The sequence below is a fragment of the Lissotriton helveticus genome, chromosome 6 (genome assembly GCF_964261635.1).
Source record: "Lissotriton helveticus chromosome 6, aLisHel1.1, whole genome shotgun sequence".
In the NCBI taxonomy this organism is placed as follows: Eukaryota; Metazoa; Chordata; class Amphibia; order Caudata; family Salamandridae; genus Lissotriton; species Lissotriton helveticus.
In genome coordinates, this window is record NC_136067.1 from 495,368,337 (window position 1) to 495,440,425 (window position 72,089).

Genomic DNA, 72,089 nt, shown 5'->3' on the forward strand with positions numbered 1-72,089 from the left:
ATTATGGATCATTTCCATCAACATGTCATTTCGGTCTCTGTAATGAATGTTACGTTCCTTCAGCTAGTATCTGCATGCGTTTAAGACCAATTTGTTGTCGGTGTTGGTATACAACGCGATCACGTCCATAGTGATCATTAGGAAGTTGGGTTGCCAGGTCAAATCCTTCAGGACACATAGGAAGTCCGTGGTATCTTTTATGTAGGATTTCAGTTGTTTTACATAGGGGTTTAGGTAATAGTCAATGAACTTAGCTAGAGGTTCAAACAAGGATCCATTGGCTGACAGGATCGGTCTCCCTGGTGGTTTAGTGGGGTTTTTGTGTATTTTCGGTAAAAAATACAGTGTTGCCGTTCATGGGAAGTCGACTGTTAGATGTTTCTTTTCATCAAAGTCTATTAGATATTTTGTTTCCCATAGATGTAGTTTTTGATCTAGTTCTCTTTTTATTTTGTCAAGCGGGCTTGTTCTCAATTCTTCATAGTAATGGAGGTTATTCAATTGTTCCATAGCCTCCGCCGTGTATAGGTCCCTGTCCCACAACACCACGTTCCCTCCTTTGTCCGCTATTTTTATCTCAAAACTTTGATCATTCCTTAGAGATGTTAGAGCTTCTCTTTCTTTTGGTGATAAGTTGTCCTTACATTTCATTTTTGGGATTTTATGTAGGTCATGGGTAACTGCTTCCTGAAACATATCAATTTTGTTTCCCGGTGTGAGTTGTGGGTAAAATCTTGATTTGGCTTTCAGGTTGCTAGTTCCGGCTCCCAGTTGGGGTATTGCTGTATTTAGACTGATTTCTTTTCCCTCTTCCGCATTTATATTGATTAGAGTCAAATATGCGTTCGCCTCCTTGGCTAGTAATGTAGATGTTAATTCTGGTCGAGTTTTCTTGATTTTGGGTTTATTTTCTCTTTCCATGAAGAACTTTGCTAGTTTTATTTTTCGAAGGTATAAATACATATCTATCCTGGTTTGGGCCATATCCATTCGCTGAGTTGGACAATAGTTGATTCCTTTTTTCAGAGGATAGATTTCTGCTTATGTAATTTTCCTTTGTGAGAGGTTTATTATTTGTAGTTCCTCGTTTATTTTCCCTTCTTCTGTTTCATTAGTCTTGGGTCCGTGCCTACTTTTTAGTTTGTAGCGGTTTCTCCTCCGACTTCTCCTTTTTGGGGTTTTGTGAATCTGGATTACCATCGTTTCCCCCTTCCTCTTCCTCTGCCTTGTGTATTTCTCTGCGCCCCCTGATTTTGTTCCCATTGGCGTTGTTTGAGAACGAGGCGCATGTCCCCTAAAAAAGCCCTTTGGGCTATATCTAAATTGTAATCCTCATCGCTTTGTTCAATTGATGTTAGGGAAGACATGCTAGATGATGAGATGGTTATACTTCCAGTTTGTTGTTTGAAGGGGTCATATTTGCGGGCGAATGTAAAAATTCGTCCTGGTGTATAGTCATTGGCATCTCTCGCAAATTTGGTCTGTTTTCTTAATCTCAGCACTTCTTCATGTTTTTCTATTTGTTTATTTAGATCTTCCTTAAATTTGGTCATTTCTGGGTTAAGTTTCAAAGTTTCAATTTCCTTTTCTAATGTTCTTAACTGTTCTTTTACTTTTTCCAGAGCGATCTCTATATGTTTAACCAATATCTTGATTAGTCCCAATGAGGAGTTTAGAGTGTGTTCCCCCCATTCTTGTAGTAGGTCATTTGTGGCATCCTGTTGGCTGGGCATTAAAAGTATGCGTAGTCCCCTAGGGACTCTTTCCACTTCCAGGTATTTCTGTAGAGAATTTAGTTCCCATGACTTATTTATTTCTTTTTTATTTAGTTTTTCCCATGATCGGAGTTTATCCTTTGTGTCATTTTTCCCTTGTTCTTTACTTGTTTCTGCAGATTTTTCCATATTTCCCTTTTCAAACATTGTATTTATATGTTCTTTCCTTTTGGCATCCCGTTTATCCATCTTGTGCTATGTTTTGACAATACCCCCCTTTGGATTTTTGGGGAATTCGATTGTCCTGTTTTTTGTGTGTGTTTGAGGCAACACTTTTTCACGTCTTTCTGTGAAAAGGGCAGTTTCGTGGTGCGTTTTTATCCTTTTCTAGCTTGCTATATCCACATTGGGATATTCCATATTGCAAGTTTCGAGTTGAAACGCTGTACTGCCATATTTTTCTGGAAACACGTCTGCCACATTAACCGGGTCTCACTCTCATGTGATATAAACATTTTTAAATCAACAGTTTTAGAACGAGTTGGCACAGCCGACGTACTCGGCGGCCACACACTCTTACCTCGGTGTCGGCTTTCCGCGGTAGGTGTGGGTCCGCTCCCTTCCGTCCGCTGTTGTCCCACGAGTCCGTTCAAAAGTGATGCAAAGAATCCACCGGTGAGCACCTCGGGAAGTAAATAAATCCAACCATATGGCTCCCTTTCCTCTCCCGATAGGGCGCTGCTGGCGTGGCCGCGTTACTCCTGCGGTTGAGCCCAACCGCTATAACTCACAACAACGATTCCTCAGGTAGAGAAAGCTTGGAGTCGCAAACAAGTAGTCGCAGTCCACACAGGATAATGTTCTTATTAATTTATTCTTCAATCCATTGGGGTATCAAAACAAAGCAATAAACCAATGCGTTTCGACAGCCTCCGCTGTCTTGATCACGGTTAGTTTGTAAAGTGCATGTTCACAACTTATAAAGATCAATAAAGTTTCATACCAAGGTCACTCCCCCAAGGGGTGTATCTTAACCCACAAGTAGTTTCTGTTTACCACGGCCACTGACTTACAAGGATTATGGACATTGTAGTCACTCCTGAGTTTTGTCTTCTGTTTTGAAACAAAGCTTTAATTATACAAGGTGGTATATGTTTCCTAAGCGGTTTTCCGAACATCTAAGTCCTTCATTTCTATTAAATAAAGGATGTCTGTTTGTCCCATGTTGGGTGTTCGATGTTTTCGTATTTATACGATGTACATGTGTTACCGGATTGAAGAATAAATGGATTGAAGAATAAATTAATAAGAACACTATCCTGTGTGGATTGCGACTACTTGTTTGCGACTCCAAGCTTTCCCTACCTGAGGAATCGTTGTTGTGATATATATATATATATATATATATATATATATATATATATATATTCACTGAAAAAACCATAGGTTATAGACCATATATAGTTAGGAATTAGCATTTACAAAACCTTGAAAATTCACTGAAAGAACCATAGGTTATAGACCATATATAGTTAGGAATTAGCATTTAAAAAACCTTATTTTACTCACACAAAACCATTGAAATTCCATATATAGTTAGTTGTACTAACTATATATCGCGCACCCGCAATCCACTGCTGATGATGTCACATATTACATCATTCATGACATGGTCAGTGACATCACTGATGACATCACTGATGACATCTCAAATGACATCACTGATGACATCACTGATGACATCATCCAGTGACTGTGTGTTTCTGTAAAGTTTAAATATGTTTTACATATTGAAGAATGAGTAGATGTAGAAGTGTCTGGATGAAGGATTTAGTAGGTGCGTGACTGACTGTATGAGTGAGTGATTAAATGTGTCTCACTGAATGCATGGGTTAGTGACTAAACTGTCTTAATTTGTGCATCATTATGTCTGTTGTTCTGTAAACTGCTGCATGTGTTCATCAGTAGCTATATGGGTTATTGATTGGTTGCCCAAGCATTTGTATGGGAGACTGAGTGTGTGTGTGGGTGGCTGGGAGGTGTATGACTCTGTGCATATATGTGTGAGCAGTTGATTCACTAGATGTATGGGTTCAAAAGTGCATGTGGAAACAGCTGTATGGGCGGTTGACTGTGTGCATGAGTGTATTGGTGAGTGAATGGATATCTCAGTGCTACATGTCAAAGTAAGTACATATGTAAAATACAGTACATGTGAGAGTTGACATATATAAATAACTGTGTATAGGAGCCAGTGAATGTGTGAGTGGCTGTATGCATCATTGTGAACTTGTATCCAGGATTGTATAAGAGAGTAAATATGTTTTAGTATATGTTTGAATAAGTAAGGTGTGTATAACTGTATAGTTGAGAAAATGGAGGTGTGATTGATTCTTTGCATGACTGACTAGGTGTCTGAGTAACTCCATGGATGAGTGACAGTCTGTGAGTGTATGTTTACACTGAGTGTATCTAAGGTTATATTAGAGTCTGAAGAGGTTCATTGTATTATCACATGAATGATGTCATCAGTGATGTGATCAGTAATGTCAAATGAGATGTCATCAGTGATGTCATCAGTGATGTCATTTGAGATGTCACCAGTGATGTCATCAGTGATGTCATTTGAGATGTCATCAGTGATGTCATCAGTGATGTCATTTGAGATGTCATCAGTGATGTCATCAGTGATGTCACTGACCATGTCATGAATGATGTAATATGTGACATGATCAGCAGTGGATTGCGGGTGCGCGATATATAGTTAGTACAACTAACTATATATGGAATTTCAATGGTTTTGTGTGAGTAAAATAAGGTTTTTTAAATGCTAATTCCTAACTATATATGGTCTATAACCTATGGTTTTTTCAGTGAATTTTCAAGGTTTTGTAAATGCTAATTCCTAACTATATATGGTCTATAACCTATGGTTTTTTCAGTGAATTTCATTGGTTTTTTAAAAGCTAATATCTATAGCTGTAAAATGTATTCTTCTTTAAATCCAAAAATATATTTTATATGTTTATTAATAATTTTTTTTTTAAATATTTTTTTTGTTTCGCTCCCGGTTCGAGAACCGGGAAGCTTTCCGTTAGCTCAATTTGATGCCGCGACCCGGTCCGCGAACCGGTAAACGTTCCGTTAGCGCAACTGCCGCGTTAGAAATCAACATCGTGACGCGTCGCGGAAGCGCGACGTATCACGTTGTCGCGTAATGCGTCTTATGACGCGCTGCGTTAGCGCACCCAGAAGTGCTCCGGTACGCGAACCGAGGCGCGAAGCGCAGCGACCCGGAAGCGATCCGGGGCGCGTTCCGCAGCGCGTAACATAAGCGTGAGAGGTCATGTGACTTGTTAATAAAACTTTTCATTGGTTCATTTAACTTTTGGTTTCATATTCATGTAAGGCTAGGTCAGGTGACCTAAAAATAACACTTTTCATTGGTTTAGAACTATTGTTTTTCCCAAATGATGAAAACCCCTCCTTCTTTCCTCACTCTGACTTTCATCATTGTGAGAGGAAGACCTTTATTCATAGTAGAGCAATGGCTTCAGTAGTTGCTTCAGCTGGTGCACCCCCACCACCACCTCCACCTCCTCATGGGAAGAGAGGACCACCTCCCCAGGTCATCACCAACACAGAGGAGGAAGAGGAAGAAATAGAAGAAGAGGAGAGAGAAGGACCACAGTTCTTGGAAGAGGTGCCCCGGGTTTCCCATAGGAAAGCCAGTTTCATTTGGCAGTTTTTTTCAATCCCTCCAGGGCAGAAGAAAGTAAATGCGAGGTATGTCACCTGCCTCATTTGCAGAGAGAAATTATCAAGAGGGACTGATAAAAAGTATAGCTATGGGAACTATACCATGCATAGGCACATGAACAGGTGGCATCCACTCAATTACAGCCGGGCGGAAATACGTGACATGGAACAAAACCCAACAGCAACTCCTGTGGCCAGGTCAACATCGTTAATATCATTGACAGCAGCAGAGGCACGGGAAACCGTGCCAAACATCCAGGAGAATTTTGGGCATATGAAATATACTTGTCTGCACTGCGGTGCATTGATATCATGTGGTAACATGAGTATTAATTCCATCAACCTAGCTTATAACAATCATAATTGCCCTAACCGCCCCAGACAGTAATTTTTTTTTTGCTCCTGTTGAGCCCTTTTCAATGCCTGTTTTTTGTTGTTTCCCCCCCCAAAAAAAACAAAAAAAATATAAAATTGTTCAAAAAATACAAAAAAAAAAAAATACAAAAAAAAAAAAAATATATATAAACCAACAAAAACATTAAAAAAAAAGTTCTTTTCAGAACTACCTCCCCTTTCAAAAAAAATTGCTAGAATGTTTAGCACTCTGGCAAGCTCTATTTCTTTTAGTTCGCTTCCCAGTTCGCTTCCCGGTTCGCGGACCGGGAGCGAACCCAAAAAATTAAAAAAAAAAAAAAAAAAAGAGTAAGTATAAGGAAAGTAAACAGAGAGTGATGTTAAAAGAAAGACAGCTATAGGGAGTAAACCAGAGATACTGTTTAATAGATCTATTTACCGAAGAAAAGACGGAAGAGGGTATAATTGTGGAAAACAAAATAGATAAGGAAGTGAAAGAAAAAAAAGAGAGTAGAACAATAACAAAGAAGAGTTTCTTAGAGAATGTGAGTGAATGTTCAAAATAAGATTAAAACATGGGGAATAACAGAGGGAAAAAATAGAAAACAGAAAACAAAAAATAACAGAAAAAGATTAATTAAAACAGCAAAGAAATGTAAATAACATAGAGCCATATCATCAACATAGGCAATAAAAGTTTTGCAGCTTTTATCGGCAGAAATATGTCACCAAAGCCGCTTTTGCGGCAGAAAACTGCCGCTAAAACCACTTTTGCACCAGTTTTCTGCCAATAAAAACAGCAATAATTTTATTGGCTGTGTTCATAATATGCCCCTTAGTGTGCTTCAACTACACAGAGAAAGCATTATGAACAAGTAGTGAAAAAGTGATCAGTCAAAGACACTAAGAGTAATAGAGACGGAGTGAGTGAACAAGAGTGAGGAACTATGAGAAGAGAGGGACTGAGAAAAAGAGTGGAAGGAGTTGAGTAAGTAGGTAATAGAGAAAGGAATGAGGAAAGTAGCAAAGGCAGGAAACTGAGGGTTAAAGAAATGAAGCTGTGGAACTAATAGTAGGTGAATGTGATAGAAATGTAACGAAAAGAATACAAAACATTTACCTTATAATTGTCGTTAAATTACTCACTTTTTGTTTTTATACTTTCAATCTGTGAAAGAGAGAACAAACATTTGAAAAATATTAAAACATGTATTTAAAAATTACAAAAGACAAGGGAAAAGATTGAAGGACAAACAGTTTTTCAACAACTTTGACACTGACAGAAGCTTCTGCTTCTCCAGGACCCCTACACAGTCCTAAAGATATACATTTAAAACTAACAGTATCTTGATGCAGATGAAGTGAGGCCTATCTTAAAACATGGTGCATCTTTTGCACTGCTGTTGTCTCAGAAAAGTGTCGCAAGACACTAACATTTTAAATGATTGCTTCAGGATGCCAATAAGATGTGTCCTATCCAGAGGTTTGTTTGAGGTGAGACCTACTCAGGGTTCCAAATGAAATTTCGAGTTGTTTGAAGAGAACAGAGGACATAATACATGTGAAGGCCTACCAATGAAGTAAGTCATGACCACTTCACTCTTGAACAAAGGCCAGACCTCTTCTGTGTCCGTGGACAGACCTAAAGTTCATCTGCACAATGTCATTCGTAAACTTAGGAAACACAGGTGATGTAATTGAAAAATGTGGAGTTTCTTTTCCTCATTTCACAATCACATCACCTGTGTTGCCTTTGCTTAGGTATCTCATAGTGCAGATGTAGTCCAGCATATGAAAAGTACCCAGAAGTGCAGCACTGCATGCAACAACTTTGACACTTACAAAAGCTTCACCTGCTGCATGCCCCCTACACAGTGCTAATTATATACATTTTAAACTGATGGTATCTTGCTGGAGATGAACTGAAACCTATCTTGCAACATGGTGCATCTTTTACACAAAAGTGACCCACAATGGAGCAAAAGAGGCGCACGGCCACCATAAATCTGACCCTAACATTTTAAATGATTGTTTCAAGATGCCAATAAGGTGTAACCTATCCACAGATTTGTTTCAGGTAAGTCCTACTCAGGGTTGCAGATGGAATTTAGGTTTGTTGAAGAATACAGAGAAGATAATACATGTGGAGGCCTACCAACGAAGTGAGTAATGTCCACTGCACTCTTGAACAAATGTCAGACCTCCTCTGTCTCCAGGAACAGGCCTAAACCTCATCTACACAATGTGGTGTGTAATGTTAGGAAACACAGGTAATATAATTGAAAAACATGCACTTTTTTTGCTCATTCCACAATCATATGACCTGTGTTTCCTTTGATTAGGTATCTCATTGTGGAAATGTAGTCTATCATATGAAAGACTACGTAGAATATGAGCACTGTATGCAAGAACTTTGACACTTACAGAAGCCTCTCCTTCTCCATGCCTCCTACACAGTTCTAAATGTACATCATAAATGGAAACAGTACAGAATTAATTATACATGTTAAATGGTTTATTTTTGCTGTTCTCAGAATGTATCAAATTTCACTAAAAACAGTGACTTGAAGGTATTCATCATATAACAGCGGGGAAAAAAAACACAATCAAAATGATTGTGTTTAAAAAACCCATACAACATAACAAATCAGAATTCAGAACTCCTTAAAGTTAACTTACTTTCCATGACGTCAAAGGATGTCCTATGAACAGCTTACACTCTGTTGTGCTGTTATTACTTTCAGCCCGCCACTTTCTGAAAGAAAACCTCCATCGTTTTGAAAAACATGTTACATACAATAAATGACTTCTTGCTCTCTACCACAAGTTTCCACAAGGCCAAATCTTGTCAGAGCCATTTATAACTCTTGGATTTCTTGTAAGCCAATCCCGTCATTTGGCATTTCCGCAACTTTCAGAATTAAAATGTTGAAGATCATTTTCACAATCCTGGACTAGTAATATCTTCCCCTTCTTCCTCAGTCATGTTCTACATTTCCTATGACACTGATACTGCTTACTATGAAGCAGACTTACACTACCTCTATGACTACTACAATTACTTAATTCTCTACATCACTTTTAATCACAAAGCAATGTAAAACAGTAGACAGCATTGCAGACTTACATTCCCTCTACTCTATGTTTTGATTGGCTGCTTCAATTAGCTTATAAAAAGAAATAGTTTTTCTGAACTCATTCAAAGTGCACTTATTTCTCCATGACGTCCAGTCTTATGGTTACAAGTTATGTCTCTGAACTACACTTATCCTCAAGGCCAAATCGTGTAGGAGCCATTAGAACTTCTTGAAATTCCTCAGAGCACATCCCGAGATTCTTTCCCTAAAATTTTGGTTTTAAAAACACCAGGTAAGAGTTTTTAAGGTCATACGGCAAATTTTTTTTGAAAATTAAAACAGAATCATTGCAGAATGACCAGCCATTTCTAGACTTTAAATAAGCTGTGTAATGTCCTGATGTTGTTGAAGGACCGTCATGATATATAATTGCTGCAGTTACAAAAGTCCTTCCTGATATTGACAACTGCGAAGCCACAAAATTTTTAATTAAAGTTGTCAATTTTGTTCCATCAGGCCTACATCGTTGGAACATTAAAATGACATACTGGCCATATGTTCGTATAAATAATGTGGACATCATTTCAGATTTACATTGGCTACACTCCATGTTGTGATCAGCTGCTTTTACTAGCTTATTAAAGGAGACTGATTTACTGTCTGGCAAAGTTAAATATATAAATCTTTCTGAGTCTACACTAGTAGTACTTGATACCCTACAGTTCTCGCAGTCATGCTGCCATTGATAAGAAAGCCCAAACAGCTGATCTACATCTACACCTTCAGCATGCAATACATCAAGCATATACATTAAAAACTCCTGACAATCTTGCTGAATATTTTGAGAGAATTGTGTTTGGCCTGAACATCTGTCTAACAGATTTCGAATTTCAGACACACTTTCTATGTTTGTTCTATCAGTGCTACATTTTTCTAAGACAGAATTTAACAAACTGCAAAATCTTTGATCAGAATTGACCACAATCTCTTCTTTTACATTTTCTAGAGAAAACAAAACATTAACCACTACATTAGCATAGCAGTTGACACCAGAACTGTTTTCAAATTGAAAACCAACAACATCTTCAACAGAATCCTTTTTGTTTCTGCTTATAATTTCAGGTTCATCGACTTTTCGTCTTTTTGCTACAACCTCCCCAGTATTGGTCACATGTCTTCGTTTCCGGCCTACCACACGTTTCTCAAACAAAGGATATTGAGGCAAATGTGGCGCATACTCTCTTCTTAACCTATTGTATTCCTTAACACAATCTAGATCCACACAAATGCTTGTGACATCACACTCAATCAAGTACAATCCCGATAAAGTTCTAACTCGTGACAATGCCACATATGCCATACCCTCCTTGAACACAGAACTGCCAATATTCACCAATGCACTGTCTACACTTAAACCTTGCGATTTATGGATTGTCACCGCATTTGCCAAGCAAACAGGAAACTGCTTACGGCGAACATATAAGTCTTTTACAAGCAAAAATCTAGCAGAACAACGACCAATTAGCTGTACTTCCTCAATGCCATCAAATTTAATTTTTAAAAATTCAATTCCATCTCTATTTCTGTATTTTACAAAATCAACAACATTACCCATTGATCCATTTACCAGACCTCTTTCAACATGTAAATTCCTTCTTAAAATTATACGGCAGTTCAAGCACACATTCAGAGTCTTTTCAAAACCTGCAGTTTTAGATATACTCTTCTCTAATGAATCCAATTTTGTTTTCAGATTCTCAGACAAAATAATTGTTGATCCCATATGCTCTACTCTGTCAATAGCTTCCAGTTTCACAATCTCTTGCTTTTCTAAATGCAACATTTTGTTGTTGAATTTGGCACATTCTGCAAGAGTTGGCATCAAACATATTCCAGATTTCTGCTCAGTAATTTTCTGAAAAATATTCTCAGGCACAACATCTTGTTCTGGATATAAATTTGACAGTAATCGTGCATGTAAAGCTTCTTTCCCATGCTCGGTCACTTTTCCAATTCTAACATCTTGTAGAATAGTCTTGTAAACTTCATCCTTCGCCTGACGCATATTTTCATGCAGTTCAGCATAATTGAAGTTAAACCATATATTGACGTTGCCAATGCTGCCTAGGCACTTCCTGGTATCTTCATGCGTGAGCATTTTGAACACAGGTTGCCCTTTCACTGGTGTCAGCTGCAGAAGATCTCCGAAAACAATGATGTGTTTGCCACCAAATAACACATCATACTCTGTTTTGAGAACTTCTTGCATTCTCAAATGCACAAAGGCAAGCATGACATTGGAAACCATGCTTACTTCGTCAATGATAAGAAGTTTCATTTTCCTCAAGATTCTTGAAACTTCAAAACAAGCATCTCCAGATAGCTTGTGATATTGTAATTTGTTGTCATGCTCCACTGGCAGCATCAGTAAACGATGTAAAGTAATCCCTTTAATGTTATGTGCTGCCAGTCCAGTTGGAGCGGTGTTAACACAAGACAGCGATGACTCTGTCCTTTCCTGCAAATAACATGAAATTGCTTTAATAAGGAAACTTTTTCCAGTTCCCGCTTCTCCACTCACGTACAGTCGGACAGGCTTCAACGACGTACATGAGCACTCTTTCTTGTCATGACTTAATCCATGATCAATTTGCATGGTAACTTCGTCATATATTTTCCTCTGCTCAACGTTGAGTTGTCTTTCCAACTCTTCTAAGTTAACCGCATCCTCCTGAGCATGTGCCATGGCTCTTTCCACTTCATTCATAGCAGTGGCAGCTTCATTTTCGATAACAGGTCCTCCTAGTGGATCCTGACTCAATGAAGCAGAACTCTGACTGTCCTGAGAACTGTCTCTGGCAATCTCGGCTGCAATCATTGCTTCCTGCTCAATTTCTGCATTCAACATTTCTACATATTTGGGAAAAGCAGGACATTCTATGGTCTCCTTGGCGGCATTGAAAGAGTCTTCGTAACAGAGAAAATCTCCAAGCAGTTCCTCTTCTGCACGCCAAGGCTTGAAAAGTTGCAAAAGTGCTAAATAGAAAAACTCCTTTTTTTCAGGAGATTCGCCACTCAATTTTCGATGGTTTACCAAGTGGCATTTTCTTTGCTTGACCAGACATCCCTCACTTCCTATTACAGCATACACTCCTTTCTCAGTATCTTCTTTGATGTTCCTCTTGAATATGTAATTTTGAAGAACCTCATACAGACAAACATTCTCGAGGTGAATGCTTCGATTTGGATAATATGTATCCAACATGTTGGTCTTCAAAATGTCGGTACTGTTTGGCTCCTTTTCCGCCAAATACTCAATTTCCCGCACAGGTTTGAGAACTCGATTACGCGTTGCAGCAAGACCAAGACTCGCCCAAACGATACTCCTGGACTTGGCATAGAGACTTGCTGAAGACAACCGGTCAGAACATTCGTACGCTCCAATTTCTCGATGCGACAACATCTTCAGACTGAAACTGTACAACTTCTTGCTGAGGCTCTTTTCATGGGAAATGTCCTCCCACTTATCCTTCAATTCTGTCTTCTCTTTTTTGGTGATGTAAGACGTCACATACCGAGCCACAGCCATACAGTTATCAGCCACAAACTGTATATCCATGTTAGCATTCCACATGGACAAAATCACCGGGTTGTAGTCGTTGATGTACTTGGACTCTTCGTTCCTCTTGAAATTGTATGTGTTTTTAGGTGATTTCTTCATCACATTATGTCGCAGCGAAGACATCAAACTGTTTACTCTTCCTTTAGAAATCACCGGTCGTGGAAAGCCGAAACGACATTTGGTGTAGAACTTGTCCTTGTTTCGGAATTTACGACGACAGTACTTTCCACATCGATGGCTTTGGAAACGCAGAACTTTTTCTCTTAGGCTTTTCTTCTCCTTTGCGTTTGAAACAGCACACGTAGAATACTGTTGTATAAAACTCATCACTGAGTCTTCTGGATCAGTTCCAAATTTAGGTGCATCCTTGATCCACAGCAACATATGTATATGAGGAGCACCTCTTGCTTGGTACTCCTTTCTCCAGAAGAAATCCAACACCTCTCCAAGAGGTGGATTCTTCTTATTCATGATGAAAGACATCATAGCTTCAAATCTATGATTGAAGTACCTACATACATTGACTGGATCCAAAGAGCACAGTTCTCCGGGTGTCTTGAATTCGATGTTTTCTACGTTAGCATTTGCCTCTCGTAGAAATTCAAGTAAGTCTTCCCAGCCATACTCGGCACAGCTCAGAGTGAGGAACCATGTGGGAGTTCCTAAGTTCCTCAGCATACATTTTAAATCACCATGACGACGGTACCAGTACTCATTAGTACCACGCTGACATGCCATGAGATTAATCAGGTGAGAATCCAAAATACTGTCTTGGACATTGACTTTATCCATAAAGTCACTTGCCGAGATGTTTTGCATGTGTATACCACTTTTCAAGATGTGGTTCACTGCATATGACAGTCCAGACAGATCGCTTTCAAACAGGAGATGAAACAAATAAGGAATGCATTGTCGAAACCTAGCATCTCCTGCATACAATCGCAAAGTCCGGTATTCAGAAGCAGGAATTTGATGAGGTCGCTCATCATATCTTCCTCCCTGACCTGTTGGAAAAAGCTGTGGGAAACACCGAGCTTCCAAACTTTCCTCCCAAACACTAATGGGACTCCCTTTGGCTTGTTTCATTTGAAACAACTCAATAGCATTCCCCATGACTTCCTTGGAATGCAAAGGATGAACACTATAATGTTCATATATTTCTTCACTAGTAGAGGGTTCTACTTTCTCAATTTGACCAGCACACAAATCGCTATCCTCTTCCTCACTTACTTCCTCTTCTGCAACATATACATTCTTATAGTATTTATTATTTTTTTTCAAATACAATGTTGCCTTTTTAACTTTCCTAACATCCACTAAATCTTGCCATATTTTCTTATTCTTTGTCGGAACCCCATTAACTAAGATAACCAGAGGTTCCTCTTCCACTTTTTCTACTCCAATTGTGTTAATGTTTTTCTTCAAATCTAGAGGCAAATAAACAACTCTTCCCTTTAATCCTCTCTGTAAATCTGATGGAGGCAATTTCCCTGTCTTTGGCTCCATTCTTACAATAGCCTGAAAGGGATGGATACTTTGAATCAAAATAGATTCATAAGTATTTAAATCCTTCAATTCAGAAGGAATCTCAACCAATTCCAGATTATTATGAACTGCTCTAGCAGGCATCTGGTTTTGATTTAATTTGCAACAACAATAAGTACACACACGTTGATCCAATCCCAAATCAAAACAATTTTCTGCCATCAAGTATGTTGCGAAATCCTTCCATTCACTATTATTTTCCCTTTCACTTTTTGCATATAAATCCACTAACTTAGTCTGATTCTTATAATAAGTGCGTCGACAACACACACAAGTGAAATTTGGCCTCTCACTTGATTTGACCTGAAACGTCGCAATTTCCCTCTGGAAATTATCTGTACTGGAAACCTGTACACTATCTTCCACATTACCCGCTTCTTCTTGGTCAATTTCAACATTCTCCTCTTTACTTCCAAAGTAACAAAACTCAATTTCTTCACATATATTCTTCACATCTATTTCAGAACCATGCAAAAGAGCAGCGCATAATTGTTTAAGCATAATTGCTGGACTCTTAGCATAATACAACATTCTAACTAATTTCCTCACTTTATTATGATGCACTGCTAGCATCCTGAAATGATGAAAAACACTCTGGCATACTCTCCTGGAAAGACAAGCCAGTGAATGACCATGAGAACCTGTCACTACTCTCACTCTGCAAGGATCTAATTCTTGCAACAACCTCATTTTCTGCTTCAAACTTTTCTTATTAAATGACCGTACAAAATCACAAAGCAAATTGATGGAATCCTGTCGCACACTGCAAATACTACTACACTTCCAGGTGTACACAGGACCCTTAGCACGTCTTCCTAAAACCTCATTACCTAACACCTCTTCTGCCTCTGTTGTCACAAGTTTTTCTTTTTCAACTGGACAACCATCTTTCACTTCATAAGCACGACCACTGGTGTCAACTGCATGCACCAAATCATTATCCTGGAAATAACTCTCCTCATTAAAAAATGCCTCACAGCTTGAACTATGCATCCATTCTCCAGAAAAAACTTCACAAAAATTACTACGATTAACTATTCTCTTCCATCTACTATTTCTTTTGAAATCATAAATTGCCTTGTTTAGCTTCCTAATTCTATTGATTATCAAAATAAATAACTTACGTTTAATTTCAAATGCCTGATCAATAACTTTCTCAACTATTTTTTTTCTCTTATAAAAAACCACTTTCTGTTGACCTTTCTTAATATTTTTTAACAAATTGCCAATTATCCTGTTGCGGAACATTCGTTTACGAATGTCCCTAAACTGTTGTTTCCTTCTACTATCATGCACAGAGTTATCTCTTGCTCTAGCAGTAACATTTTTCATTGGCCTTTCCTTTCCGTTTGAATTGCTTCTCTTTTTCTGGACTGAAACATTTTCTGTAGTAATATTTTTTTTACTACAGATATTTCTTATGAATGTTTTTGTACTCTTACCCGGTGCTTTCTTGGTGACTTGACAAATCTTTTTGTTAGAGGACTGCTGCTTTTTTTCATTAACCTGCTGTCTTTGACGTTTTGCAGCCTTTCTCACTCTTTCTTTGGTTGGCATGCTGAAATCTTGAAATGATCTGCAGTTGAATCTGTGGTAAAATATAATAAAAAATGTTATTAACCACTATTACCCAACAGTAAATCAATAACAGTAATCAAAAACTTAAAACACTACTTGACATTTTTACATAGAAGATTTTTTAGTGCTTGGCAAATTTAGAATACAGAAATAGCAGAAAAGAAATGGAATTTATATTCATGTTACCTGTGCTATTTTATATGTGAATCTGATCTAATTTTATGAGCATATTTTAATATTTTATTGAAGACACTACACATAACCTGTTTTTGAAGGTGTCTTTATTTTTAAATTAAACGGTTTACATTTTTACTTTTTATTTATTATAAATTTTTAAAATAAATGTTTATAGTTCCATAGGCTCAAGCACGTCAGCTTCCCATCCTATGTCATATAATTCGGACAAATCTGCATCCTCATCACGTTCTTCTTCATCCTCAGGATTTAAATCATCCAAGGGATCAACATCCACTGATGTTTCAATTACGAGTTCAATGATGAGGTCAAAATCAACTGATTGCTGATTGTCGCTCATGTTGATGTTGTCTTTATCTTTAAAGAAAGATAACAACAATGAGATGTTGCAGAGTAAGAGACAAATCTCAGAGATTATAATAGTAAAATTGTTTAACAAGAGTAACATTTTGCAGCTATTATATAGCCATGTCCAACGATGCTGAGCAGGTGAAGCCTATGTCTAATTTTTCAGTGAACAGGACTCATCTCTTCTTAACCTTGGATAAGCCTCACCGACTCTGTGTCCCCTGCACATACTTAAATGTAAAGGGGCAGATTTATGTTAAATGGCACATCCCCAGGCATGCACCAGTTAACGTGCACCGCTGCTCTGCCACTCATGGTGTGCCGCATTTACAATCAGATAGGAGGAAGCTACGTCAAAACCCTGCGCCTGCTTGAAGCAGGCATAGGTCTTGACGCAACATTGTGGAGATGGGGCACCCCTGAGCCTTGCTGGAGCTGCATCACACTTGCGATACAACTCCAGCAATGCGCCACCTTTACGGCACAGATGCGTCACGCATCTGTGCCATTTTTGCCCCATGCTGCGCCGCATTGTAAATGCAGCACACCATGGGTGGCGGAACAGCAGCGCAGGATGACTGGCACATCCCTGGTGATGCGCCAGTCATCATAAATCTATCCCTAAGCTTCTTATTTTGTTAGAGATGAACCGCCATATGTATCATCAAACTATTTTGCATTTCCTAAATAGCGAATTTTAAGGGATAAATAGCAATTCATTACCATTCCTAATTTGCGATGAGCAAATTGCTAATTGCAAATTACCCATTCATTTCCATGGGCCAGGAGGCCCATAGGAATGAAGGTGCAATTTGCGATTAGCAATTAGCTCATCGCAAATTAGGAATTTTTCCAAAGGTGCAGGGGTGTCTCAAGAACACCCTGCTGCACCCCTGAAAAAGAAATTTGGGGGCATATGGCGCACATATATGCCCTAAGGGCATGTATGGGCGTCATATGGCACCTTTTGTTTTTTGGAAAAAAAGCTTTTTGAAAAGAATTCGCAAATTACCACCAACTAGAAGTTGGTGGTAGTTTGCAAATCCTTAATGGCATTTTTTGCATATTTTTTGTTTGATACATTGCATTTAAGGAATCGCAAAATTTGCAAATCCTTCAGTACAATCGCAAAATAAGGAATAGCAAATTTTGCTATTCCTTATTTTGCATCAAACTTGTTTGATACATACCATTTGTCTAATTAGCATTCGCAAAGGCCGAAATTCGCAGAATTTTGACCTTTGCGAATGCTAATTAGCTTGATACATATGGCCCCAAGTGAGGCCTGTCTTGCAACATGGTGCATCTTTTGCATCACTGCTGCATCGGTTTCATGTGGCACGTTTTTTTTACACCATGACACATCTGCCTAAATGCATCAATTTGTAATTTTGTCGCCTCATAGCAAATCTTTTGCACCGCCGCTGCATCAAAAAAGTGACGCACAGTGGCGCAAAAGAGGCATACACCTATCATAAATCTGTCCCTAGCATTTTAAATGATTAATTCAGGATGACGATAAGGTGTGCCCTATCCAGAGGTTTGTTTAAGGTGAGGCCTACTCAGGATTGCAGATGAAAGTTACGCTTGATGAAGAATACAGAGGAGATAATACATGTAAAGCTCTACCAATGAAGTAAGTGATGTCCACTTCATTGCGCCAGTCATCATAAATGTATCCCTAAGCTTCTTATCTTGTTAGAGATGAACCGCCATATGTATCATCAAACTATTTTGCATTTCCAAAATAGCGAATTTTAAGGAATAAATAGCGATTCTTTACCATTCCTAATTTGCGATGAGCAAATTGCTAATTGCAAATTACCCATTCATTTCCATGGGCCAGGAGGCCCATAGGAATGAAGGTGCAATTTGCGATTAGCAATTAGCTATACATATAAATTTTAACAACATTCCTTTACCTCAAAACGATTTTCAAGTCATAATTTGAAAACACTGCCCACGGGGAAATGACTTAAAATGTCCTTAAGACACATGAAAGTGTTTTTTTAAAGCCTTTGCAAGTTTTTGGGTCACTTTTAACATGGCTATGTAACGCAAACAGTCAAAATCTAAATTTACCTTGCACAGGTGGGACCATATTTACAAGGAATGTGCCCCACGGGGAAAGGTCTTTTAATGTAATATGGGAAAAATGACATCAGAGACACTGAAATGCCTTATAAAGAAGCATACACCATTATATCCTTGTCATAAATTTACAAACCATTCCTTTTCCCCAAAAACGATTTTCAAATCATAATTTGAAAACACTGCACATGGGGAAATGACTTAAAATGTCCTTAAGACACATGAAAGCGTTTTTTGATTGCCTTTCCAGCATGGTTGGGTCACTTTTAACATGGCTATGTAACACAAACATTCAAAATCTAAATTTGCCATGCACAGGTGGGAGCATATTTACAAGGAATGTGCCCCACGGGGAAAGGTCTTTTAATGTAATATGGGAAAAATGACATCAGAGACACTGAAATGCCTTATAAAGAAGCATACACCATTATGTCCTTGTCATAAATTTAAAAACCATTCCTTTTCCCCAAAAACGATTTTCAAATCATAATTTCAAAACACTGCACATGGAGAAATGACTTAAAATGTCCTTAAGACACATAAAAGCGTTTTTTGATTGCCTTTGCAGCATGTTTGTGTCACTTTTAACATGGCTATGTAACGCAAACATTCAAAATCTAAATTTGCCATGCACAGGTGGGAGCATATTTACAAGCAATTTGCTCCACAGAGAAAGGTCATACATTAAAATGGGAAAAATAACATCAGAGACACTCAATTGCCTTATAATGAAGCATACACCATTATGTCCTTGTCATAAATATTATAACCATTCATTTTCCTCAAAAACGATTTTCAAGTCATAATTTGAAAAGACTCCACAGCTCCTATGCACAATAACACCCTGTCAGTACTAATACTTCACATTTTCTCCAATTACATTTTCTCAAAGAAACAAAATCTATTTGTAAAACACTTGAGACAAAGCAACATTTGAAGAACACAACTTTCTTCATAATTTTCTCCTTAAAGCACACTATTCTCTATCTAAATTAAAGAAATCTTTTCTCACCTTAGCAAATACTTTGAGTTTCAAAACAGTCTCAGAAACATACCAATTTGTCTTCAGCAGAGCAAAAGGTATGCACTCCAGAGTCTGCAGCTATCAAAAGCACAGAAATGCTGTAATTCTTCACACATATCTCTCATGTCACCCAATCAAAACTCTTCCCTCAATTTTTTTCAAATGAAAACCCTTCCCCCCTCTGCCCTTTCTGCCTTTTTTGCATGGCAACCACGTCTTGGAAGACCTCTGGTGTTTGCAAGTTCACACAACAATGTTGCAATTGAACTCTGAACTCTCAGTGCACCTCATATCCAGTGCATTCTTTCATTTAATGATTTTTTCTTGACCACTCAAAATACATCTTTCAAACAACTCATCCATGCACCCTAACTTTCTGTTTTCAGCAATCAAAATCCACCAATCACTGTTACTGCTTCATTAACACAGAAACTCCACCGTTTTTTTCATTTTAAACTCTTATTTTTTCAACTGCCATTTCATTGCCACACTTCATCTGACTGCAGGAGAACCTTCTCTCACCATGTTTTCTGTCTGGATTGTTGGACATAGTTACATCTATTGGGCTCAGAGGTATGCTGAGAACAGGAATTTACCTAACCTCAATTTACAAGATGTGGAAATTAAGTGGTTTGGCCACAGAGGATTAAAATGTCACCAATTGATACCATTGGTGAAAACCTTTATGCATTTGCCAAAACCTGACCTGTTAATTGTGCACTGTGGAGGTAATGATTTGGGCACTTTGACTGGGGTAGGTCTGGAAATGCTTTTAAAGGACACCTTTGAGCAATTAATGGCACTTTTTCCTCAGACTGCCTTGGTATATTCAAATATATGCCAAAGACAGAAATGGAGGTGGTCAAACCAATTTTGTCCACAAATTGAGAAGTCGAGGAAGCATGTAAACAAATCTGTTTCAGCTTACATGAGAGACCATGGAATGGGCTCCCTGTACAACAATAACTTGCGTTACTACATGCAAGATATCTACAGAGGAGATGGAGTTCACTTCTCAGATGAGGGCAACAGAATTTTCATTCTGAATTTAAGACTGTGCATTGGTACCTACTTATAAGTACCTAAATGTACCATAAACCCAAAAGCTCTTCTCAGAGCTACCCTACATCTGATCACTCACAATTATTATTTTACTCTAACTTTTTTCACTAATTTTCAACAAAGTACGCTCCCTGGGACGCTACCCGGTACGCGAACCGGGAGGTAACCTCGCTAAATTTAAAAAAAAATGTTTTTTTTTTCGCACATATGGGCCTCCTCAGCCACCCTCAGAAAACCTAGGGGGTCAAGATAAGTCTACTGTGCCCCCTTCTACCCATTCTGAACATTATTTGCCCTGCATCTTGTATCTTAATTCGACCAAAACACAAAATGGTGGACTCCCGTAACGCTTAAGGTTCGCGAACCGGGGCGCTCGCCAGTTCGCGTACCGGGTCGCTCCCTGGGAAGCGCACCATCAAAAAAGGTGGGAAAGTAGTTTACAGAAAAGCGACTGGAGACAATTTCACCAAATATAGATTAGCTCATACTACATACCAATGCCTACCATTTTCACAAATTTGATTGAAATTCCATTTAACCATTTAGCCTGTAGACCTCTCTAAATACCCTGAGGTAAATTACTTCACAAAACACATCTGAAGTGTTGGAATTGACAACCAATTAAAATGTTACTTTCATTTTCTACTTTTTTTACCTGACATTTGATTGGCTATGTACCTGAATATATATAAAGGAAGAGAGAGAAACACAGCCATTTTGACTACTACTTCCTGAACTACATTGCAAGATCATTTTCACTCACAACTTAAACTTGTTTTTAGAAGGTGAGATATTATTTTATAAATTTGAAAACATTTTCAGATAGTTATATACTATCCCTCTGTAAGAGTTAGACATTGAGAAAGGCTTCTTTATTATAATTATGGATTGATTTAGGTTTCTGTGGTATAATTATGAATTTACTTAGGCTTCTTCACAGGCACTTTTTAATAGTACTACTTCACGCCTGAAACCATACAGTGCCCATAGATTACTTCTCTGTTATAAACTCACAAGTACCTGTCTGAACGTAAACCCAACAGTGCCCTATCTCTACTGATATATTTATTTTTTATGCAAATTACAGCAATAAAATGGAAGGTGAGCAGAATGTTTCCTTCGAAATTGTTCTGGAGAACAACACAGAAAAAGATATTGAGGACAATGAATACTCAGATTTCATGGATGAATCACGGGACCATGAATTAGTTCAATGTGTAGAATCTGTGGATCATTTACTTCATTATGATGACGGTCAAATGTGGGAACTTATGTTCACTCAACAAGAGGACATATCGGACAGTCAAATGCTAGACGTTCTATTAAATTTTGAAAAACAATCCGAAAAATAAAATTGTATGTAATATTAAAAAATTGTTTGAGTCTTTAATCATTTTTATATGTAATTCATAAACTAGTTAAATGTTAGAAATGTTATTAAATTTTGAAACACAATCACAATAATAAATAATTGCTTAAAAAATAAAAAAATTAAAAAATAATCAACAAAACCAACAATCAATTAACATACAGTATTTGAAAAGTCTATCATTCTTTTTTCCTTATAGTACGCTGCCCAGAACGCTTCCCGGTTCGCGAACCGGGCGCTACCCACGCAAAAAAACAACAAAAAAAAATTTGTTTTTTTTGCCCCGCGGGGCCCTTTTAAAGCCTCCACATTAAACCTAGGGGGTCAGGGAGGATCTACTATGCCCCTTATGGTCATTTCCCCCTTTGTTTTGGCCTCCTCTTGTCTCTCAATCCTACCGAGAGACAAGATGGCGGCCGCTCCGGACTGTTTAGAATGTTGACAGACACCGGAGAGCCAATCAGCTTCGCTACGCGAAGTTCCGTTACGCGTAAAGTCCGCGAACCGGAGCGCTGCCCGGTCCGCTGTTACAGATATATATCTTTTTTTGAACGTTAATTTCTCAAAATCCACTGAAGCACATATATTGAGACCTAGCAAAGGCACATCGGGCTACCAGTCCCTACAATTTTGCCAAGTTTCGTGGAAATCCATTCAGCCGTTCGGGCTAAAAGTGAGGCCAACCGCCCTATGGAAAACTCAATGTTAAAAACACGTTTTGGGACCCCCCTTTTTTCTCGGCCCCCCCTTGACGAACCCCCCCCCCAAATTTCCAGGGGCTGCTCAGAAACAAAATGTTCCATTTTCCAGAAAATTTCAGCCAATTCCGTCCACAAACGCCAAAGTTATTAGACATAGAATTTTCAAAAATCCCATAGGGAAAAAATCCTAACTATATATACCTACTGGCGACCGCCAGTAGGTAATATATATATATATATATACATATATATATATATATATATATCTTTCTGATCTCTTGCAGGACGTCCAGTGTATCTTACCTTATATCAGTTGTTTATAAATCAGTATTATAGTTTCCTCAGTTATTGAGTCATGCCTTTAGATTATAAGTTTGCCACATATATTTGAATCTTATGCATTTTGTATCTGAGACAGCCTTTGTTTAGAGAGTATTTATGTAATAAACCCCAAGCCTTATTCTAAAAGTGATAGTCTTTGCATTTTGTTAAATAAAACCCCTTTTCAAAAGGTGCTGTTTGTTTTGAGTTGAAGTCTTGCTGTGCTAGGGGTGGTAAGACATGCTCAAAAGTGCATATTATTCAATGGTGCAGTGGTATATTTGCCTCCCAAGTGGGAGTGCAGTGATTGGGTGTGGCTTATTGGTGAGAAGCCACATTCAAAACAACATGGAGAGCTCATTATAAGGCTTTTTCCCATCAAAACGCGTCAACGCAATATCTGATACACAATCCGCCCATTGGGCACTGGTGTAAAAAAGCTAATTATAAACTGCTTATCTCCATGCCTATAATATAACATTATGTCAGATGTGTAAATTGTTAAGACTGAATTATTCTGTCTAGCCTTGGGTTTCTTCAATCTTTTTACATTTTCATGCATATTGTGATTAATATTTTAATTGTATTGTGTTTTTATGAACTTTCGTGATATCAAATGAACTGATTGTTGGGCTATATCCGGGTTTTTATTGAGAAATTTTTCTATGCGAACAATAAATATATGTGCTATATATTTTTTAATACAATGTGTTGTAATGGTTTCCCTATTACATATGGTCTAATCTTGATATGTGTGGATAGTGAGGAATGCGAATAAGTGTGCATTTGGATGAGTGTTACTTTAGGACAGGTACTACCCTGTTATGAAATGTACCCAAGGGGATCTTTCCTTTCTCACCTCCAACAACATGTACATGATTCCTGCTCAAGTAGCACAAAATCTAGGGCAAATTTTTGACAACATGCTTGCGAAAGGATATTTTCCCTCTTACTGGAAACAGGCCTCGATTCTCCCCCTATTAAAAAAAGACGATTTGAGCGCCCAAGACCGTAATAATTACCAACCAATATAAAGACTTCCTTTAGCCGCCATGTTGGTAGAAAAAGTAATGAACCAACAACTTTCTGGATATTTGGAGGAAAACTCTTGGCTGGATGACACACAACATGATTTTAGTAAACATCACAGCACTGAATCGGCACTGGTGATAACAACAGAGGAATTACGAGTACTTGATAGGGGTGGGACAGCTGCACTGATCTTTTTGGATGTTTCTGCAGCTTTTGATATGGTCAGCAATGGGATTTTGACTGACCGTATGCATGGGCTAGGAATAGAGGGTAAAGCTTTTGATCTATTGCTATCTTTTCCTAAATAATGTTAAGGGGGGCCAGTTTGTCTCCAGGTCTTTTTCCCCACCCTGTGGAGTTCCCCAGGGCTCAGCACTTTGTTTAATATTTACATTCCTCCCCTTGCGTCTATTATTAAAAAATCTGGCTTCTTCCTTGCCTTATATGCCGATTATACCCAAATCGTGATATCATTGGCAAATCCTGAAACACCAGCCAAGGGAGCCTCGCCCCCCAACATAAACCCATCACACAGATCTGCCTCAACCCCTTCTCCACCCCAACATTGCCACCGCTATGCCCAATGGCTACAAGAGTACACATCGGGACAGCACCAACTAAAATGAAGGGGGCATCCCCATCATCCACAATTAAACAATCCGCGGCAGCACCACCAAAGACGACATTACACCATCATGGAGCACCTCAATTCCTAACTTCACACTGACAAAAAAACAACCATCAAAGGCACCCTCACCTACAGACCGCCAGGACCACTCACTGGCCTCTGCGACGCCATCACAGACTTCATCACCCCACTTGCCATTGAGTCGAAAACTTCAAATTTCACCTGTACGACCCCACAGACACTAACTTCGCCAACCTCCTGGAATGAATGGACAATATCGGCCTCACCCAGCTGATTACAGACCCCACACAAAGAGCAGGATGCACACTGGAGCCAATCTTGGCATCCAGCAACAGAGTCAAATACACACATGCCACAGCACTCACCTAGACCACCCACTCCAATGTCCAATTCACCATTGCAGGATCACCATAAACTGCCACCAACATCTACTTGCGTAGCTGGAGTAAAGTGACACAGACCCAATGGATGGATGTCCTCAACACCATTCAGCCCGTGCCGCAACCAACCTGGAACAAGCAGTCCGGAACTTCAACACCAGGTTGAACAACGCCACCGACGTAGTCACCCCCATCAAACTAGTCAAAACCTGCTGATCCATCAAATGAGCCATCTGGTACACGGCGGTACTCTGTACAATGAAACACAGCTGCAAACAACTGGAGAGAAGATGGCAGACCAGCAAAGACGCTACAGACTGAGCCACCTTCAAGTCATCCCTCAATGAATTCCACCAATGACTCAAAGGCGTGAAAATGAATGCCCTTGCAGACTGCATCGATGCAAGCGCCAACTACACCAAGGAACTCTTCACCCTTGTCAGATTGCTCACCTGCCCAACAGTCACAAGAACACGGTTCCTCCTTCACAAGTAATCTGAAACACTCTAGCAAATCACTTCCACAACAAAATATTCACCATCTACAGGAACTTTGAGCATCAATCCACCGCTCTCCTCAGCCTTTTCACCCCAATGGAAGCTCCTCCAACCAGCATCTCATCGCATGGGAACAGCTCACCCCAACGAACATCACTGCCATCATGAACTCATCAACTTGGGAACACCCATGGACCCCCGCACCCACTGCCTCTTCAACCTAGGAAGCAACGAGATCAGCCACCAATTCACCAACATCATCAACACATCCATCACACACAGTCACCTTTCTCGATGCATGGAAACATGCAGAAATTAGACCTCTCCTCGAGAGACCCTCTGTCGACCAGAGTAAACTCCAGAACTACTGCCCCATCTCGCTGCTCTCTTTCCCAGCCGAAGTCCTGGAGAAGGCCATGAACCAGCAACTCACCAAGCACCTGGAGAGAAACAACCTACTAGATGCCTCCCAATTCAGTGTCTACACCAACCACAGCACTGAGACCACCCTGATCGACCCCACATATGATATTTGCACCATATTCAATAAAGGAGAATCAGCAGCCCTGATCCGCCTCGACCTCTCCGCTGCTCTCAACACACAAATCCCACTATACACTCATCAAAAGACTGCCCCAGTTTGGGATCAATCTGGGGCATCCCTCAAGGTTAGTCCCTCAGCCCAACTCTCTTCAACACCTAGATGATGCCTCTACCCAACGTCGTCAGAACCCACAATCTCAACATCATATCCTATGCCGACGATACCCATCTCATCCTCTCACTCTCAGCAGACCCCACCACCACTAAGACTAACTGCCACAACTGCATGAAGAATGCCATAAACTGGATGAAATACAACTGTCTAAAGCTAAACACTGACAAGACTAGTCCTAATCTTTGGCAACCATGTCTCCCTCTGGAACGACAGCTGGTGGCCCGCCAAACTCAGACCCACTCCCACAATAAAAGACCACACCCGCAACCTCTGCATCATCCTAGATGAAACGGCAGATGAACACAGTCTCCTCCGCCTGCTTCTACACTTTCCACATACTCTCATGAATTTTCCAAAGACTCCCCATCAGCAGGAGAAAAACAGTCAAGCAAGCCTTAATCACCAGCCGGCTAGACTACGGCAACGCACGGTAAGCAGGAACCACCATTGAACTTATGAGAAACCCCCCGATGATACAGAAGTCAGCGGCCAGACTGATCCTCACATGCTCAAACAGACCCACATCACCCAACACCTGTCAAACCTCCACAGGCTGCCTGTCCAGAAAAGATGGCAATTCAAGTTACTGACATATGCCTGCATAGCCCTCCAAGACCAAGGACCAGCATACATGAACCACCACCTGAACTTCCACTAACCATCCAGAAATAATGCTTGCTCTGCCTAGCTTGCCCTTGTACAAACACCACACATCCACCATAGACACAGAGGAGGCCGCTCCTTCCCCCACCTTGCCATCAAGTCCTGAAACACCCTTCCCCTCTGAACATCACCCTCGCTGATGGACTTCAAGAAAAGACTCAATATCTGGATTTTCGAGTAAGCCTAGCAACCCAGCACCTGGATACCCTCAAGGGTGATAAGCCGACCAACTGATTGATTGGGGGGTACCACTTGAGGGTTAGGACTCACTCCTCCAAAGGCCATCAGAAGTGTCCAGGGCAGGGTTAGGGCTTACTCCTCCAAAGGTCATCAGAAGTGTCCAGGGCAGGCCCAATTGGAACTGGTCAGCTGGGCAGTTGCACAGAGAGATGATTCTAGAAGCTTGTGTCTATTTAGCCCAAACAGGAGGTTAGCCAACTGACCCTTGGAGTCATTTCTGGGGGGCTAATTGAAGGTAACCAAGTCCAGTCGTCTTCCTTTAGCTTATTCACAAAACAGGGCTGTCCTGATTCTTCACAGGTCCAAGGGTGTTCTGAGGAGAGTATGTGGGTTCCACTTTTATGACCAGTGCCACCATGTGGCTCGAGGGCAAGCCTTTGTCCACCCCTAAGCCAGTTCTGGTCAGTCCCTCCCCTCCCACTGGATTTGGTGCCAGCCTGACTAGTGAGACAAGACAAAAAAGAGGCAGGCCTAGGAGTGAGCTTTGTGTGCCAGTGACAAGCTAGGTATCCTTTAAAGCTCAGGCATGAGCTTAGGCATGGTTTCTTATGAATGATACATGAACATTGTGTGTTCTGCAAACTTTGGCTCCTCTGACGGCAGTAGCAAATCAGTGCTGTGATATTAAAAGTTTATTCCTCTCCACAGTCACGATTAACTTGCACAAACCCTACCTTTCACTTGCACAATATCCCTTTTCCTTTCGCTAGGGGCACTATTATTACTTAATAACAATCCTAATGTATATTTAATGAATTATGCTTAACACAGTATGATTAAATGACAGCGTGTTGATGAGACTCTCTTAGATTTGTATTTGTGTCTTAATTCGTTTGAAAGCTGTTTTTTTTATATATTAACTGTTCCACTGGGACCCCTTTCTCTCCGTACCAGGTTGAAAAGGCAGTCTAAAAACTGAAAACCCAGGCTGCAGTGGCAGGCTTTCAAAACATGTATTGCAGTGCTGCTGTAGTGGGTAACACGATGCGTCCAGCAGCCCACTAATAGCATTTCATTTGCTGGGTACGGGTGGTACTCTACATTAGGGACTTATAAGATGTGGAATTCAGAGGTATCTCAATTTTACCACGTGTAACGAGTGGAGCACAAGCAGTTTACCTCTGGTTAGCAGTGTTTACTTCCAGCAAAAATTGGGTTTATGAAATAGCAAAACATCCGAGGTGACCTGCAGGAAGGGCACATTTCTAACGTGTAAAAAGCAGCTGTTGCAGAATTGCATAACTCCATTGGACCTGCTCATGATAGTCACTTGTGCACAATAACTATTTATGTCGTTGTTAACAAATTCCTCTGTAGTTACTAACATAGGGAATGGCTTGTGCTCCATAAAACACATACATAAGAAATGGCAATGATCTATAAGCACATACATTTAATTCAGACAATGTGGAATGAATGGAAACACTTCACCTGTGCCTTGGTCACAGACAAGCACACTTACTAGCTTAATTAATATCAAACTTTTAGCAACTCTTAACTAGCAACCGCTGGACCTTGTGCAATGAAACACCTCCTAAACATTCTCAATAGTTTGAATCATGTGATTCACGATTCATTTACACGTAAAGGTCATAAACTACGATATCCTATTTAAATTGCTCAATTTAGAAACAACCAGTGCTTTGGCAGGATCATTTCCTCATCTCTCTTTTACCTTGGGTGAGAAAACAACAACAAAGACAGTTCATGTTCAAAGCAGATGAGTGTTTATTTCTGATTGAGACGCCTGTTGATTACTTTATGAGTCTAAGACATTCACAAACATTTCACGCATCACGTTTTTGTTATTTTAAAAAGATGCACTAAGTGTAATGGGTATGCCCAGACGAGGTCACGCAGTGGCATAGCACGGTGTGAAAAATTTCTTGTCACTGTCGGCTTAACAAAATGGCATAAATAAGAAAAGGGGGGGCCAATCGGCCCCCACGCACACATGGCTGGGCCCGGCCCCCCCCTCGGGCCGATCCTTTGTTGGTCGCGCGCCCCGCCCTTGCCCCGGAAGCAGCTTTGCACTTCCGGGTCAAGGTGGCGGGACCGCAGCCTGGAAGGGGTTAAGAGCCTGGGGAGCGCGGGAAGCGGCCTCTTTGTGCCCGCGCTTCCCGGGCTCGCTCCGTCCCACAGTGGGGCCGTTTAATTTTGATTTTTGTCTTACAGGTTGGCTTCACCTTCAGGGTTTTTCAACGCGTTACTTGCTACAGCGAAGGTGTAGAGCGGCTGGATCACGTGCGCTGGACCGGGGAGCATCTCTTCTTTTGGTTTTCCTCCTCTGCAGGTCATGAAGCAATTTCGAGGATGCAACATCGGGGCGCTATCGGTGGACGAGCTGCGAGATGAACGGGATCTTGAAATAGGGCAGTTCGCGATGGGCAGCTGCGGGTCCTGTAGGTGCTCGGAGGCCTCGAGGGTGCGCACCAGTGGGAGCACTGAGACGAGATCAGCAGTCGTGTGGAGAGGAGGACAGCGGTGGGTACACGCGCATGGGTGGCCTAGACCGGGTTTGGGTAGAGCTCTGTTATTTCGGCGATGTATTCATTCAGTCATTCAATTCAGTGCTGCACAGAGACTGGGTACATACTCGAGCATAGTAATCCCAACGAACTCTGGCAAAACATTGCATTCCCTCCATTTGAGAATATCATTTTTGGTAATTGAATTGCGGATATGCACAGCGAACAGGCACGAGTAAGCTGCAGGGAATGCTTTATTTAAGAACAGCTCCGTTGGTGTGCCGTCCCTGTCATGCCGGCGGCTGCCCTGATCAGCAGGGTTCGAGTGCGCTCTCAGCCGGTCCCTGTCGAGGTTTGCTGTCGCGTAAATGGCTTTTAAAAATATTGATTTATAGTCTGCCCAGGCAGAAATATGTCAGAAGTCAGGGACAACACACTTCGAGTGCCATAGAATAGAACAAATGATGTTATGCACAGCGCCTTTAGCATGCTTTACTCTGTCTCTGTTTTAATACCAAGTGCGCCCGACTAGCCGAGATGTTGCTATGTGTTACACGTATTTCATTCCTGATGTACTCCTTCCAGGGTGAAGTGATGGGTATTCATTAATTACACCTGCTCAGACTATTTACAGTTGGCTTACACAGGGGGTGGCTTGTAGAGTTATGAGGCATATGCCAATCTCGTTATCAAAGCACTGCACTTAAATTCAGGCGTTTTATAAACTGCAGCAACACCTGATTCTCATAAACCGTGGAGTAAGTGACTCGAATTAAAAGGTGTGGTGTCACACCGCTGATTTGTACATTCGGCCTACCTATGTATGTGCTCGGGCTCGTATATAGGGCGCTCGTAAAGGGATACATACAGGGCTAATCGGTGCTGCGCTGTATTATAAATGAGCAGCGATGTTGGTATTCAATTCGCAGGCGAATTGTCAGCAGAGGTGCTCATTGGCACGGCCATTTTCTTGGGGCATGCTTTTGGGGTGTCGAACTTACGTTGGGAACGCTGCGTTATAAAGATGTGACATGCTGTAAGTGTTCACTGTTTGTGTATCTGATTGACAGGGAGTGCGAGCTGCGCGGGGGGGAGCGCTATGAGAGCTCATAGGTATATTGGGAGATATTTAGCGCAGCCTGCGGGGAGTTAAGGTTGTGTACCGATGCAGGCGGGACATCAGGTTTTTTGCCTGCACATGCACGGTACCTTTGTAGCATGACCAATGGTAAGTCTCTATCCATGTAGCGCTGCTGTTTCTTGGTGAGGGGAATTTTTTCTCGGCAGGAAGGAGATTAAATCTGGCAGCCTATGCTACCGTCTAGTGGGCATGTTAACAATATCGGGGATGATATCGCTTATGCATTTCGACATCAATGACAATCCATGTTTCGAAATAGACAGACATGTTTGCAGCTTTTAGGAAAATAAGTGTATGTGCGCAGTATTTGATACTTGCACCAAAATTATTGGGAAGGCATTGTCTGGGATGGCTTGTGTTTATGCATTAATGGTAGTGTTGTCACTACTATAAGCGGTTGGTTTGATAAATAGGGGGGCCAAGGCGTGGCCCATTTATATTTAGGCTATCTGTAAAGATGGAAAGCAGGCACTGCGATATACGTGTAAAAAATTACGTAAGCTAACCATCCGGGCTTGGCATAGTGTGCTGCCCTAAGTGTGTTTTGCGGTTTCTGCCATTGCATCCAGATATGATACAACAAGTACATAACTACAAGGTTTTCAACGGTTGTTAGGTCGTATAAGATGAATAACCAGCAACTAGGGCTTGTATACAATAGTACAAAGCTTCCACTTAAAGCCTGGTGACACTACGACGACGATGTCAAAAAGAGAAGGGAAATCCCTAGAAAAATGACTCTCTTCACGGGAGTTCCCGTCCCATACAAGGCTCGCCTGGCATGACGTCATGCCATAACATCTCCGTGTGTTTTTCATTTTCATCTACTAGCTGGGACGGGCCCAGAGCTCAGGGTGGCTCGTATATTGATGTTTGAATTATGGCTCATTCCTATGTTGGGTGCGTCACATGGTTCCTATTTAACACACAGTAACTTAGCACAATATACGTTGAGCCCTAGGGGCGTACCGAAGCATATCATGACAGTGGTATAAGAACCACGATTGGCATACAGACAAGGCCTAGAGCCTGGCGGGGGCCACCAGGAATCACCCAAGGTAGTGACACATGTAGGACCACGCGAAGGAAAGCTTTTTTCTCACAGGTCATCTCATTTTAGTACTACTATCAATGGCATAAACCGATCTGATAGTTGCGACAAGCGTGGAACTTCTCCTCGCTAATGACCGATTTCTTGGGGTTCTAATAATCCTACACACCAGGGCCCCTGTTGTCACACCTTCAAAGGTGTCTAAGAACCCAGTTGCGGCATCACATAGGCACTGGGGGGGGGGGGCGGTGTCTATAGCCCTAGGCTCCATGTGCTGGTAGTGTGCTTGGTAGTGACAGTAGGTAACCATGAGGAGGGGGGGGCTATGGCATTCACTGGAGCCTACAGGCTTATTCTTAGCCAGGGTTATATTAATAGGCACCACACGGTAGCATGGAGTTAAATGCGCTACGGGTGTCACAAACTGACGCTATGCTGACCACTCGCAACGGAGAGTAAGGTGGGAAGTGCATCTGGGGTTCATCTCAGCTAAAGCCTATCATCGGAGGACATTGAATACAGACGGGCGGAAGCCAGAAACACTTTCCTGAATATACAATATTATTGCACAGCATTGCACAGTGTGTATTGTCCTGAGGTAACAATGGATGGGCTATTGCATTCACGGCGGACTGCAGGTCTAAGCTTTCATGAAGGTCATACTACCAGGCACCCTTAGGTAGCCCTAATGTAAATGTCAGCAAGTTGCATAAAGCCTAGCATCTGAGTACGTGGAACAACATTATACTGGCATGTGTACTGTATCTCTCGTCCGGAAGTCAGAAGCACTAATCATCTGTATTTGTTTTGTCATTTTATGTCTGACCATGGTGGTTATCTGGGAAGGGCTCCACACCACGAATGCAGGAGATGGACAGACAAGAGGATCGTTACACCTGGATTGGGGGTGTCAAAGGAAAGCATCAAGTGTGAGGAGCGGCCATTTCAACGGTGAAAGCAGTGCCGGCTGGTAAAGGTGCTTCCCATGTATCATAATTGTAGTGCGTGGTGGTCACTCATTTGGGTTGCCAGGGGCAGGGCAAGGCATCTCGGTATGCCGTCGCAGTTTGAACAGAAATACAAATCACAGAGGGGGTGTACATCACCGTCGTTGTGAATTGGATACGGTTGGGACGACGCCGGGGCTCACAGGCACCTTTTCTTCATAAATAGCACTGCGGGGGGTTATGAGGCTCCATGGCAAGAAGGGTAGGCTGGCGCAGGGCTGAGCCTAACAATGACAGTGTGGCATCAACAGCAATTAGCACTGACAGTGGGAAGTGTAAAGTCCAGGGCACCATGGTGCGGAAGCCGGAGGCCAGGTAGCGGCACAGACAAGGCACTTAGGTACCTATGAGTAGGCCAGCTCCAGCTTAGGACCCTGCAACTTGAACAGGATACTGAGGTAGGTCGGGTATACACGTCTAGGGCCAAGATACCCACGTTCATAGCAACTACAGGGATCCCAAAGAGGGGGGTCTGTCCCTCCAGAGTGGGGAGGAGAGGTACTCTATAAGCACACCCCACCGCACAGTCATTATCTGACATGCGGGTAGCAACGATTGGGTTTTTTACTGGGCAAGGGGGTCCTGGTGGAAGGGATAATCGCAGTAGCAAGCAGGCTAGCAAAATATAAAACTCAGACTGCACCATAAGGGGTCCCAGTTGTTTCACAGGCTGCAGGAAAAGGGGGGGTGGACTCTGTTAGTGCGCGGAACCAATCTGGGAAGGATCACTCGGTAAAGAGGATCAACACTTGGATTGGGAAAATATTTCAAATACCTCATTGCAGTATATTCCACAGGGGTGCATCAGAGAGTGACGATTTAGATTAACACAAGAAAAGGTTGCCGATAGTTGGAGGGGTTGTCTCTACTTGCAGGTTAAGGGTACATTTGACGGAGTCAGGGAATGCCCCACTGTTAGGGAATAAACTAGCAGGGGTAGAGTGTTTTAATTAGGAGGTATGACCTTTCAGTGTAGGCGGTTTGGGGGGGCCAGATAGTCGGTCAACTATGCTGGCCTGTGGCGGTAAGGTCATAATCGGTGAGCAGCAATTTAAGGTCCTTAGGTGGGGGTCGCCCAGGGGGAGGGGCCACTGGTCTCTCCCAGAACTTCAGGGGCAGGATATCCGCTTGCTTGGGTGCGGGGGAGGGGAGTCAACGCTTTCCTCAGGCTGGTAGCCACCCCTCACATACACTATGACGCTAAGGCGCGAGTGTAAGGGCCCTCCTGTTATGGTTAAATGGAGTTCACGGAGCACACGAGGGTAAACGGGCCCTCGACGCGCATGCGCATCTCGGACGTGAGAGCGTAGCTGGGTAAAAGGATCTGACACCGGTTAGCGACCTTGCCGTAGGACCAGAAATTATTAAAAATGCAAATTTAATTTCAGGATGTTAGATTCGGTTAGGAACCATGCTGTATTAGCTACTTGTTAAGGTTAGCCCATCATATCATGTCAAAATGGATGGAAATCTAATGTTCTGAAGTTTGCATTTAATAATTGTGTAAATGTTTATTTTATTAAAATTTTTAATTTTGTTTCATGTTTTAATAAATACGGCCAGGGGGTCTCCTACCCCCTGCCTTCCAAAGAATTATGTGTTGACTTGTTAACTAGGTAACGTAGTCTGTGTGTTGAGGCGGGGGGTGGCCGGCAGTCCCAGACCATGTGTGTTTAAAGCACATATATGATTGCCATTTTGTCACTTCAGTGATGACACCCGGGGCAGCTCGCACCCACTGTCCTACGCCACTGGGGTCGCAAGGTCGTTGTGCTGTAGGATCGAGTTCCACCTCACGGATTAGGTTTCTTGTGTTCTAATGGGCCATAGCCTAGATTTTTGGACTGGCAGTTGCTACTGGAGCAGGAGTGAGACTGATTTGCACGTAGTTGCTCTTTGTTTACAGGGTTTCAGTTGTCAAACAAAAAAACAAAATATGTCTCCAACGAAATGCATACATTTGCAAGCATTCCATCCATCTCGTTATGTTGTTATTTTGTGTCTGTCATTATAGCCGTATAGGAACTGTACCATCCCATATCTAGGATATCAGTGTTTTGTTTATTTGATTATAGCAAAAATGCAATAACAAGACCAGTTTAACAAAAACGACTACCTGATGCCTCAGTCCAGAAATGGGGAACAAATACTACAAAGCCATATATAATTGATAATGCCACCAATTCAATCATTCTTTTTTGGGCAGGTAGAATATGCAATTTTTATCTTATGGAATAAGTCGGTGACTATTAGTATGTTTAATACTATATTTGGATAAGCTGATTCGTCTAATAAACTGAGTTTGGTAATTGGTCTGAAAAGCAAAGGTTCTAGTGAGAGTTTGAAAGGGACTTTCTGATGATAGGGTGAATTTACCCCAAGAAACAAGTTAGTAGTAAGAATGAACTTATTTATTTATTTAGAATTTGTAGGGCGCACAGCTACCCTGAAGGGTTTCCTGTCGCCTGGCAAGGTAGTAATTCAAAAAAGTGTTCGTGGATCTGCACACCAGTTTTTTGGAGATAGAAACCTTCTTGAAAAGATAAATCTTGAATGTTAACGTTTCGCGTGCTAAAGCATGTGTGGGGGAGAGTGCCCACCTCCCTCCTGGTTAAAGTAAGCTGAAGAACGAGTCCTGAACAACCAATGACTATCCGTTTGCGCAGCTGTGAGGTTGTATAAACAGCCTTGTTCAATAAACCAATTGGGTGAATGTTATAAGAGATGTGTAAAAAACGTGTAAAAAACACAAGTTGTGTACCAAATTTAGTTATAGAATCCTTTATCTACATTTAACACGGTGAATCTGAGTAACTCAAAATATATAATTCAATCCAATTTACATTGTACTCACAACATCATAATTTGTTCACCCATATTGTTTGTTTGAATATTGTTAGAAAATCAAAAAGACATACACTGTTAATTCATCTGTACAATCAAAACCCAATGCATTTCGGTTTCATTCCAGAACCCTTCATCAGGGGATATAAGTAACACATCAATCATCAAACTTGATGAGAGAACCATTCCATTTCTTCTTATGGCGTAGCGTCCTGAATCTACAACACAAAGTGTAATATCAAAAGGAAATCATGACAGTACTAGTTGTTTGTTCAGTCTAAAACTTAAGACTTGCAAGTTTATCCAATCTACGAAAAAAGAAAAGAAAAGTATGTGATGGAAAGAAAAGAAAAGAAAAGTATCTGTGATCAACACCACCTCCTTGTGACAAGTATTTCGGAGTTTTCTATCCATGGATACTAGTCCGAAATATCCAATCCGTGCAAGTCAAGCTGACCCACATATTCCAGAGCCTGTCCTGTGAGCTAGTTCTATTCTATGTTCTAACATAGAGAAAACCAGGAAAGATCCGTAGCACCCATCCAAGTGAAATTCTAAACGCATGAATTTCACAGCTTCATACCTGATTTCTTCCCATCAAGTTTTAGTGGTTATCTATACACAGGACTGTAAGCAATGCTGTGAAATAACCAAACAACAATTCCGTGTCAGGTTACCCCCGAGTTTATCAAGAGTGCGAAACTAGTCAGCTAAGAGAGAGTCTTACCTGGCGGTGAACTCCTGTGTCCTAACACCACCAGTCGATTCTATACAGTTGAAATTCCACGTTAAAATTTCAAAACCAAGTGACTCCAGTTCCCCATCCGATGTCGTGCTAAAAAATTTGAATAAAATACCACTACCAAGTCCCATTTGTATATATGAAAAGTAACTGGTTGCTTATCGTCTTGGAGCTTACCGATGGCAAACAACGGTGGCGTCCCCTCTACGCGTCCTGCGATCACGTGTGTGCTTACTAACCAATCACGGTAGAAATACTTTCTATCTCAATAAACAAAGACAGAGGACTGTCTATTACTGCGACGATCGTCATAAGCCTCCTAGTGTAGTATTTAAAACCGAAAAAACTTTATTAACAAAATCAGGAATCCAAATGATAGAAAGTTCAATTAGAAATAATAGTGGACCAACTCGGCAATCCATTTCCCCAAACTGTTTACAGCTAATGAATCCCAAGGTATTCTACCCATCCTTTACTTAGGAGAATACCATTCTGAATATTGTGAAATAAACAAATAAACAGAACGATGTACGAATATCTCCTATTCAAAATATCTGTGTTCACAACGTGTCTCCTGTTAAGGATAAAAGGAAGGCTTTTCGTGTTCCAATGTGTTATGCCAGCCTTGTAGATTCCAAAACCAATAACCAATCCTATAGCTAAAAATTAATTAAATGAATTCACAGGACCCGAGAAAAACGACAGTGAGATTAATGAATGGTAAATATACCAGTACATGTTGAGATAAAAATGCAAGTCCCTTACAATCTAAGAAGTACTGTAGATACATGTGCCGTTATAAAAAACACAGAAGCTCATAATGATCATTGAGGCCCCCTGGGATTAAGGTTCCTAAAAATTTGATCCAGTGTGTTTCCCTGCGTGCAAGTGCTGTATTTAAGTCAATACCTGTGTGAGTGTCAATGTGTTCTAGAATAGTGAACCATAGTTGTGGGATTGTGTGGGAAGTTGTTACCCAATGTGCCGCTAGGCATGAGTTCATGTTTTTATTGTGGATGCGGCTCTTGTGTTCCACAATTCTAGTCTTTATTTTTCTGCTGGTTCTTCCCACGTATACGAGACCACATGAGCACTTTATCGCATAAATCACCTTTTCCGTGGTGCAATCAGACGTATGTAGAAGGTTGATTGATTTTCCTGTATGTGGGTGTCTGAATTCTTTCCCCTCTATAACATTGCCACCTTGGCCACAATTGTAACATTTTCTCATTCCCTTGTGTTCCTATCAGCTGTGCAAACGCATAGTCCTTGGTTGTCCAGGACTCGTTCTTCAGCCTGGCAAGGTAGGCCAATAAAAGAGGTTATGAAGAAAACTAATTTAAGAACAGCCAGTTTTTCTGACCCTTGCGAAAGGCGAGCAGAGAGGTCTCAGCTCGCAAAGCGGCTGGTAAGGAATTCCATATGGTCGGTCCCAGGTAGGCTAATGACCAGCCTCTCATATGGGCCCGTCTGATTTTGGGAACAACAAAGAAAAATTGCTGAGCAGAACGCAAGGGGCAAAGCGGGCTGTGCCGCTTCATTAAATCTTGCTGATAGTTTGGGGCCAAACCTGTTTTGATTTTAAACATATAACACATCGGTGTAAATTTGACTCGATTCAACACCAATAACCAGTGTTACTCATGAAGACAGCCTGAAACCAAAGAAAACTTAGGCAGTCGAAAAAGTAGTCTCGCAGCTGCGTTTTGTACCAATTGCAGCCTCTGGATGGTTGACTTTTCTGCTCTCAGATAGCGGGCATTGCCGTAGTCCAGTCTTGAAATAACAAGAGCCTGCAACCACAGTTCTCTGGACTGAGAGTGGAATCAGCCATAAGATCTTCTTTAGCCAACACAAGACTGCAAAGGAGGTAGAAGAGATCTTAGCTACTTGCTGTTTCATCAATAGATGTTCATCAATAATGAAACCCAGGTTCCAAACACTGTTAATTGGTTGGGAAGAGAAACTTATTTGGGGGGCCAACGTTGAGGACCCCAGAGGTCATGTCTTTTGCCTAAGATCATAACTTCTGACTTATCGTCATTTAGTTTGAGCAGGTTATTTTGCATCCATGAGGCCACTTTACTCAGTCCTAGGTTACGATCCGAGGGCTTCAGTACTTGTGACGAGGAGAGATTTAAGATAATCTGTGTGTCATCAGCATAGGAAAACAGAGACAGTCCTGCTTTTTCAACCAGCTCCCCTAACAGGCAGTCTATATATTAAATAGCAGCGGACTCAGCACTGAGCCCTATGGAACACCATAAGGGGATGTATGAGGATTAGAGCAGGCCATGGCTGAGGAGACCTGGAAGGTCTGATCCGTAAGAAAGGAGCAAAACCATTCTAAAGCCATTCTCTCCAAGCCTAGTGACTGTTAGGCTTTCTCCAAGAAATGGTGGGATACTGTGTCAAAAGCGACACTGATATCTAATAAAAAAGGTGCCACAGTTTTGCCTTCATCTTAACAATGCCCCAGTATTTCAGTCACCCCCAACAGTGGGCTTACAGATCACAACTGGCCTAAGCTATTCTTTAAAAGAAGAGAATTGCCAAATATATTTCTAACCATGTCTGCATATTCCTCCCCAAGATACCTTTGCACAATTAGGTCCCAATGCAGAATTAAAAAATGCATTGGCATTGTTTATTGGTCTCAGGTGTTTATTTACTTCCCAACTCCATCCCCCCCCACACATTTCCTTTCACATATAATTCTAGCTATTCATTTTCGGACATCACCTAGGGTGTGTAGTGATGCTCCACAAGAAGCCACTTTGACTCTTTCATTACTTACATTTGGGACAATTAAGAAGGCACCACGTTTAACACTCTAGGGTACTTAAGACAAGTCAATTCCTTGTGTTACATTGAACATGTAATCTTTTCCATTATCAGTAGATCCCAAATGTGGTCCAACCAGTATAGGGTCATTGGCGTCATCCTAACTCCCATAAAGCTAGGACCACTTGAAGCACCACAACCAACGCAATTATCACCTATCTCCCTCTGAGAGACTTCAATGAGTGCCCGATCCTCTCCACTCATCCCGAGACTTCCCTGGATTCCATTCATTAAATTTTGCTGGTGTATCATACCGGACAATATGGCCTTACTAAGTGTTTTCTAACCCTTGCTTTTGTGAATGGACTTGTGTGTTCTATAGTACATCTCATACTACTGGTTTTCCATCTTGGCTTGACCTATCTTACTTTACCATCTTTGCTGGTCTTGTGTGTTGTATATGCAGTTACTACTAAGTATTATCTTGTATGTGCTGGATGTCAGTTGCTAGGAATGCTCTCCTTTCTGCATCTATTTCTCAAATCCCAAAAGCACACCTTTTATGCTTCTGGCCTCACAGACAGGTGTATCATCCAATGTCCAACCTCTCTTGTTTAGTTAACGTGTCAGGCTTATCTCCCTGTTTGGAAATAGTGACTCCACCATTAGGCATCTCTCATCTCCACAGACCTTAATTCCCTCCCTTACAGTCTGGGGAGAATTCAGATTTGTTGCAAATGGATGTGAATGGGAATGGAAGAGTGGCAATGCAGTAACTCTTAGCTAGTTTGTCCCACACACCCAGCGAAGGCCTGGTAAAGGGGGCGGAGGATAGCCCCCAGCATCGGTGCTTATATCCAGCTACTGTACTCCCCAAGGTCAGACTTCTCAAATGAGTTATGTCAGTAAGTGTATATAAATATTTGTAGAGTGCAAACCCAGCTCACAAGCATCAAAGTGCTAAATGATGGTGCAAGTCCTGTATTATGATTCAGAATCATTTACATTATGTGTGTGGATAATAAGCCATATCATGTGGAGATATGGTGTTCTCCAAAAAGGTGGGTCTTCAGCTACTTCCACAATCATGCGGAGCAGTTCTGATTGGGATGGTCTGTATCCTGGGACCAATGATGGAGAAGATCTGCGACATGGTTATAAGGTAAAGCAGCTTGCATGTGGGCTTAGAGGGGGAGCCAGTAACATTTCATCAGGTTTGAGGTTGGTCTGGTTGACCATTTCTAGGTTTTTATTGAGGCATGCTGCTACATGATGCAGAATACCTTTTAGGAGGGGGGAAACAGTGACTTGCCAAGTTCACAGATCAGATTGTTGCCTCCATTTAGATGCGAGAGGACTAAAGCTTGGAATGTTGTTCTGAAGCTGGTTTCCAGTAGGAACAGTTTTTCTTTCTTCAGGAGGGAGATTTGATTCCATGCTACCTTGGTTTCCCTCACAATGTGTTGTTTGAATGTTATTTTGGTATTTAGGGGGAATCCAAGTGATTTGGATTTGTTTTTACCTTGTCCTCTGGATGTAAGGGAATCTGCCAGTACCCTTTTGTGAGGTCTATTTTGGATATGTAATGGGATTCCGTTAGTTGCTCAGTTTGTTTTTCTATTCTAGGTGGATCATAATTATCGAATTTTGATATCTTGTTCACAGTTAGAAAATCGATGCAAAACCAGATGGTTCCATTGGGCTAAGGGACAAGGACTCTTGGGGAACACCCCTTCCTAGCAGAGGGTTTTATTAAGTCCCAACTTGAGCATATGCTCAACCTGTTCCTGTATCTCATTTCTTCTAGCTTCAGGGAAGTGGTATGGATGTTGTTTAATGACTTTTCCTGGCTTTGGGTGAATCCTGTAAGTAATTAAATGAGTTATACCTGTGAGGTTGCAAAACATGTTAACAAAGGGTTACAGTTAGTTGTTCAGGCCTTCGTTTTGTTATTCAGTTAGTAGCTTACCTACAGTAAGGGCTTCCAAGGTATTTACCCCTCGAAGAAGTGGGATCAGCTATTTGGACTTGTACAAGAGGAACTAGCCATTTTTTAAGTAGGTTGATATATTTGTTTTCTTCCACCGGGCAATTGTAACTTATAGATAATCTTGTCTGTTCTCATTAGCACCAGGAATGGTCCTTGTCATTCAGATTGTAATCTAGTACCTGAAGTGGACAGTAGGACCAAGGTCCATTCATCTACTTTTAATTATCTACACCTTTTTCATTCATTATAAATCTATTACTGAGCTTTTTCAATGTTAGATTAAGCTACGTTTTTTAGCTTTTCCCAACCTGGTTTTTAGCTCTGCTGTATAATCCTCAGAGATTTGTTCTTGGGAATCTTTCTCTGAAGCCGTTTGTGTCATTTTGAATAATGTTCTGGGATTACAGCCAAAAAGTAACTCAAAAGAAGAGCAACCACGACTGTTCTAGGTGAAATTCCGGATTGCAAATAGGGCTAGAGGAGGTCATTCTTTTTTTAACGATAATTTCAAAGTACCATTATAACTTTCCACCAGACTGTCAGTCTGGGGATGATCTATGGCGGTAATCCGTTTTCTTTATATCTAGCTGCTAACACACCTGTTGTCAATTTAAAAACAACAGGGGTTTGAGCTGTCAAGATTTCTTAAGGAAATCCTATTTTAGAAAAATGCCCTTCATGATACTGTCTTCCCAGATATTTCTCTGAGAGGAACTGCTTCAGGATATTGTGTTGCATTATCAACTAAGACCAGGGCTTACTTATATCCCTTAGTAGAAGGAATTTGAGGATCTATACGGTCTAGACCTATCTTCTCAAATAGATTTCCAATAATGGACATCTTTTGTAGGTGGGCTCTGCGAGGATGACAGGGATTCTTGTTTTGACAAAGTTCACATTCCTGACAATATTTCTTTATTTGTGCTAAGATACCAGGTCAATATAATTGTGCTAGAATAGCCTAGGAGGTTTCTTCTACTCTAAAATTTCCTGCTAGCAAATGCCCATGAACAAAAAAATTTATTTGTTTCCTAAATAAATTAGGAACTCTCAATTGTGGTTGTTTGCCACCCTATTCTATACAAGAACCTATTTTGAATCTTAAGTAAGGGGAATACCTTGACACCCTTTTTTGTCTTCCTTTTGATAGGCAAACTGGACGGTAGAGTAATTTATTTGTGCTGCCCTAAAGTTTTTATTGAGTTCCCAAGGTTCTGGGGCTATCAAAGCATTTTGGCTTAAATCTTTCTGTTTCTGCTGTGTTCTCCCTTTTTTTTACTTAAGATTTTTTGCAGTAGAGAGAGTATCCATCGGTTCTTGGAATAAAGGAGCCTCTTTTAACCAGGGGTTATCTCCTTTTAATGTGTCCTTGGAGAGCGAGAGGAAATTGGGATTATCTGTACCAGTATTACTTCTTTGGAAACATTAGACAAAAATGCCTATATTTGCCCAAGCTTCTTCCCCATCGCGTCCATTTACCAGCACTTTAGCTATGTGGTTTGTCTTTTGAATTCACACAGACAAATCTAATTGTGACTTGATGATTCAGAATAATCTGGTGGGGAAAGACCAAACTATGAATTCAAAAGAGCAGAGATCCTTTTAAGATTCTGCTGAAGACTCACATAATAGCTAGATCCAGTTTCATGGCATTAGTACATGGGGCACTGTAAGCTATTCACTTCCATGGGTTCATAGTCCATGTTTTTACTTCTACAGAAATGGGCAATGTGGCTCATTCCCGACATTCATAACACTGTGGGTGTACCGTTATGGTCTGCGGTTGTGCCCTTGGTGTTCATCATTGCGTGGCAGGAGGGTAACACCTCCAAATATTGTTCAAGGTATATTTTGGCCAATATTTCTTCTTTAGATCCCTCATAAGGCTTGAACCATTGATCTTCAGCATATGTGAGCCAAAAGAATAAAGTCCTAGGGGTATCCCCTGGGGTTCCTTTTTCCTTGTGGAAGTGAAGAAGATAGGTTTCCTCATGGACTTCCAATCTATCTAGGGTAAACCTTTTAATCCCTTCATACGCAGATGTTCCAGTGGGATTGGCAGCTTGATAGGTGTCTTTGGCTCTACCGACTTAAAAGGGCGCCAAATAATGTGGCCATTGATCTGCTGGTCACTGCCTAGTCTGGGAAGACAGTTCAAAGTTAATTTAAAAATCTTTTGGGTCTGCCTCTGGAATGCATTTTTGTAAGGATATAGTTGAACCCTTGGAACCAATCCTTTGCTGTGCGTATTTCCTGTGACCAATTGTAGCTGGCTTTCTGAGACTGTGAGCAACTAGTGAGCTTGATTTTGAATGGGATCTTGAAAGACGCTCCATTCAGTCCCAGCTGCGCTGATCTCTCGTTCTAGAGTTCATTCAAGCTTTTGTTGTCCTTTTGCTAAGTGGTGTATGACATACTCCATCTTTTATCAGGTGGGTTAATCCCACCTCTGACACTACGTGTAAGGCGTCGGTATTGGTTCAGGATTTAAGTTAGCGCGTCTAAAGACAAATTTGTGTCTCAGTTTGAATTCCTTTTTTTTGGGGGGGGTTTCCAAATTTCTTGGACAAAAAGCACTTTAGGTAGCCTGAGTCTGAGACTCTTACTCACTTTGTCCCTCACCCCCTTGACTGTTTCTTTTTCTTGCCATAGATGCTGTCATCCTCAGACGGGAGACCCTTGGAGGAAGAGAATGGAATACAGGTAAGTATACAACCTTTTAATATTTCTCCTTGTGTTTGCTCTGTAGCTAAGGCTTCCCTACATTTCTATCTGTTTTTTAGGGTGGATCTCTTCACTTTTCCATTGTATACTTTCACACACTCGGATTCTCCTCTTTGAGGTTGTTCCAGGAGTGCTCCTTTTCCCTTAGGGTCTTTCCTTTATATTTAGGCTTATCTCAAATCTCTGAAGTAAACAGGGAGTTCAGGTTTCTCCCCTTAGGGCTTTCTTAGCCTTACCCTTTATAGACTCTCCTCTCTTCAGACCTCTCTGTTTATCCCTTAAAACGTAAACCCTTAAAGAAAATTGCACTCAACTAGTCAGGCCAAAACAAAACCCTGAAAACTGCAAAAGAAAAAAAAGGAACACTATGTCTGTGCATTCTCCACACACATATATTTATGCCATTTATTTTGAGTTGAGTGAACCATTCCTATTAAGAAAAATCTTTTAGGTTTTGTCCTGTTCAGGGCTTTATCTCTGAGCACTTTCATATTCAGTTACGTCCCCCTAAATATTTCCTTTTCTACCCCTCCTCTCCACCAACAGCCCTGCAATTGCATACCCATCTAGGCAGGCTATTCTCTTTTGGGCCGTGGCCGTGGCAGGGGCTAGGGTCTGGGCAGTTGTGAGGTGATGTGGCGACTCTACATGAATCCTCCTCTCGCTTGAATGCAACCTGTGACTGTTATCTCCCCACAGTATCTGGGTTCCTGGATTGAGCCTCAATCCACCTAGAACATGCAGGTTTTTTGCTTCTCCTCTCCTTTCCTTTCCTTTCCCATCTCTTTCTCCTTCTGGGTTTCTCCCCAGGAGGAGAAACAAAAGTCCTTCTTTGTTTTCTATTCTATCTCCCTTTCTGCTGGACTCTAATCAGTGCTTAATTTGTAAAATATGAAGTGCAGGTGCTCACAGTCTTCAATGAGGCCACACCCACTTCCCCAGCTCCACCCACTCCCTCCAGTGGCTCCACTCACTTCCTTTAATTGGCTCCATCCACATCCACAAGCCTCAACACATCGGAGTCACCTCCTCCCTTATGAGTTCCGCAAGAAGATGAAGGGCTGGCTCTTCACAAAAGCAACTTAGGCACCTCATACCTACACACCTGCCCAAATCCCTGGATACCCTCCTGGGTGATTAGTGCGCTATACACATCAATATAACATAATATAACACATTGGAAACCTATGACAAAAACTTAAAAGTGAACTCAAATTATAGAAAGGTAATTTGAGGACTTGAGGCAGCTTTGCAAACAAAAGAAAATGTGCTTGTGCTGTGCTGTTTAAAAGAAAGAAAAGAATGAAGGAAGGAATACATTAAAGAAGGCAGTAACAAATGCAGGCAGGAAGAGGAGCACTGGAGTAAGGAAATAAATATGTAATGGATGAAAGAAGGAGGAAATAGGAAAATAATGTGAAAGGAAAAGGAAGAAATGAAGGGATAGAGAAACACACCATGTATGTTTGTAAGGCACATATTCACTAGAGGGGGCCTTGGCACCAAATTAAAAATGTTGTTATCCAGCTCAATTGCATTAATTTTATCTAAAGTTGAAACACTGAGTGGCCACACCAAGATTTCAATGTATGACCCTGAGATAGAACACAGATTCCTGGAGTAGATATAAACATATTTGCAAGAAGGAAAACATTAAAAGGGAGAGTGAGGGAGGAGGAGAGGTCTAAAGGCAAAAATAGATGCAGTAGACAACGTGAAGAGAAATGTGGAAAGCAGAGATTGGGATTGCAAGATTAGAGTGGAACGTGATGAGAAGGAAAAGTTTAAAGAAGAGAAAGGCAAGAGAAGAAAAGCGGACAGTGGGGAGCGTGTGAGAGTAGAGTGGAAGGGAAAGATGGAAAGGTGAACAATGAAAACCATTTAATGAGGGGAGGTGGCGATTAAGAGAACGCAGATGTAAGGCAGAAAGTGAAGTAAGATTGGAGAGAAGTGAAGGAGTGAGGTGTGAAGGGGAGGAAGAAAAGCAGATACTGAGATACAGCAAGCAAAGAGTACACCTCTGCTTTATTAAATATACAGTCATTAATTATGTAAAGTTGAGAGGTGACAGGAGTGTATCATTCTTGGCCTGTCTCACCAATGCACAACAGTGTTGTCCAAGATACACAATAGCGATTCTTTATCTGTGTGAAGTTTTATGCCCTAAAAAGATGTTTTGTTATGTCACAATAGGTATTCCTGATGAGACATAATAAAGTGTCAGTTATACCATCGGGATTACGCCTTGATGGAGAACCAGACTCTCATGCTTCAAACAAATAGTTCTATTACATGATCAGACTATAAGTCGCAAAATCCCACTGCCATTTTCAAATGAAGTCAGACATTCAACTCCATTCAGGCAGGCTTTCATACATACGTTTGAACAAATAAAGCACATAATTCAACTGAGTCTGCCGCCTGTGCTATATTAGTATTGTAATTTATGATCAGCGAGTAACAAGAGGATGTCTTTGACAAAAATAGAAACCCACTGAGCTATCCACATAAATATAGTTTCTGTCATCTGCATGGTACATGTTCTATATTACCCCTCTGTGCTGCAGTCAAAACTTCAACTAGACAAAACTCTGATCTCTCTCCAACAGGGACATAAGGCTGTAAGTATGCAGCAGGGGTTTTCAGGACATGGGTCTTTGGAGGTGAAGAGAAGGTGTGGGGCGATAGATTTCAGCAGGCTTGTGGGGGTGGGGGAGGTACAGAGTGCCCAACACAGTCTAGCCCCTCTGATGGCAGGTTTTGAATCAATGCTATTTTTCTCCAGGTCAAAGCTGAGAAATTCCCTGTGAATCCTCTCTCTGGTTAGAGGCTGAAACATGTTGACTGATACCTAAGAAATTCCCACTCTATTAATTGTGGACGCAATTTCCAGACACATAATTTTAAGTCTTTCCCTAGTGATCATCCTAATAAAGTTCTTATTTTTGATACACTAGGGACTGTTCTTATCATTCAACACTCACTAGTTACTTTTACTTTCGCACAACACTGCCTGAACTCACTAAACCCGCTCCGCAGTAGATCTGGCGTCGCAGCACACCGAAGAGACACTCGGTCTCTTTGGTGGGCCCAATGATGAAGCATGTCATCACTAGGTGGTGAGTGAGGGCTTTCTAATAACCACTGAAACGTCTTAAATTGAAGCCGTTGTTTTTGCTCCCCTTTTTGTGGTCGTGCTTGAACCTATAGCATTTGACACTCTTCTATTGTTTATTTGTTACTACTGGGGTCTAAGAGTGTCACTCTACGCTCCCCACCTCTCCTTTTGTTTAACTATACTTAGCAGCGCGGAGCTGTGAGAGTTTCTTTTACTGAGGCCTGCTCTGACAGGCCCACTGTTTTTAAGATCCCCGTCTCACTTCCGTGGGCTCACCATGTCAAATCTAGGATTAACGTACTCTGAATCTGAGATAGCAGATCTCTTGTCTGACTCTAATCTGTTTGCTGATCCGGTAGTCTCACAAGCTATAGCTCACACGTCTGAGTGGGAGAAGTTAACAGAAATTAAACGAGAGCGAATACGAACAATACTCCATGGAACTATACTAAAACAATACCTCATTAAGAATACAGCACCTAGAGGATTACTTGTTGCTAATGCCCCGAGAATTTTCTTGAATGATGCAACTTTCAGGAAGGAATGGGCCATGATCGCGTGGCACTGTACCCGCGACTGGCTTGTTTTGATAATAAAAACAGCTCTAAGACTTTCAGAGACTCTTCTTGTTGAAATCCAAGAGACAGAATCTCGGTTTAAAACCACAATAACTGGTTTTAAAAAGAAACTTGATGAAATCAACAAAGACCTCAATGAATATAAAGAAAATCTGACCCAAGCTAAAGTCGCTAAATTCCAGAAAGACTTGACTAAATTTGAGTTCGAGAAAGTCTACCCTTATTCTGCGGCCTCTTTCACTCCGCCTACACGGAACCAAAACAGTAATGATCAAACCACTGATGATTCATCCAACAGCAGTGGTTCAAGTACCGGTTCTTATAAACAAGGGAGAAGACGAGGTAACAAAGGCAACCGTAATAACCGAGGACGATCTGCCCAGCATAATCAGCTACAAGGATGGCCTGTTCCACCTCAAGTGATGGGATGGGACAACAATTCCCCTTCCTGCAACCACCTTACCCATTCATGGGATGGAACCCTGGTTTTATGCCACAACCAAATTTCAACCCCCACTACCGCCAGCCTTGTTTAGATCAGGGCCGGAGAGGAAGAGGGTCGAACCAAGTAACCTGGGAAGATCAGGATGCGGTGAGCAGTCACACCCGCAACAGGGATCAACAACCGGGAACGAGCAACATGTGAGCCTGATAACTAATCTCTCTGATAAGACTCTATCGCCTGTTGAGGTAAAGATCCTAGAAAGGGGTCTGGGCTTCGTCCATACAGCTCGCCCAGACAAGTTTTTACTCCACTGCGAACTCGCTGCTTTCTTTAGGAAGCTGAAACTCAAGGCTTTCTTCGAGGGGAAGGAAGACCCGAATCAGGCTACTCGCAATGGGGACACAAGCCTGAGGTTGAACTCCACGTTTAACCCTCCCCCATATGCAGTGCCTGCAGCTATCACTGCCTTTGAAGAGGCAGTATCTCTAGACCTGGAGACCTGCCAAGAACCGACAACCTATCATAATTTCAGTACTGAAGAATATCGTGCATTACAAGTCTTACAAAATGACCAGAGTATTACGATCAAGCCAGCTGACAAAAGCCGGCGGCCTTGTCATACAGAATACTACTGATTATGAGAAAGCCTGTCAATTACTCTTGGATGACAAAAAGAATTACATACCATTGATAACAGATCCGACAGAGGAACTAAGGACACAAATCTCAAACCTGGTTACAAAAGCAGAAGAAGATATTCAATTTCGAGAAATGAGGCAGCTTATCTCTGTACTAACGAAGGCAGAATTCCATAATATTTTTATACACTGCCCAAAACTCATAAAAACCGGATGCCCCCACCTGGACGTCCCATTGTTTCCGGGATCGGATCCTTACTGGAACCTTTATCGCGCTTTTGTGATTTTTACCTGAAGCCGATTGTCCAGAATACTCCCACTTACCTAAAGGATACCAAAAGCCTCCTCCAGTTAATCCAGGACTTTACCTTTCCTGAAAACACAGTGACACTGGTCACTTTAGATATTGAGAGCCTCTATATGAGCATCCCACAGGACGATACCATCAAGGTCCTGGGGTCAGCTCTAAACTCAATTGAGTGGAATTATCAGGCTTCTAAAGAGTTCATACTGGACTGCGCTACCCTGGCCCATAAAGAGAATTTTTTCTCTTACAAGGGTAACCTTTTTCTTCAATGTACTGGTACCTCGATGGGCAGTACTTTTGCCCCAAGTGTGGCAGGGTTGTATGTAGCAGATTTTGAAGCAAAGCACATCCTACAACCCAATAACCCCTTCTCAAGTTCAATCTACTTTTGGAAACGTTACATTGATGACATCCTGCTCATTTGGATTGGTGATAATGAACAGCTACAGGCCTTTTTCACCTGGGTCAATACCCGAGACCAAAACTTAAAATTCACCCATGCCAGCAGTAAATCTGAGGCCATCTTCCTTGATGTAACAATCCATATTAGAGGTACGAGGCTCACAACCAAGACATACCACAAACCAACCGCTAAAAATAACCTTCTTGAGTACACCAGTTTTCACCCTCGACCCCTAAAAGAAAATCTTCCGTATGGCCAGTACCTACGGTTGCGACGGAACTGTTCGGAATTAACGGATTTCAAAACGCAATCTGCTGATTTAACATCTAAATTAAAGATGCGAGGCTATCCACAACCGATACTGGGAAAAAGTTATAAAAGAGCACGGAACCAGCCGAGGGAAGCTCTCCTGGAGGATAAGATTGTCACCACCAGAGACATTCCATTGACATGTGTAATGACACATAGCACCTTATCCAATTTCATAAAGAAGTCTATTAATAAGAACTGGAGGATTCTGTCCAGTACTAATAAGACTTGGGAAAAACCTCTTTTTTCCTTCAAGAAGGGACGCAGCCTAAAGGATGCCCTGGTACATACCCGGCCTAAACAACAAACCACGGTGACTCCTAGATCTGCAACCGAAGTCTGGGGCTTACCAAAAGTGGTTGGCCATTATCCTTGCTCGAATTGCAGCGTCTGCCACTTGACAGTACATTCAAAAACCTTGGCACTTGAACCCGGAAAAACCTGGACTCAAAGAGATCACACTAACTGTAACACTGAAAATGTGATTTATCTCATTACCTGCCCCTGCAAACTACGCTATGTCGGCATGACTAGTAGGAAGGTAAAACTTCGAATCTGTGAGCACCGATCAAATGTAAGATGCCGGAAACCAACAACTAAAATGAGCAGACACTTCCTTGAATTGAACCATACCCCAAATGATATGCGATGGACCATCATTGAACACTTGGATGGCGGCCATAATAATAACAACCGCCTATTTGAAAAAGAACAGCGATGGGTCCATAGGCTTGGGACCCACCAGCTCGGACTCAATGATGATATCCCATGGAATTCCGTGATGCAATGAACGGAAGACAAACGATCCATGTAGCTTAATATCAGACAGCTAGGATAGCGGTCTCAGCTCCCTTTGAGCTTTGCCAGATCTAACCACAAGTAATACGAAGGGTCTTACTACTGCCAGTACAGCGGTTGTTTTCCCCTCCTATCCTTATCACATGTAACTAGAAGCGATACGAAGCACTTTTGGTATTTATGCGATACTAGCCATATCTGATGCCCACATATGATTACCTTGCAACTGCCGCTTCGATACTTTAACGGAGGGCTGTCCCAAATACCTACAACATTTGGGAAACGGCATCGGAGAAAGAATATATTACCATGGCAACTGACGCTCGTGTTGCATTCCCTGATCAGGTGACGACTACGTCGGATGATGACGGTTCGTTCCGATTGGTTTACAACGCGGCAGTGTAAACCCCCGACCACGCCCACCCGGAAGTGATTTTCTGGTAACTTTCCAACTTAATGCTCTCTCGGCCCCGCGTTCACATCTTCGGGGTCCGGTAGAGGGAAGACATAGGTGCCGAGCGGGTGCCGAACGTCGAGGGCGTGAGTAAAAAAGTATCCCGCTCTTATTTCATGTGCATCGAGCTAAGTATTACGAAAACGCTACACGATTGAATGTGCTGTTTCCCCCTTTTTTTGACAAAATCACAGGGTGTGCCAATTACGTTCCCACCCCCCTCCTGAGACCCATGGTGAGAATTTCGAACTCCAGAAAAGCGAGATTTGTTTTACTTGATATTGCGCATTTTGCTAGCACGGCTGTGCCTGCATTTTAACTTGATAGATATAAGGTTCAACACCTTTTGTTTTTAATCAACCTGTTCTATTTAGCACGAATAGTACACAGCACTTCCCAGTGTGTATTATCTAAACAACCCAGGGACTTTGGTGGTGATAACGATATCGGTATTCTCATCACTTCTTTCCACTAAATCACATGTTGGAGCATCACCGATGTACAGTGTCTAACATCATCAATTAATGTATGTCTTGTCCTACCTGTATGTCTTGTCCTTTTTACCCTCAGGTGCAGAAACGCTCAAGTCGGAAGCCTCCTAAACCAGGAGTAATTAGGTGGAATAATTACTTCTTCCTAATTATTTTTGCACTTTTTTCACCATTTTTGTTAATTTTCACTTTCACGTCCCTAGGTTGGGGTGGGCCTTAGCGCGTCCATTTCCACCAGGGTTTATTTCACTGTAGTCCTGATGAATGCCAGGTAAAATCACACCGTTTCATGGCTGAAACATGTCGACTGATACCTAAGAAATTCCCACTCTATTATTTGTGGACGCAATTTCCAGACACATAATTTTAAGTCTTTCCCTAGTGATCATCCTAATAAAGTTCTTATTTTTGATACACTACGGACTGTTTTTATCATTCAACACTCACTAGTTACTTTTACTTTCGCACAACACTGCCTGTACTCACTAAACCCGCTCCGCAGTAGATCTGGCGTCGCAGCACACCGAAGAGACACTCGGTCTCTTTGGTGGGCCCAATGATGAAGCATGTCATCACTAGGTGGTGAGTGAGGGCTTTCTAATAACCACTGAAACGTCTTAAATTGAAGCCGTTGTTTTTGCTCCCCTTTTTGTGGTCGTGCTTGAACCTATAGCATTTGACACTCTTCTATTGTTTATTTGTTTATACTTGCATGACACAACACACCTGCTCTTCCCCCACCCTGAAGACCAGGCACTTGTGTGCGTCAAAGCAAGCACACTAGCAGCATGCGCCAAATCTGAACGTACAGCTGCACAAGCCTCGCTTTTTATTGGCCTGTGCAAAGTTCTGGCTGTGCATGGGAGAAAAATTCTATAGACCCGGCCCTGAGAAATAGGTGTCGGTGCTCAGCACCTGAAAGCACCTGAACAAATTAAGCACTGACTCTAATCCTACCTTTATTGTAACTCTTGTTTTCTCTTTTCAAGGTTTCGTTCAGAGTGGAATTATGACTAGAATGTCAGGTGAGTCCATCGCTTTGTCCACCCCCACCTGCTACATGTCGTTTAACGAATCTTCACAAAACTTTCAAATGAAAAGTATAATCCACTTCAACTTCTTCCTGGAAGGTTTCTGGGTGTTCTGCCAAGCGGGGGCCGACAAAAAGAGGACAACCAGAAATCTGTTTTCCCCATGCAGTTTCTAAAAGAAATTTTGGGCAGTGCTAATGCATAAAATGGCTGAATAGAATGACACTCAATTTGGCAGAAAGCTAGATCCCTATGAGAAAAGCATGTTTATGTAATTTGGTGTAACTCCCTGCAGCAGTTTTTGAGAAATTAGGTTTAAAAATGTATAGATATTTCAAGCTGCGCTAGTACTGTGGGACAAGCAGTTCAAAAGAAAAGATCCAATTGGCTGCCTCACTTCAACAAAGACATTTGGCAGCTATTTTAGGACTCAAGGCCCCACAGATTATTAATTTGTATTTATAATTGGGCCAAGGGAACTCTCCTTAAGGGTGAAGAAGCCCCCTATGCCCTCTACCTACCTGGGTGTCACCCTGGGCAGGTAGAGACGTGAGACCAGGCGTGTTAGAGTGAGAAGTGATTTATTTACATAACAAAAAGTACAGGGGTCCGTTGGAAAATCCAGAGACATCGTCTTCAGGGGGATAGTCGTCTCTCTCCTTGGCGCCTTACTGGACCAGGCAGGTAGAAGCTCTGGTGTGATGGAGCAAGGTGATGAACAATATTTTGTTCAAACTTGCAAAGTTAAACTTCCATAATAAGTATAACTGAACTAACAAGCATGTGATGAAAATATGAATCAACTTAGTTTTAAAATGCATTTCTCAGAAAAGCACGTGGGATTAATATATGTGCTCTATGTTGCAAATGCGAAGAGAATAATAAACTAACCTTGTCTATTATCTTTGTCAGTATTAAATACGGCTGTTTAACTAATGGCATGTGCTTATTTGTGTGCTTATGTTATATCTTTTTGTGATAAAAACGCATAAAAGAGTTCCAGCAGTTCCTGAAGAAGAAGGTAGATATAAATGCTGCTTTGTGTGCTCAGCTAGGTAACATAAATTAATGGGTTTTTAATTTAGCAGAGGGGGTGGGTAACAGAATGGGTCTCAATTCTATAATTAATTGATGTCTTGTGTTTGTTTGAATAATAGTTTTCGAGAGAGGCCTAAGGCCTGCACAGAAATGGCTGTGGTCGTGAAACTTGTCCAGAGTGGAGCCTTGTATTCGCACAGAAGTGGAAACTTTTACCACGTTGTTGATTTTGACAGAAAATGCAGAATATTAACTGTGCTGAACGTGCTCTCGGTGAAGAAGTCTCAAGGACAGGAAATCAGGCGACATTGCCAAGGTTAGGAAGTCGTGGACTGTATCTCGAAAGAAAAAGTAACACTTTTGAGGAAGCCAAATGACGCGTAGGCAAAGGACAATAGGGCTTAAGAAAAAGCCTGAGTTTGATCAAGAAGCGGTGATGACCTAATGTGGACTGACATAAAACAGCCAATGGGAAACCAGCATTTCCAAGAAAGTATACAATTGTAGAAAGTTTAGCTAGTCAGAAAGGTATAAAACCTGACCCCATGGGCAGGAGGGTGCTCCTCACTTTCCAGGTCCTGATTGACGTGACATGCTGTCGGACTTCTTGCTCACGTAAGGACAGCAGACTTAATTGATTTTTCCTTTCTAGGTGGAGTGAGATTAGTCTGGGAAATAGATTTAGGGAATGGAAACTGTTATTAACTAATATTCATGTTTTCTGATTATGCCTTTAGAGTGTCAGTCTAATTGATCATTCCTCATTAAAATGCTGCTTTCCTTTGCTAATAAAATAAGGATTTATTAATGAAAATGCTCTTTCTTTGTAGAATAAAATTAATAAAAATTAGATTTGAAAAGACAAGCTGGTCTTGTTTATTCATGATCTAGTTACCATCAGTTGATCCATTCGCCTTAAGTGACTTAATTAAAATGTTATTTGTTTAAAACCATGGTTAGAAATGATAAACTGCAGATGTATATAAATATGTAGATAGTTTGTGAATAGTTTTGTTTAATTAGGTCACATGATTCAGTCGCTCAAAAATTGTCTTGTTGGTTTATGGGCCTGTGTTGATGATTCATGATAAACGGTGAGTATTGTGGTGTTAGGTAGTGTTGGTTAGACAGTTTTTCATTCAGAGCGCTGGATCAGGTGCAAAATGGGGAAAGAAAAGAGTAGAGAGGCACTTAGTTAGTGCTCTGATGGCAAGGCAGTAACAGGGGGAGGCAGTGATGGGAGGCAACACCGCCAGGTTACTAGGAGAGTGCAGGGGTAGGGACCGTCACCACAAGGAAGAGAAATTACGCAGAGTGTCCTGCACCGATAACTGTCTCCCTGACTAGGTTCCCTGTTCCCTGCCGCCTCCCGGTAATGTAACTCCTGACCTCCCGGGACCCCGGAATCGTGCACGCACCTGCTCTAGCCACGTTCCTCCAGGAGCGTGACTGGGCGCAGCGTAGGGTCGTCGGCCTCCCGGCTTCTCCTCCGGTCTCTTGATCGTGCCTCCAGACGCGGCCCCACCTCCAAATTAGGTTTGTCTGTCTCTGGGCTCTGGAACGCTCTTCCTTCTTCCGCCTTCCGGTCCTGGAACCAAGCTTCATTGGGCAGAGGCTCCTTTTTAACGGATGACGAGCCGTACTCCCACCTCCAAGGGGCGGAGCTCTTTTCTTCCTGCAGTGGATCTTTTGTAGTGTAGTTCCTATATTCCCAATAGGCTCTGCGCATTGAAATAATATCTTCAATAGTATAGACGTAGGACAGAGGTTAACTAGGTCTTCTACTGTCGATATTAGACTTAAGTTTTGTGTGCCAGCTAGCTCAGAGTTCACTAGAAACTTTCTCGAATAAGCTAGGAGGAGTTTAACTTTCCTGGATAGACAAGAAGGGATTTCGTTTCTGACAACCATAGAACATGACAACTTTGCTCTCCCTAATCAAGAGTATATCTCCAGAGTCGTGTGAAAACAAAAGACAACTATTTTACTCAGTCAGTACGTGCATACTTAGTTCCACCAGTTTGTAGAGTAAGAAGAGATGGGCGTGTTCAATAAAAGATGTTATTTATTGATCAGTCTCTTTTTCTCATACAAGAGAAATGAATTGCTATAGTTGCAATACTTAAGGTTAAGTAGAGTGCATACAGTAAAAGCAGGATTATAAAATAATACTGTAAAAGCATTGATATGGTTTCTTAGCCTTATGATACTTAAAATGGATAAAAGATATATATACATTGACTAATCGTACTCAACTGGTGCTTCTAACTACGCCTACCCCAGTGTACCTGACCTAAGCCTAATACGTGGGAGGGAGTAAGTAAGTAGCAGTTTAAGTTAAGTTTGTTTTGCCAAGAATCTGACTCAAGAATTCTCTGTAAGGGGTTAGTCAGTTCAGTACCTGGGATTTAGAAGGCAGGAGGGCTGGTATCTCTCTCTCAGGACTCGATATCCCAGTTACCCGCAAAGGTAAGCCGGAAACGCCGGAGGCTGGATTTCTCGGCAGGAGAAAAGGCAGCGTCTCTCTCAGCGCGCCAAAAAGGGAGGGGCAGCGTCCGTGGGCTTCCTGCATCAGCTGGGCTCTCCGGCAAGTAGCGCTGCTCTAAGCTCATCACCACCGTGTCGTTGCTTAGGGCAGCGTTGGTATATTTATACCTGAAAGGTGCCGAGTTTGACGTAAGGATGGACATAAGACGTCAGTAAGAATGTCATAAGGACTGGTCGTTTTTACATTCCTTTTAGGAGTTCTCGAGCGAAATCAAAACAATACCTGCGGGGGATTTCCCAGGTCTGCTGATGGGTTGGTTTGTTTTGAGAACTCGGTGTGTGTTCTAGGGGGCTGGAGGAATAGTGCTTGCTTAATGTGACAGCATGCGCTATGACCTAATCTGAAAATGGGTTTCTGTGCCGTTGTATGGACACTAGTGAATTAATAACCGGACAAGGGTCAGAAATAGGAGTATCAATATAGGTATCTAGATAAACACACTACACCCAATCCACGATTTTATGTACATATTTACTATTCTAAGAAATAGTAAACATAACTAACAATGCATGTGTATACCGAACCACCCCAAAATAAATTCTTTGCATTTGAAAAATGGCGTATGCGAAATACACGAAATGAGTATAGGTACTGTATGCATTCAAGCAGTATAATCATTCAAAAGGAGATGCACATTTTATATCAGCACGAATGATTTGTGAAATTACACATGAAATGGCTCTTCATACAGAAGAAAAATTGCAAGACCATCTCATCACATATATATATATATATATATATATATATATATATATATAAATATATATATATATACTTGCATATAAGCTAGAGGTTGAGGTAATGTATTGTCTCTACAGTTCCTAAGAATAGAAGCTCTGTTCTCTAATAATAGTTTTACTTAAAGCAGAAGATAAGTGCCAAAAAGGTAAATATTTTGGATCTGGAATTTGTTTTTCGCTTTTCAGGGGAGAAGAGAAACAATAGTTCACAGTCACTTTGTTTTCAAAAACTGAAGGCCAAATTCAGAGTTCAGGGAACGCTGTGTGCAACTTTGTTTAAAGTCATTCTCTCTGTTCTGGTGAAAACATCATTTCAGACAGACTCTCGAAAAAACAGTCTACCGCTTCTGGTGAAAGTTCGACCAAGTTGGAAAATGTCGCTACCATGCAGTCATGCGCATGTTCGCTTTCAGTGATGTTTAGACCAGTACTGCTTACACAAGGTCGTACCTGGTTTATGCTGTTCTCATCCTGTACTTCCCTACCCTTCAATCGTAGTGGTGAAGTCTCCACGAATGCCGTCATCAGGATAGGTAGCCGCTGGGGACAGCACAATGCATGAGCCTTTACTGGACCCAACAAAGTATCTGCATCCAATGGTACTTCTGATTGTAGTGTAAGACAGGTGTCCAACACGCATTCTTCGCCGCATAACATGCATCTTAATACAGGTAAGACACAATTCTGCCATATGGGTCTGAACAAAAGAAACCAGGTCATATTCAGATCTCTTAGCCGGGCTAATCCAAGGACTTTAGTCATGCGGTCCCGGTAGCGTATAGCTAGGATCGTTTCTTCCATTGTTGCTGGAGTCTTGTCTGTGACATGGCTTGCCAGAATGAAGCAAGAGTAGCAAAAATAGGATGCCTGCTACGAGTCCCAACAGGAGAGGAAGTCCGCCAAAGATGGAATGGATGAAATTTGGAAAAATACCCAGGACTGCTTTGAATGGGGTTAACAGTCCCGAAAAAACGGTCTTAAATACACTCGCGATACCATTTGTATCAGAAATATTTAAGATTTCGTTTAGCATTTCTGCGAAGTGTAGGGGGCAATTTGTTGATAACAAGGCATGTATCTCACCCGTTGTCCTTGCAACTTGGAGATCACACGTTTCTTTAGATGACGTCAAATGGGTTGACGTCTGTAGGAGCACAGTCTTCATTCTGCTTAAAGTATCAATTCGAATAGAAGAGATATTCAAACTGGGCCAAATTTTTCCCTCCCTGTCTGGAGTGTCATTCGGAAACAATACTCGTTCACAGCAAATGACCATGGAAGTCACGCTTACTAGATAAGGTTTTCCTGGCAGCAAGCCACAACATCTTGTATTGTGTTGTATTGTGATTTGTAAAGCGCGATTGCTGCCCAAATGGGCGTCCAAGCGCTAGAGCATGGATAGCCGAGCTGAGGGTGGCGGAGACTGAGATTTAAGTGGGCCTAGCAAACAGAAAGGTTTTCAGTTGTTTGCGGAATGAGAGTAGGTTAGGGTTGGACCGGATTTGTAGTGGGAGTGAGTTCCACATTTTAGCGGCCTTTAAGGAAAACATCCTTCCTCCGGTCCTAGCTCTCCGTACTCTTGGGACTACGGCCAGAAAGGCCTCCGTGGACCGAAGGGGTCTATTAGGGTGGTATTGAGTGACCAGTTTGTTAATGATTGCTGGACCCGACTTCCAGAAAGCTCGGTGGGCAATACATAGTGCCTTGAAAGCCACTCTCTGTCTCACTGGGAGCCAGTGTAGGCTGCTCAGTGCGGGTTTAGCAGACTGCGTCCTTGGAATCTGTAGCAGGGCGCAGGCTGCGCAGTTCTGGACCACCTGTAGCTTTCGCATGGACGTCTCAGGGGCTCCCACATACAGGGCATTGTTTGAATCCAGCCGGGACTGAATCAGGCCCTGAACTGCCACTTGTTTGGCTTCCATTGGGAGGAGGGGGAGGACTTTCCTTAGAGTTCTAAGTAAGCCAAAACAGATGGCGGATAGTTTTGTAGCCTGGGTGGAGAAGGAGAGGTTTTTGTCCAGCCATACTCCTAAGCTTTTTACGCTCTCTTTGGGAGTGGGAGGGGTGCCCAGACACCCAGGCCACATGGAGGGAAGTGACGTGGGTGATGCGGGACCTAAGAGCATGAGCTCGGTTTTGTCTCCATTAAGTTTCAAAGAGGAGCATGTCATCCACTTTTTAATGTCCTCTAGGCAGTTCATCAGACTTCCTGAGGTGTGACCGGCGCCTTCCTGAGTCATTGAAACCACTAGCTGGGTATCGTCAGCATATGATACAATTTTTATACCCGAGGGTTCGACGAGCCCAGCCAGTGGTTGCATATAGACATTGAAGAGCGCAGGGCTTAGTGAAGAGCCCTGTGGTACTCCACAGTTCAGGGGTTTTCTGGCTGATATTGTGTCCCCGTCGAAGATCTGGAAGGATCTATTGTGCAAGAATGAATCAAGCCATCTTAGAGCATCGCCTCCGGCACCGATGTTGCGCAGACGGTTCAGCAAGGTGGCATGGCTGACCGTGTCGAAGGCTGCGCTTAGATCAAGGAGGATCACTGCCACTAATCCTCCCTGGTCTAGTATCCTTCGGGACTCTTCGGTGACTGCCAGCAAGGCGGTTTCAGTACCGTGTTTGGGCCTGAATCCTGTCTGGGATGGGTCAAGGAGTGCATGGCTTTCCAGAAATTGTGTCAGTTGGGTATTTATGTATTTCTCCAGTACCTTACTTACCCAGGGAAGTAGTGAGATTGGGCGGTAGCTGGAGTGATCTTCTGGGTTGAGGGTGGGCTTTTTCAGCAGAGCCCGTACCATAGCTCTCTTCCATCCATTGGGTACTGTGCAGGAGGATATGGATGAGTTGAGGAGCTCTAGCACCACGGGAAGAATGGCTTGGCTTGCTTGGAGCAATATTTCTGGTGGGGCAGGGTCAAGGGGAGAGCCAGATTTAACTTGGCGTGCCAGTTGTTGCAATGTCTCCAGGTTTAGTGGGGGGAAGTGGTCCAGCGTTGGCTGTCCTGGGGAGGGGGAATTAGTCGGAGAAGTCTGATTGGGTGTTATTGAGTTGTTGGCAGCTGTAGGGAAGGCGGAATAGATCTGAGTGACTTTGTTATGGAAGAAGTCTGCAAGTTCATTGCATTGTTCTAGCGTTTTCGGGACTGGGGGGGCAGTGTTGACGGTAATGCATTTTTTGACCAGGTGGAAAATTTCCTTGGGTTTTGATTTTGCTGCCATTATTTGGTCTGCGAAGTAGGAGGCCTGGGCCGCCCTAACCCCATTTCTGTAGGCCTTAATAGCCTCTTTGTATTGGGTTTTTTTTTCTGGGAGAAAGTCTAGTCGCCAGGCTCTCTCTTTTTTCCTGCAGAGGCGTTTTAGGTCTCTCAGGGAATCTGAGAACCAAGGAGCAGATTTGTGTGACCTCTTGGGAATGGATTTCCGTAGAGGAAGGATCGTGTCCAGTGATTCCCTGATCCAACCCTCATAGTTGTTATTTGCTTGGTTGGGGTTTGTGCAGGGAGGTGGGCGAGAGCATTCAAGGTTAGTTGTCCATGGCTCTATGAGAAGTTTTTTCCAGTTTCTCTTGGTAATGGGATGGGGGGTCAGTGAAGGAGGCTTGGTGGTAGACCAGGTGAGTGGGACAAGAAAGTGGTCTGACCATGGGAGGCAGATAGGTTGTCCGACCATTAACTTGGAGCAGTTGCTAAAAATTGGGTCAAGTAAGTTCCCCTTTTCATGGGTGGGGGATCTCACCAACTGGATCAGTTGTAAGGCTGCTAGGTCCTCTGTTAGTTCCCTGGCAGCAAGGTCTGTAGGGGAGTTAAAATGTAAGTTGAGATCTCCTAGAACCGTATAGTTGGCCGAGGTTAGAAGTCGATTAGCGATGATATCTGGGAGAGATCTGTGGAACAGCTTTCCTGGGCCTGGGGGGCGATATATCAGGGTGCCAGAGAAGGAGCTGTTCGCTGTGAAGTCTATGCTGAATGCTAGGCTCTCGCACTCAGGAATAGCTTCAGTAGTAGTGCGGCAACCGAACTTATCTTTTAGGATGATAGCCAGGCCTCCGCCTCTTCCCTTGGTCCGGTCTAGTCTGTGGATTTGGAACCCGGGGGGTAGGGCTGAGACTATGTCTGGCTCTGAATGAGACATGAGCCATGTCTCGGTCAGAAAGATAACGTCTGGGTTGTAGTTTTCTAGTAAAAGACATATTTGTGTGCTGTGCCGAGGAAGGGATCGACAGTTTAACAGGTACATCTGGTATTCCTGGGACGTGGCAGGCGACTCAATGGTGTCAAAGGGGTGTTTGCAGCCAGGGCATTGGATGGGAAGTTCGACTGGGAAGAAGGAGAGCGGGCATTGCGCCATGTTAGAGGGCCTTATCTTTTTTATGGCAGCCGAGCTGTAGGTCCTGACCTGGGTGGGGTGAGGGGCAGGGGGCGTGGCCCCATGTCCTGTCAGGTCGCGGGCGGGCGCAGATGGGCTTGCCTTTGGCGCGTCTTCGGCGCACCGCCGGCGCGCCCGCTGCGCCCGTCCGCTGCGCCTCCGGAAGAAGCACATTCTTAAATGTCGTAGGCGGGAGGGGGGGGGTGGGGGGGGGTGGCCTAACTCAGTGGGCGTTGCCCGGGGGGGGTCACGGCGGCTGTCCTCAACCCGCTTCAGCGCCTGACTCGGCTGCGCGGGGGGTCAATCACCAAGGGAGCAGTAGGTAGGGTTATTGGGTGTTACAGGTTTAAACATTGAGAGCGTTCAGTAGAGTATCGTGAGACATATTACAATGATCGGCAGTGGGGTGGACTAAGCAGAGGAGAATAAAAAAACAGTATAACAGGGTGTATAACAAAAAGGGGATATAGCATAACGAACATTCCTGGATAAAAATGAAATAAGATAGAAAGCGTCACAGTAAAAAAGCATAATCGTAACGGTATAAAAGGAAGTGCAAATATAAAACATTGTAAACTGAGTGAGAACAAAAAGCTGTTAGCCCGGAGGGGGCTGGAGAATAGAGGGAAGTAGAGAATAAAGAAGATAAATATTATAGAAGGGGTATAGGTAGTAGGGTGGTTCAAAAGGAGAGTCAGTGGGATGGGCGATAAAAATAGAGGGAGGTGGTAAAGGTAGAGAAATGGAAATACGTGGTGTAATTGAGTAGGAAGAAGAAATGGTTAAAAGGTGGAATAAAAGAGGGAAAGAAGAGATAGGGAAGTAAGTGGAAAGAGGGAGTTATAATTATGGATAGCGGGGGTAATGCATGCTAAAAAAAGAGTATGTGGGAGAGAGGGACATATCAAGATGCAGTCGCTTAATATAGAGAATTTAGATTGAAAAGGAGTGACATATAAATTAAGAGAACATGATCAAAGTACAATATTTAAATGGAGTAAGGACACGTGATAATAAGCAGTAATAACAATTATAGAATTAGAGGCGAAGAGAGATATGCAGTGTAGGTTTGAGGGGGAACGACAATGAAAATAATAGATTTAAACATAGTAACATCAATCTAAATTAATAAAGTACCCAAGTGAGCAGCAGTGCAATAATAATCTGAACAGAAAATTTGTAAAGTGCACAAAGTAATAAGGTAGAGAGTGTTAAGGGTTGTGGGACGAAGGATTTAGTGATAAAAAAGTGGTGTCAGGGCTACTTTCAAGATGGCTGCTGAGTTCGTGTAGGTGATGTTAGTCCTTTCACAGTGTCTATAACTCCGATGGGCAGGGGGTAGTGACAAAATGGAGTCTTAGTTAACAATGTTGATTGCCCGAGAGTAAACAAAGACAAAATGAGTTCCAATTAGATTAGATTGTCATGAGGGAGAAAAAAAAGTAAGAGTAAAAAATAGTGCAAAAATCAAACTATGACCAAGTATTTCTGGGAAGTGGGGTGTGGGATCATAAGCTTCTAGTTCGGGATTCAATTTCAAAGGTAAATATGGGAGCGAATGCAAGTATCCTGGTGCTCCTGTCGCTGAAATCCCGCAGACTTACCGATGCTTACTCATCTCGCGGTATAGGGTTGGAGAGAGGGGTATGCGGCGCTTGGCACAGATTGCACACAGTGCAAAGCCTCAAAAAAAAAAACAGCGTGATCTACAATTAGAATGTAACTCCCGTTAGAAAGTCTTCTAAAGAATGGTTCTATTCGTGCTGCAGGTGTGCCGAGCTGGTGGCATGAAAGGTTATTTGAAGTCCCCTCGCAGACCCCATGTAAACTTATGCCCTGACACAGAATTATACCACTTAGTGATTTTTCACAATTGTTACCACTAAGAAATACACTCTGTCCCTTATCACTGTAACATGTGTGTGTATAAGGTAAGTTCCATGTTGACTTAATGTATCCTTTACCCAACCTTTCATACTGGCCTGCCTGTATATATTTTTGACAGTATAGAAACTGGAAAGTTGTTATCGCAATAGTTATTATCCCATGTACTATCCATTCAATGACAGGTCGCTCTGACATTGTCAATGGTAATCTCTCAAGTTTTTCAATGCTCAGAATTGTATATTCTGCACCCTTCTGTGCCAAACTGATTTGTGTATCAGTAAGGTTAAAGATACTGAATAGTGACGTTGTGTTGATTAAACGCCAAGGCACGTAGCCTGAACGCAGATTTTGTAACGTCCAGCCAAGCTGTACAATAGAACGCAATTGGGACTGACCGTGTTGTAACATCAGTAAGTCTTGTTCTATTATATCGATTGCAGATGATACAATACTGTCCAGTGAATATATTCTGAAAGACAGTCATTAACCCATTGTCCACCACAGAAAGTGATTTTTCCAAATTAACACTGTCAATTTCCCGTATTTTCTCTGCTGTTTCAATTTGAGTTACTTTCCAAGCTTCGTTGTAAGCTGCATATATAGAGGCCGCTCTGAAACGTTTTTGACGCTGTTTGCGTGGTCCCATAATGAAATCACGCAAGTCAGCACCTTCTTTAAGTAAAGTCAAGTGTTGCTTAATTTCAACCAGTGTGGATGTTTGTAGCCATTCGAGGCAGAGTTTCCCTACACTGTAAGTAGTTACAATCCCGGGGTGTTGTTTCTGGAAGTATCTAGGGTCTGGCCTGGTCAGTGTGAACCCCTGTTTTTTGTTAAGGAATCTATCTTGACAGTTATTTGTGTCTGTGGGCCAGATCAACCATTTCTTCCAATCAGGATGTGTTCTGTTTTGGTTTAAAATATGGGATACGTCTATCTCAACATCTGTAGTGCTATTACTGTCGGGTGTTGGTTTTGGAATAGACGGTTTGTTTAAGTCTTTAATTTTGGCTAGGCCAAGACAGGTTGTTTGTTGAATTGTGTCATTCAAAAATATCATTTGTTCTGGGATCATGCAGGCTCTAAATAATGATTCTAAACCTTGCACTTGCCAATCTCTTGTACCCCAGATTGTCTTAGTTTCAATATTTTTGTTCCAAAAATCATAACCAAATGTTTTCATTTTTTCAAAAAATGTCTCTGAATAGATCAATTTTGTGTTTGTAAGCATGGTTTTCATTCCTGTCTTATTTAACAGTCTAAAATAAAACGTTTCTGCATCACTTGTGTTAAACCCTGAGAAGTATGAAAATTTATCATAAAATGTTTTTGAACTTCCTTTTGGTGGAGTTGCACAATGTTCCCATTGGTTATAATTTAAAACATTTCTAGGTTGAGCTGATTTATGCAGATAATGGTTACCATAGTGGTTATAACAATACATCTGGTCATAATTAGATGAACCTTGTAAATAATCATGTCCTGTAAATTTAGCTGACATCACTAGATCTGACATCATATCATTAATACTTTCAAAGTCCCAATCATCAGAGAACGTGCTTGGTTTTACAAAGTCACTCAATTAAATCTTGAATTGATGAGGATACTTCAGGAGCTCAACCGGACCATAGATTTCGTAATCAGTTTTGTCCCATGCTACCCCACCGGGTATAGGATTGGCTGTGAAATGGAGAATGAAGGGTAGTGGCGGAACCACGATAAATGAAGAACGATGAGGGAAAGTGAGAAAAGACCAGGTAGTATAAGTAAAGAGGGGTGAAAGAGGGAGAAAAATTGAATTAGGATAACACATGGGGAGTGACAGAGAGGACAAAGAGAGTAAAGGAAACAGTACCTGAATGGGCTTGAGTAAAACAGCAAAAAAGATAAGTAATAAGTGTGACTTATAGGGAGTCAGTGGGTGTAGGTCGGAGTGTGGGTGTGTAAGGGGTGTCTGTGGGTGTGGTTGTGTGGAGTGTTTTGGTGTGGGTGGAGGTGAGGGTGTGTGAAATATGTGTGAGAAGTGTATGAGTGTGGGTGTGGGGTGTATATGTGTTCGATGTATGTGTGTGTATAGAATGTGTGTGTGTTTTTGAGGAGTGTGTGTGGGAGGTTTTTTTGTGTGCATGAGGTGTGTGTGTGTGGTGTGTGTGTGGGGTGTATGTTACAGGTGTGTGTATGTGTTGGGAGGGGGATGAGGTGTATGTGTAGGAGTAAGGTAAATAATTAAGAAAAAGAGAATGAGTGAAGAAGCAAAGGAAGGGAACAGAGGGTAAGTGAAGTAAAGATATAGGGATCGAAAGAAGTTGAATATGAGAGGGTAAGTTGAATATGAGAGGGTAAATGGGGAAAGGGGAGTAAACATGTAGAATAAGAATAAGTGAGAGAAGCAGAGTAAAGACACAGGAGTGAGGTAGATTGAGAAAATGTTAGTGACCTTAAAGCAAAGGGTGATGACAAACTACATTTTTTTAGTCGTACTTACCATATAATAAATGTAACTTTAATTATTTTTTTTTACTACAGTTTGTATCTGTGAAAGAGAGAAGAAAAAAGAAGTTATAATTTGTAAAATATGTATTTTAAATTAAAAGATACAAATGAAGAGGTTAAAAATCATAACGCTCTATTTAGAAATAAAGTAAGAGTGAAGGACACAGAAAGGGAAATAAACTAAGGTAGAAGGACAAAAAGAGAGAAAAAGAAATAGAAGGAGAGCAAATTACAAAGAGTAAGGCATATAGATTCACTGACAAAGAGAGAGAGAAGAACAGAGAAATGAACTGAAGGTAAGAAAGATACTAAAACAATGTGAGTTAGCAAAACTAAATCAGGAAACAGAAGTAAGTAAAAAGATAATGACTGAGACAGAAAACAGTCTAATTAAGGATGCATTTAGAAGAATGAGGAATAGAAGATAACTGAGAGTAAGTGAAGAACAGTCATAGAGTGAAAGGATGAAGGGAAACATGATAATATACAACGATTGAGGGAAATGGACTGAGGAAGTTATAAGGTAGACACACTAAGAGAAAAACTGAGTGAGGTGGAGTACAATGAGTGAGAAAAGGAAATGAGTAAGTGAGCAAAAAGAAGGAAAGAGCGGAGAATACGACTAAACCAGTGGTACTGAGAGAACATAATTTGGTGATGAAATTAAAGAGAAGGACATTGAAAGAAAGGAAATGAGGGATAGTAATGGAACCAGAGTAAAATAAATGGGATGAAAAACGATGAGAGAGGAGCAGTGAAGTTGTTGTAAAAGAAGTGATAGAAGGTAGATAAACACAAGTGAACATAACACAAGTAGAGCGAGGCACTGAGGACATAGAAGTAGTGAACGAAAAATAGAGAGAAGAGGTCAAAAGTAAGGAACAAACAAAGATAAGCGAGGGAGAGTGGATGATTTATAGTGATAGAGTGCAATAATACTGCTAAGTGAGTAAACGGGAATTACTAAAAGAGCAAAGGAGGAAAATACGGAAAAGAGAAGTAAAGCAGAGAGACTGAAAGCTAAAAAGTTATGCAAGGGATAGACGGGATGCACACAGTTGAAATGAGAATGAGGGGTTGTCAAAGAAGTGGAGTAAGGGAACGGGGGTTACAGAGAGTGAGAGAAAGACATTATATGTGAGTAAAAAGAGCTGAAGGAGGATGGAAAAAGGAAAGTGAGTGTCAGAGAATGGGAATACAATTTAATTTACACAATCCAAAGTATAAAATAACTTGTACAACATGTTACATAGTTTATTTTTGCTGTTCTCAGAATATATTGAATTTCACTTAAAACAGTGAGTTCAAATTACTCATCATATGACAGCGAGAAAAAAAAACACAATCTAAAAGATTGTGTTTTTAAAAAAAAACGTAAATACTGACAAATGACAAACCTACGCTAACGTTAGATTGACTTACTTTTCCTTGAGGCCAAATACTGTATCATGGTGGTCCTTTTCTCGTTGTAAAGCACTTTGCTGTTCACTTAAAAATCCATTTCATCGACTTTCTATAAGAAAAGCTCCAAGAACATCTGAAATATTTTTAATATTTTCATATACTCCTTTTTTTCAGTCATGACTCTTTACTCATTTCTGCACCTTTCCATTTGGCCAAATAGTGTCAGATGTATGAGTATATGTTCAAATTAATTCTAAGGCACTCTGAAATTACCTTTTTCCCGAGGTTCTGAAAGAAAGGCTCTACAACATTTTCACAATATTTAAGTATTTGTAAAACCATCTCTGACTCACTCATGTTCATCATGTTGTATAATACTAACATCACTTACTATGACATCCACTTACAGTACCTATATGACAAGTCAATTTTTTATATTGCCTGGATCACTTTTACTCAGAATATATTTTTAAACAGCAAAATAACCTTTATTAACTGCTCCCGTCTTCATTAGCCAATTACTTTTACCTAAATTTTGGCTGTAAAAACACTAGGTATGAATTTATAAAGCCAAAAGGCAAACGTTGTTTGAAAGTCAAATGAGTGTCGTTGCATTGGGTCCAACCTTTAGAAGTTTTGAAATAGCATGTGTAATGCCCTGATGTTGTAGAAGGACCATCATGAAAAATAATAGCTGCAGTTGCAAAGGTTCTTCCTGATATCGATAACTGAGAAGCCACAACATTTTTAGTAGAAGTTGTCAATTTAGTTCCATCAGGTCTACATCGTTGGAACATTAAAATGACATAGTGACCATAATTTTGTAGAAATAATGTGGACAGCATTGTAGACTTACATTGGGTACACACCATATTGTGATCCGCTGCTTTAACTAGATTATTAAAAGACACTGATTTGCAGTCTGGTAAAGTCAAATATATAAATCTTTCAGAGTCTATTCTAGTACTACTTGATGAAGCACAGTTATCACAGTCATGTTGCCATTGATAAGAAAGGTTAAAAAGATTTTTTATATCTACTCCTTCATCTTCCAATATATCAAACATATCCATTAAAAATTCCTGACAATCCTGCTGAATTATCTGTGAAAATTGATTTTGACCTGAACATATGTCTACAAGATTCCTAATTTCTAAAACACTTTCTATTTTTCCTCTATCACTACTACATTTCTCTAACACAGAATTCAATAAACAGCACAATGTTTGTTCCCGATTTTCGACAATCTGTTTTTGTAAATTTTGAAGAAAAAAAACATTAACTACTACATTAGCATAGCAGTTGACACCAGAACTGTTTTCAAACTGAAATCCAACAACATCCTCAACAGAATCATTTTTCCTTCTGCTTACAATTACAGTTTCATCTACTTTTTGTCTTTTTGCTACTACCTCACTGCAATTACTCTCATTTCTTCTTTTTCGGCCTACCACACGTTTTTCAATCAGAGGATATTGAGGCAAATGTGGAGCATACTCTCTTCTTAACCTATTGTATTCTTTAACACAATCTAGATCAGCACAAATCTTTGTTTCATCACACTCAATCAAGTACAATCCTGATAAAGTTCTGACTCGTGATAAAGCCACATATGCCATACCCTCTTTAAACACAGAACTTCCAATGTTCACCAAAGCACTATCTACACTTAAACCTTGAGATTTATGAATTGTCACTGCATATGCCAAACAAATAGGAAACTGTTTTCGGCGAACATATAAGTCTTTCACGAGCAAAAATCTTGCTGAACAACGACAAATTTGTTCTATTTCATCAATGCCATCAAATTTAATTTTTATAATTTCAATTCCATCTCTATTTTTGTAATTCACAAAACCAACAACATGACCCATTGCTCCATTTACCAGACCTCTTTCAACATTTAAATTCTTTCGCAAAATGACACGACAATTCAAACACACATTCAGAGTCTTTTCAAAACCAGCAGTTTTAGATATACTGTTCTCTAATGAATCCAATTTTGATTTCAAATTTTCAGACAAAACAATTGTTGCTCCCATATGCTCTATTTTATCTGTAGCTTCCAGTTTCACTATCTCTTTATTTTCTAAATTTAACATTTTGTTGTTGAACATGGAACATTCTTTCAGAGTTGGCGTCAAACATATGGCAGATTTCCTCTCGTTAATTTTCTTAAAAATATTCTCTGGAAGAATGTTTTCATTTGGGTACAAATTTGAAATTAACCGTCCATGTAAAGCTTCTTTCCCTTGCTGACTTATTTTTCCTACTCTTACGTCTTGTAAAATATTTTTATAATCTTCATCCTTTGCCTGCCGCATATTTTGAAGCAGTTCTGCATATTTGAAGTTTAACCATATATTAACGTTTCCAATGCTTCCTAGGCACTTCCTGGTATCTTCATGCATGAGCATTTTGAACACAGGTTGTCCTTTCACTGGAGTCAACTGCAGAAGATCTCCAAAAACAATAATATGTTTTCCTCCAAATAAAACATCATAGTCTGTTTTAAGAATTTCTTGCATTCTCAAATGCACAAAAGCAAGCATTATATTTGACACCATGCTTACTTCATCAATGATAAGAAGTTTCATTTTCTTCAGGACTCTCGAAACTTCGGAACACGCATCTCCAGATAGCTTGTGATATTGCAATTTGTTATCATGCTCCACTGGCAGCATCAGTAAACGATGTAAAGTAATCCCTTTAATATTATGTGCTGCCAGCCCAGTTGGAGCGGTAACAACACAAGACAGCGGTGATTCAGTCCTTTTCTGCAGATAAGATGCAATTGCTTTAATCAGAAAACTTTTTCCAGTTCCCTCTTCTCCACTCACGTACAGTCGGACAGGCTTAAATGATGTACATGAGCACTCTTTCTTCTCATGACTCAATCCATGTTCAACCTGTTCTGTGACTTCGTAATATATCAGTTTCTGCTCAACGTTTAATTGTTTCACCAAATCTTCTAAATTAATTACATCCTCTTGAGCTTGCTCCATAGCTCTTTCCACCTCATCCATGGCAGTGGCAGCTTCATTTTGGATAATTGGTCCTCCTAGTGGATCCTGACTCAATGAAGCAGAACTCTGACTGCCTTGAGAACTGTCTCTCGCAATCTCTGCAGCAATTTTTGCTTCTTGCTCTATTTCTTCATTCAACATTTGCAGATAATTTGGAAAAACAGGACATTCTATGGTATCCTTCGTAGCAGTAAAAGAGTCTTCATAACAGAGAAAATCTCCAAGTAGTTCCTCTTCTTCTCGCCATGGTTTAAAGAGTTGCAAAAGAGCCAAATAGTAAAATTCTCTTTTGTCTGGATTTTCACAACTCAATTTTCGATGATTAATCAAATGACCTTTTCTCTGTTTCACTAGACATCCTTCACATCCAATGAAAGCATATATTCCATTATTGATATCTTCTCTGATGTTCCTCTTATAAATATAGCTTTGAAGAACTTCATAGAGACAAACGTTCTCAAGCTGAGGACTTCTATTTTGGATAGTATGTATCCAACATGTTTGTCTTCAAAATATCTGTACTTTCTGGTTCTTTCTGCGCCAAATACTCTATCTCTTGTACAGATTTCAAAACTCGATTTCGTGTTGCAGCAAGACCTAGACTCACCCAAATGATGGTTCTAGATTTGGCATAGAGACTTGCTGACGACAATCGATCAGAACATTCATATGCTCCAATTCCTCGATGCGACAACATCTTCAGACTGTAACTGTATAATTTCTTGCTTAGACTCTTTTCTTGTGAAATGTCCTCCCACATTTCCTTCAGTTCTGTCTTTTCTTTTTTTGTGATGTAAGACGTCACATATCGAGCCACAGCAATAGAGTTGTCAGCAACGAACTGAATATCCATGTTGGCATTCCACATGGACAAAATCACTGGGTTGTAGTCGTTGATGTACTTGGACTCTTCGTTTCTTTTTAAATTGTATGTATTTTTTGGTGATTTCCTCGTCACAGTATGTCGCAGAGAAGACATCAAATTATTTACTCTTCCTTTAGAAATCACTTGTCGTAGAAAGCCGAAACGACATTTTGTGTAGAACTTGTCCTTGTTTCTGAATTTTCGACGACAGTACTTTCCACAACGATGGGATTGAAAGCATAAAACTTGTTGCCTTAAACTGTTTTCCTCTGTAGTTTTCAGAACAGCACATGTTGAATACTCTTCAATGAAGTTCATCACTGTCTCATCCGAATCTTTTCCAAATTTGGGTGCATCTTTAATCCATAACAACATATGTATGTGAGGAGCACCTCTCGCTTGATACTCCTTTCTCCAAAAGAAATCCAAAACCTCTCCAAGGGGGGGATATTTTTTGTTGGTAATAAAAGACATCATAGCTTCAAATCTATGATTGAAATATCTGCATACATTCACTGGTTCCAAAGAACACAGTTCTCCAGGTGTTTTGAATTCTATATTTTCTATATTTGCATTTGTCTCTCGTAGAAATTGAAGTAAGTCGTCCCATGCATACTCGGCACAGCTAAGAGTGAGGAACCATGTAGGAGTTCCTAAGTTTCTTAGCATACATTTCAATTCCCCATGACGACGGTACCAATACTCGTTTGTACCACGCTGACATGCCATGAGATTGATTGGATGAGATTCTAAAATATTATCTTGCAGATTCACTTTCTCCATAAAGTCCCTCGCCGAAACATTTTGCAGATGTGCTCCACTTTTCAGTATATGGTTTACTGCATAAGAAAGCCCAGACAAGTCACTTTCATACAGTAGATGAAACAAATAGGGAATGCATTGACGAAACCTTGGATCTTCAGCATATAATCTTACAGTTCGATATTCAGATGCAGGAATTTGAAGTGGTCGATCGTCATATCGTCCACCTCGACCTGTTGGTAATAGCTGTGGAAAACAACGAGCTTCCAAACTTTGTTCCCATACACTAATGGGACTTCCTTTTGCTGCTTTCATTAGAAACAATTCAATTGCATTCCCCATTACTTCTTTGGAATGCAAAGGATGAACAGTATAATGTTCATGTATTTCTTCACTTCTAGACACATCAACTTTTTCAATTTGGCCGCCTGAACAATCACTGTCTTCATCTGCAGCTGTTTCCTCTGCTGCAACACATACATCTTTGTAATACTCATTGTTTTTGACTAAATACAACGTTGCCTTTTTGACTTTCCTAACATCCGCTAAATCTTGCCAGATTTTTTTACTCTTTGTCGGAACCCCATTAACTAAAATAACTAAAGGTTCCTCTTCTACTTTTTCTATACCAATTGTATCAATATTTTTTTTGAAATCTAGGGGCAAATAAACAACTCTTCCCTTTAATCCTCTCTG

At 41.2% G+C, this 72,089-nt stretch overlaps 1 protein-coding gene and 1 long non-coding RNA gene across 2 annotated transcripts; both read left to right on the forward strand.

Moving 5' to 3' along the window:
* Nucleotides 1–29,145: 29,145 nt before the first annotated feature.
* Nucleotides 29,146–53,439, forward strand: LOC144762706 (uncharacterized). The gene is made up of 3 exons (XR_013596130.1): nt 29,146–29,424; nt 43,620–43,670; nt 52,222–53,439. It is a non-coding gene; the product is annotated as an uncharacterized LOC144762706 (long non-coding RNA).
* Nucleotides 45,048–53,535, forward strand: LOC144762705 (uncharacterized). The gene is made up of 2 exons (XM_078647948.1): nt 45,048–52,257; nt 53,421–53,535. The coding sequence occupies exon 1, from the start codon at nt 48,684–48,686 to the stop codon at nt 50,277–50,279; it is 1,596 nt and encodes a 531-aa protein (XP_078504074.1). The 5' UTR covers nt 45,048–48,683; the 3' UTR covers nt 50,280–52,257; nt 53,421–53,535.
* The last annotated feature ends 18,554 nt before the right edge of the window (nt 53,536–72,089 follow it).

Bases quoted from the DNA above. Each gene is read 5' to 3' on its own strand.
- LOC144762705 (XM_078647948.1), top strand. From the start codon at position 48,684: ATGCCCCCACCTGGACGTCCCATTGTTTCCGGGATCGGATCCTTACTG.